This window comes from Salmo trutta, chromosome 38, assembly GCF_901001165.1.
Source record: "Salmo trutta chromosome 38, fSalTru1.1, whole genome shotgun sequence".
Taxonomy (NCBI): Eukaryota; Metazoa; Chordata; class Actinopteri; order Salmoniformes; family Salmonidae; genus Salmo; species Salmo trutta.
In genome coordinates this window covers 3815235-3887323 of record NC_042994.1, presented here as the reverse complement: position 1 = coordinate 3887323, position 72089 = coordinate 3815235, and the positions used below count along the sequence as shown (strand labels likewise).

The 72089-nt window shown below is 44.9% G+C and overlaps 2 protein-coding genes across 3 annotated transcripts; both read right to left on the bottom strand.

The window, feature by feature from the left end:
• Positions 1 to 13934: 13934 nt before the first annotated feature.
• On the bottom strand, positions 13935 to 43210 carry LOC115178149 (venom factor). Its single transcript, XM_029739189.1, has 44 exons — positions 43095 to 43210; positions 42825 to 42854; positions 42592 to 42633; positions 42459 to 42497; positions 42021 to 42213; positions 41606 to 41780; positions 41390 to 41460; positions 41175 to 41266; positions 40796 to 40878; positions 40530 to 40617; positions 39879 to 39981; positions 39624 to 39738; positions 39243 to 39358; positions 38805 to 38948; positions 38160 to 38375; positions 37052 to 37252; positions 34213 to 34371; positions 33041 to 33170; positions 30035 to 30103; positions 29778 to 29907; positions 29522 to 29694; positions 27009 to 27216; positions 26115 to 26200; positions 25586 to 25725; positions 24842 to 25051; positions 24650 to 24716; positions 24457 to 24543; positions 23964 to 24243; positions 23355 to 23514; positions 23082 to 23198; positions 22734 to 22887; positions 22447 to 22610; positions 22006 to 22161; positions 21765 to 21824; positions 21538 to 21628; positions 21385 to 21436; positions 21107 to 21194; positions 20348 to 20437; positions 19844 to 19949; positions 18993 to 19082; positions 18759 to 18842; positions 15145 to 15225; positions 14830 to 14977; positions 13935 to 14696 (listed from the first exon to the last, which is right to left on the bottom strand). Exons 1-44 carry the CDS (start codon positions 43181 to 43183, stop codon positions 14549 to 14551), a joined length of 5325 nt encoding a protein of 1774 aa, XP_029595049.1. The 5' UTR covers positions 43184 to 43210; the 3' UTR covers positions 13935 to 14548.
• A 416-nt stretch (positions 43211 to 43626) lies between these two features.
• LOC115178148 (coiled-coil domain-containing protein 130 homolog) lies at positions 43627 to 49808 on the bottom strand. Of its 2 annotated transcripts, none has more exons than XM_029739187.1 (11): positions 49724 to 49808; positions 49393 to 49437; positions 48767 to 48820; positions 48500 to 48582; positions 48363 to 48418; positions 48187 to 48247; positions 47928 to 48070; positions 47375 to 47547; positions 46300 to 46438; positions 45888 to 46080; positions 43627 to 44859 (listed from the first exon to the last, which is right to left on the bottom strand). In XM_029739187.1, exons 2-11 carry the CDS (start codon positions 49393 to 49395, stop codon positions 44466 to 44468), a joined length of 1299 nt encoding a protein of 432 aa, XP_029595047.1. In that variant the 5' UTR covers positions 49396 to 49437; positions 49724 to 49808; the 3' UTR covers positions 43627 to 44465. The 2 variants fall into 2 exon arrangements, with proteins under 2 accessions (XP_029595047.1, XP_029595048.1); XM_029739188.1 differs by lacking the exon at positions 49724 to 49808 and adding an exon at positions 49611 to 49707.
• Positions 49809 to 72089: the final 22281 nt, after the last annotated feature.

Genomic DNA, 72089 nt, shown 5'->3' with positions numbered 1-72089 from the left:
CCCCCTCTCTCTCTTCCCTCTCTTACACCCTTCCTTCAATTCCCTCCTTCTCCAGCCCCCTCGCACCTCCACCACCTCCAACCCTCCCTCCTTCCATCTGTTCACACCTCGAGTCCCCCCCTCCATTCCTTCCTCCACCCCTCTCCCTCCCTTCCAGGTCAGCCACAGATGGCTGAGTGTGTCTGTTTTTTATTGGTGTTTAATTAACTTCATTAATAAGTGGCCAGACCGTAGACACAACTGACCTCCATGATAAAGGAGTGAGAGAGCGACAGGGATGGAGGGATCAGAGGTAGGGGGGACACGGTGTGCTGGAGCTAAAAACAACACTTCATACAAAACAGACGTGTTCACACGGATCTACACACACATTGACTATGTGCCTTGTGACCAGACACGGTGTCAGAGCTGAGATAGTTAGGAACTTTGTGCCCACTGGACCCAGTCTCTCTCTCTCTCTCAACACTAGAGCAGCCACCATTCTAGCTACAAATGCAGACATTGACAGCCTATAGTAGTGGTGATGAGGAGGAGGGAGAGGTGAACATTGAGGAAAAGGAGGTGAAGGAGATGGGGAGAGGAGGAAGAAGAATGAAGGGGTAAAGGGGCCAAGGAGGAGGGACAAATTGAGGAGGGAAGGAGGAAGAGAAACAAGGTTTGTTGCCAATTAAGACCTATTTAGCCAGACAGAGACTCAGTGACTCTGTCTCTCCCTCCATCAACCCTGAAGGGCTTTGCTTTGGGCTGCTCTGGTCTGGTGTACTGAACTCCTGCAAGGCGCCAGACACACATGCAAGTGCACATGTGTACACACACACTGACTTACAGCACAGGGGTCCGAATTAGGGAAACAACTGGGTTAGAACCGATCCAGAACATTCCACTGTGACATCCTTGGACCCGGAGAGAGTGATGCCAAAAGGCAATGATCTGGACCCTTAACCTTTCTGTATCCCTCTCTCTCTCTCTCTCTCTTCTCTCTCACTTCCTCTGTGGGATAGAAGTGGGACATGCCTCCTGCTATGGTAGGGGCAGTAGCATGCATGTTGTCATGCCGACAGAGAGGCTAGAAGTTTCCCAAAAGTTTAGACCCAGACAACAGGATAGACACAGTAAAATAGAGAAACAGAGACAAATTGAGATATGGAGAGACACAGAGAGGGAATGTGCATGAGAGAGAAAAGAGAGGGATAAATAGGTCTGGATTCAATCCGTATCACAGAAGTATCGTGGAAAATCTGCGTTATAGCTCCATTTAAATTTACAGGCAATGTTCCAGTGTCCGCGGAGACTGCATTCACGGTAAACACTGCATATATCGGCTCAATTGTAAATTACTTTGAAAAATGTACGCAGATTTACAATGATACTTTCACGATACGGATTGAATCCAGTTGCTAGTTAAATTTTCTGTGGAGGGATGAGAGTTTTACAAGCAGGGTGTGGATAAAAGTACCTTAAAGTACCTAATACCTAATTCTATTCAAAACCCTATGCATAGTGCATAATGAAAAAACCCTCCATATGTCAGACCTGGGATTGATTTCTATTTGAAATCTTTTCATATACTTTTAACATTTGCTCTACAGATATAGGATTTTAATTTGAGCCAGTTTGCTAAAATAATTCTGCAGCACCAGGAAATGTGGATTATAATTAATGGACATTTTTTGTAGGGTTTGATACTTTTTTGTTGAGGCAAACCCAAGTCTGACACTAAAGTGGAAATGACAAACTATAGAAGCATTTTTAAACCTAGAATACACTAAAAGTTTGCATTTCCTGCTGTGCAGGAAAATTCTCAGCAACAAAAGAGTGATCAAATTAAGATCCTACATCTGTAGTTTGCCTGGAGTGCTGGATGGGCGACGATTGCATTTTTGTGACTATTCTATTAGTTTTGTAGTGACAGTCAAGCTCAATCAATCCCAGATAAAGTATTTTAAATGTATTTTAATCCAGGTCTGATTTTAGTTTCCCCTCTACACATTCACATAACACATACCAAAAAGTCAGTCAGAATGGATTTCACGATTTCAACCATTAAACCCGGGGTAATCCCATGGTTGGCCACCTCCCAAAAACGATTGTGTGACTGCATGAATGTTTGGGAAGCGGCCAACAGAAGACTTATCCTGGATAACATCTTGAATATGCTAGTGTTTGGTTTACCTGTATGGTTAGTTAATGCAATGGCCCCATCTGTTTAAGCATAGGCTTGAGAGAGGTTTGGTGGATTCTCTTTGAATTTGGGAAACAGAGTCCCTCTGCTGCTACCAAAAAGTCACACACATGCATGGAAATATGCTCGCGCACCATACGCTTTTACCCACATCTAAAGCAGCATCCTAAGCAATAGGTCGGAACAAGATTATTGTCTTTTTCCTGTGGAGATGAGATTTCATGCATTGCCTGTTTGAGTATCACATAAGCATCAAAACAGAAGAATGCACCAAAAGATGGAATGTCATATTCATTATCAGTCCTGCTAAGACAAAACATTTCACATGTAAGTTAAACAGTAGAGCCACAGCTGTTGCTATATAATCTCATCATCATATCTGAGGAGAGCCTACTTCTCTTGTGTACGCGTTTCCTCTTCTTCGATAATCTGCTCTTTGTTTTCAGATGGTTAAGACAAAGATCCAATGTGCATCCAAAATGGAACCCCATTCCCTACTATAGTGAACTACTTTTGTAGTGCACTGTATTGGGAGCAGGGTGCCATTTGGGACATGACTAGAACACTCTACTTTATTTCTCTATGTGTAAACCTCCTCTGGCCACATCTAAGGGTCTATATACCAGCATGTCCCTGAACCTGGTCCTGGGTGCTTCTGGATTCACAGATTATTCACAGATCTTCCTCAATCAACTGTTTCTCTCTGCCTTCATTTCACTCTGTCTCTCTTTCCCTGTCTCTATTGCCCTGTCTCTGTCTCTCTCTCTGTGCCTTCGTCTCACTCTCTCTTTCCCTGTCTCTATCGCTCTGTCTCTGTCTCTCTCTCTCTGCCTTCGTCTCACTCTCTCTTTCCCTGTCTCTATTGTTCTGTCTCTGTCTCTCTTTCCCTGTCTCTATCTCTCTGTCTCTGTCTCTCTCTCTCTCTCTGCCTTCGTCTCACTCTCTCTTTCCCTTTCTCTATCTCTCTGTCTCTGTCTCTCTCTCTCTCTCTGCCTTCGTCTCACTCTCTCTTTCCCTGTCTCTATCTCTCTGTCTCTGTCTCTCTCTCTCTGCCTTCGTCTCACTCTCTCTTTCCCTGTCTCTATCTCTCTGTCTCTGTCTCTCTCTCTCTGCCTTCGTCTCACTCTCTCTTTCCCTGTCTCTATTGTTCTGTCTCTGTCTCTCTCTCTGCCTTCGTCTCACTCTCTCTTTCCCTGTCTCTATCTCTCTGTCTCTGTCTCTCTCTCTCTCTGCCTTCGTCTCACTCTCTCTTTCCCTGTCTCTATTGTTCTGTCTCTGTCTCTCTCTTTGCCTTCGTCTCACTCTCTCTCTTTCCCTGTCTCTATCGCTCTGTCTCTGTCTCTCTCTCTCTGCCTTCGTCTCACTCTCTCTTTCCCTGTCTCTATTGTTCTGTCTCTGTCTCTCTCTTTGCCTTCGTCTCACTCTCTCTCTTTCCCTTTCTCTATCGCTCTGTCTCTCTCTCTCTGCCTTCGTCTCACTCTCTCTTTCCCTGTCTCTATTGTTCTGTCTCTGTCTCTCTCTTTGCCTTCGTCTCACTCTCTCTCTTTCCCTGTCTCTATCTCTCTGTCTCTGTCTCTCTCTCTCTGCCTTCGTCTCACTCTCTCTTTCCCTGTCTCTATCTCTCTGTCTCTGTCTCTCTCTCTGCCTTCGTCTCACTCTCTATCTCTCTGTCTCTGTCTCTCTCTCTCTGCCTTCGTCTCACTCTCTCTTTCCCTGTCTCTATCTCTCTGTCTCTCTCTCTCTGCCTTCGTCTCACTCTCTCTTTCCCTGTCTCTATTGTTCTGTCTCTGTCTCTCTCTTTGCCTTCGTCTCACTCTCTCTCTTTCCCTTTCTCTATCGCTCTGTCTCTCTCTCTCTGCCTTCGTCTCACTCTCTCTTTCCCTGTCTCTATTGTTCTGTCTCTGTCTCTCTCTTTGCCTTCGTCTCACTCTCTCTCTTTCCCTGTCTCTATCGCTCTGTCTCTGTCTCTGTCTCTCTCTCTGCCTTCGTCTCACTCTCTCTTTCCCTGTCTCTATTGTTCTGTCTCTGTCTCTCTGCCTTCGTCTCACTCTCTCTTTCCCTGTCTATCTCTCTGTCTCTGTCTCTCTCTCTCTGCCTTCGTCTCACTCTCTCTTTCCCTGTCTCTATTGTTCTGTCTCTGTCTCTCTCTGTGCCTTCGTCTCACTCTCTCTCTTTCCCTGTCTCTATTGTTCTGTCTCTGTCTCTCTCTCTCTGCCTTCATCTTACTCTGTCTCTCTTTCCCTGTCTATCTCTCTGTCTCTGTCTCTCTTTCCCTGTCTATCTCTCTGTCTCTGTCTCTCTCTCTGCCTTCGTCTTACTCTCTCTTTCCCTGTCTATCTCTCTGTCTCTGTCTCGCTGTCCTTTTCTCACACCCTCACAATGCCTCTCAAATCAACCAGCTGCAGCACCAAGGCTGACATCCCTCTGAGTCCCTCTTCCTCTTCCTGTCCCCCTATTTTGATACTAACAAGTCACTCCCTTTTCCATTACTGACTTGTAGTCAGGTTGACGACTGACATTACTGTACACAGCTGGGGATGAGGTTGAGTTTATGTAAAACACACACACACACACACACACTTGTTGTATGATGCAGTTGCTTACAGCTGGCAGCTGTTTTGGAATATGATTACAAAGTGTGAAAAACGTTGGAACATTTGGATTAAACAGTCATGTCGTCCTTTACATTGTTGGCTTCGATGAGAGTTGCTGTCTCTGTTTTTCCAGAGCCTTTCTTTCAGTCTAACTGAGAGGCTATGAGAGAGATCATTCTGTTTTGAATTGATTAATCGGTGTGTGTAAGTAAACCCCACCAACACACACACACACACACACAAATGCCTGCTTGCACTGACGCACACACACACACACACATCCACAAATCTATTGTCACCTAATTTGGCGATAATACGATGCTTCCTCCTTCAAGCCTCTGTATCTGGGCAGCAACTAGTGACAATGATGTCACCTCTCTACCAGTGTGTCCGGACCTTGACACAGGCTGCTTGCCAAATTGCACTCTATTCCCTATATAGTACACTACGTTTGATAGGGCCCTGACCAAAAGTACTGCACTATATAGGGAATAGGGTGCTATTTGAAACACAGACACAAAAGACCTTAGTCTGATACGCACGCACACGCACAGGCGCACGCACGCACACACACACACAGGGAACAATACCTTCCACTTCCCCCCATTAACCAGACCCCCAAAATAAACTCCCTCTATACACTAGACCATTGTTACTGGAGCCAACATTAGCACATCAGATCAGACACTTAAAGCCTTCACTTCACAACTCAAGACCAGAGGAAATCCCTTCTTTTGGAAGAGGAGAGAGGGAGATTTCTGTCGTTCTTTCCCAGAGTGATACAAGTGGTTGTGAGTGGTTTGCTAATTGTCCTCTCTTAATCTTGTTAATGCAGCAGAAAGAGAGAGCAAGAGAGAGAGAGAAAGTGTGTGTGTGTGTGTGTGTGTGTGTATATGTGTTCAAGACAACAGGGTTACAAACAGGAGCTGGCTTTCACAGATTGTCATGACAATACAATGACCTTTCAACCAACCTTGCCAACGGTTTACCATACTACTCCAACACACCTGTAGTGGAGTTACAAAGCTGGTACTGTCCAATGGAAAGGTGAGGGATACCTATGGAACATGTGATGATTGGTCCATAAAGGAGAGGGGGCTGTCTGTCATAACCACACACACACACACACACACACACACACACACACACACACACACACACACACACACACACACACACACACACACACACACTTACACCTTTAATGTAGGATCAAACAAGGCACTCGGGGTAGCAAACTTTGTCATGGCAGGTGTTTAAGGATGTGCGTGTGTACATGCTTGTGTGTCTGTGTTACTGAAACAGTTATTATTGCTGTACACAGGCCAACTGTCTAGCAGGTGATGGCGGAAAACAGAGAACCAGAAACAGTCATGTGTTGGGACTTGAAACCTGGCAGCATCGTATTTTTCCAATGCCGCATTTATGCATAGTATCTCTTCTGAGAACTCATTCAAAGTTATAAGAGACACACACACACACTGAATAACACACACACACTACTGAGCCTATACAGACTGTACAAGTCTAAGCGAGACAGAAAGTGAACTTGAATGAGAGTGGATGATAATGATGAAAGAAGAGAAAAGCACTAGATGCCAACAGAGTTCTCCTTCACTATGATGTTATGTTGAATCTGTTCATCTGCCTGGCACAGCTTGACCATCAAGTGTGTTTGTTTGGCATGATGTTACTTGGCTTTATCAAAGAAAAGGATAAATCAAGTGTGTTTAGAGGAAGTGCACACTTAGACGGTGCAGTATGAGGGAAGTCAATTCATTTAAAATAACTTTATTTGTACCTTTAGGGCAATTACAAAATGATGTTGGCATGTGTTTTTCTCTAACTTGGATGCACGGGAGTTAGTTAGTCCTTTATGTGCAATATTAAAACATATTAAATATTAAAACATCTAATGATTAAAGGTTTACCTTGAGATGTTGACTATAATTGATGAACTGCAGATAGGTAGTGTGTGTGGAATTAGTCATACAGAGGAGGCTGGTGGGATGAGCTTTAGGAGGACGGCTCATTGTAATGGTTGGAATGGAATTCATGGAACGGAGTCAAACATGTTGTGTTTGATGTGTTTGGTACCATTCCAATTGATTTTATTCCAGCCACTACAATGAGCCCGTCCTCCTATAGTTCCTCCCACCAGCCTCCTATGAGTCAAAACACTCATACACTAAGATAAAACTCAAGACAAGTGTGTTATGGCCTTGACATTGGCAAAGTCAAGCTTATCTCGAGTCGAACACAAACAGCCACCTACCCAAATTGCACACACTGTATATAGACTTTCTTTTTTTCTTCTATTGTGTTATTTACTGTACGCTTGTTTATTCCATGTGTAACTCTGTTGTTGTTTAAAAATCAGTAATATTTGCGTAATGTCTGAACAGTAGCAAGCTAAAAGGCTGTAGTAGTATAGTCTAAACGGTAGCAGGCTGAAAGTCTGCTGTAGGAGTGTAATATCTAAACAGTAGCAGGATGAAAGGCAGTAGTAGTATAGTATAGTCTAAACAGTAGCAAGATGAAAGGCAGTAGTAGTATAGTATAGTCTAAACAGTAGCAGAATGAAAGGCTGTAGTAGTATAGTCTAAACAGTAGCAGGATGAAAGGCTGTAGTAGTATAATATAGTCTAAACAGTAGCAGGATGAAAGGCAGTAGTAGTATAATATAGTCTAAACAGTAGCAGGATGAAAGGCTGTAGTAGTATAGTATAGTCTAAACAGTAGCAGGATGAAAGGCAGTAGTAGTATAGTATAGTCTAAACAGTAGCAGGATGAAAGGCAGTAGTAGTATAGTATAGTCTAAACAGTAGCAGGATGAAAGGCAGTAGTAGCATAGTAATATCTAAACAGTAGCAGGATGAAAGGCTTTAGTGGTATAGTCTAAATAGTAGCAGGATGAAAGGCTGCAGTAGCATAGTAATATCTAAACAGTAGCAGGATGAAAGGCAGTAATATTTGCGTAATGTCTAAACAGTAGCAGGCAGCAAGGCTGTGGTAGTATAGTCTAAACGGTAGCAGGCTGAAAGGCTGTAGTAGCATAGTAATGTCTAAACAGTAGCAAGCTAAAAGGCTGTAGTAGTATAGTCTAAACGGTAGCAGGCTGAAAGTCTGCTGTAGGAGTGTAATATCTAAACAGTAGCAGGATGAAAGGCAGTAGTAGTATAGTATAGTCTACACAGTAGCAGGATGAAAGGCTGTAGTAGTAGCGTAATGTCTAAACAGTAGCAGGATGAAAGGCAGTAGTAGTATAGTATAGTCTAAACAGTAGCAAGATGAAAGGCAGTAGTAGTATAATATAGTCTAAACAGTAGCAGGATGAAAGGCAGTAGTAGTATAGTATAGTCTAAACAGTTGCAGGATGAAAGGCTGTAGTAGTAGCGTAATGTCTAAACAGTAGCAGGATGAAAGGATGTAGTAGTATAGTATAGTCTGAACAGTAGCAAGATGAAAGGCAGTAGTAGTATAGTAGCAGGATGAAAGGATGTAGTAGTATAGTATAGTCTGAACAGTAGCAAGATGAAAGGCAGTAGTAGTATAGTCTAAACAGTAGCAAGATGAAAGGCAGTAGTAGTATAGTATAGTCTAAACAGTAGCAGGATGAAAGACAGTAGTAGTATAGTATAGTCTAAACAGTAGCAGGATGAAAGGCAGTAGTAGTATAGTATAGTCTAAACAGTAGCAGGATGAAAGGCAGTAGTAGTATAGTATAGTCTAAACAGTAGCAGGATGAAAGGCAGTAGTAGTATAGTATAGTCTAAACAGTAGCAGGATGAAAGGCTGTAGTAATAGCGTAATGTCTAAACAGTAGCAGGCTTAACACAATAAAACATATACCATTCCAGCTGATATAACACTAATCTTCTTAAAAACTCTGCTCCAGTTCTATGCTTCCCATCTCTCTCTCACACACACATACTGTGGCCTTGGTTCTCCCTGTATGAGCTTGCATTACTGTTTCCTCACTGTGTTATGACTGGGGGCGTCACGCTCCCAGGGTTCTTTTCCCACAGTCCCCCTCCCTCAGTGTCAGCCCCAGTCGGTCCCAGACAACCCTCTCTCATACACACACACTGCACCTGCCATGGGCATCAGCGTTCATTTCACATCTTCTCTTTCAACATTAATCAACAGTCAGAAATGAAAACAAGAGGATCAAGTGGACTCTACGGTTGCTCCCCAAATGGCACTCTGTTCCCTATAGTGAACTACTTTTGCCCAGGGTCCACAGGGCTCTGGTCAAAAGTAGTGCACTATTTATGAAATAGGTATGCCGTTTAATACGCTGCCTAGCTCTGACTGAGGCTCTTCCCTTGTCTTAATGTACAGTTGAAGTCGGAAGTTTACATACACTCAGGTTGGAGTCATTAAAACTCATTTTTCAACCACTCCACAAATTTCTTGTTAACAAACTATAGTTTTCGGTTAGGACATCTACTTTGTGCATGACACAAGGAATTTTTCCAACAATTGTTTACAGACAGATTATTTCACATATAAATCACAATTCCAGAGGGTCAGAAGTTAACATACACTAAGTTGACTGTGCCTTTAAACAACTTGGAAAATTCCAGAAAATTATGTCATGGCTTTAGAAGCTTCTGATAGGCTAATGGACATCATTTGAGTCAATTGGAGGTGTACAATTGGATGCATTTCAAGGCCTACCTTCAAACTCAGTACCTCTTTGCTTGACATCATGGGAAAATCCAAAGAAATCAGCCATGACCTCAGAAACAAATTATAGACCTGCACAAGTCTGGTTCATCCTTGGGATCAATTCCCAAATGCCTGAAGGTACCACGTTCATCTGTACAAACAATAGCACACAAGTATAAACACCATGGGACCACGCAGCGTCATACCGCTCAGGAAGGAGAGGTGTTCTGTCTCCTAGAGATGAACGTACTTTGGGGTGAAATATGCAAATCATTCCCAGAACAACAGCAAAGGACCTTGTGAAGATACTGGAGGAAACAGGTACAAAAGTATCTATATCCACAGTAAAACGAGTCCTATATCGACATGACCTGAAAGGCCGCTCAGCAAGGAAGAAGCCACTGCTCCAAAACCGCAGTAAAAAAGCCAGACTACGGGAAATGTCCTCTGGTCTGATGAAACAAAAATAGAACTGTTTGGCCATCATGACCATTGTTATGTTTGGAGGAAAAGGGAGAGGCTTGCAAGCCGAAGAACACCATCCCAATCGTGAAGCACGGGGGGCAGCATCATATTGTGGGGGTGCTTTGCTGCAGGAGGGACTGGTGCACTTCACAAAATAGATCGCATCATGAGAAAGGAAAATTGTGTATATATTGGAGCAACATCTCAAGACATCAGTCAGGAAGTTAAAGCTTGGTCGCAAATGGGTCTTCCAAATGGACATTGACTGCAAGCATACTTCCAAAGTTGTGGCAAAATGGCTTAAGGACAACAAAGTCAAGGTATTGGAGTGGCCATCACAAAGCCCTGACCTCAATCCTATAGAAAATTTGTGGGCAGAACTGAAAAAGCGCGTGCAAGCAAGGAGGCCTACAAACCTGACTCAGTTACACCAGCTCTGTCAGGAGGAATGGGCCATAATTCACCCAACTTATTGTGGGAAGCTTGTGGAAGGCTACCCGAAACGTTTGACCCAAGTTAAATAATTTAAAGGCTATGCTACCAAATACTAATTGAGTGCATGTAAACTTCTGACCCACTGGGAATGTGATGAAAGAAAGAAAAGCTGAAATAAATCACTCTCTACTATTATTCTGACATTTCACATTCTTAAAATAAAGTGGTGATCCTAACTGACCTAAGACAGGGAATTTTTATTAGGATTAAATGTCAGGAATTGTGAAAAACTAAGTTTAAATGTATTTGGCTAAGGTGTATGTAAACTTCTGACTTCAGCTGTAGTTTCCCACTGGAGACTGCGGACAGTGCTACCCAGATAACAGATCAAATCTTGTTCCTGGGCTCCATCATGCTTTCAACACACATACTGCGCCCCCTATAAGTGATGATATAGAAGCACGGACAGTATAGAGATTGGAAAAAAGGAGAGACTGTCTCAAGATTGTCATCTTGTGTATTTCATGTCACAACACAGGAAATTAAGTCAGGATGTTGTGTGTGACGTCTTGTGTGTGCGTCTTCAAGATTTACTAGAGAGTGTGAATGTTTGTGTGCGAATGCCCATGATGCCGATCCTCTTCATTTCAAGGGCTACATCTGTTCCCCTGGGTGATGTCTCAAGGAGAAAGGAGCACTGATTGGCTGGCTTATGTTCTAAGGTCTACATGGTCAGAATTCAGGCAGTGTTCCATGCTTTTTACTTTGGGCTTAAAGGAGCAGCACACACACACACAAACTCATACACACACACAGACACACAGAGGCCAAAGCAGAGGTGAACTAGTTTGGCTCCAAAACAACTTGTTCCTTAACAATCCCTATCAGGATTCTGCTTAGTAAGGCTTTTCATTTGGAGGGTTTTGTCCTTCTCCTTTGTCATACACTTGAAGATCTCACTAACAGAATTTTAAATGTTATAAACACTGACATTTCAAACTCTTATCGAACATAAATGTTTCACTCTGAAATCATGTTGATTTACAAATATGTCCGTTTCACCACATGTATAATACTAAGATGAGGGTAATAACTCAAGACAAAGGAGAGAGTGTGACTTCTACCTCTTGTGTGTGAGAGAGATACGAAACAACTGCTGTCAGTAAGTCTCAAATTCCTCATGTTCCACTTTCCTCACTTCAGTAGGAACAATCAAGGATTGGAGAAGAAGGAACCTAGGGTATTGTCTTCCAACACTCTCCACGCTTTCCTGTGCCGTTTTGAGAAGGAGACGAGGAGAGAGGACACAAGGAATCTGCCATTGCACCCAGAAGCTGAGTTCTGATTCTCTACCCTTCACCCAGAGGGGTGCTTTCGATCACTCCCCCTAATGCATTTAAAAGCATTGGAAAGGTGCAAGCATGACTAGTGTGAGTTTCCTTACACCAGTTCATTCTTTTTAAAATCATTACAGGGAGTATAAGTGCACACACTTCAGGAGAAGGGGAGAGGAAACCACTGTCCCACACAGTAACCGCTGTCCCACACAGTAACCGCTGTCCCACACAGTAACCGCTGTCCCACACAGTAACCGCTGTCCCACACAGTAACCGCTGTCCCACACAGTTACCGCTGTCCCACACAGTTTCCACTGTCCCACACAGTTTCCACTGTCCCACAGTAGCCACTGTCCCACACAGTAACCACTGTCCCACACAGTAACCACTGTCCCACACAGTTTCTACTGTCCCACACAGTTTCTACTGTCCCACACAGTTTCTACTGTCCCACACAGTTTCCACTGTCCCACAGTTTCCACTGTCCCACAAAGTAGCCACTGTCCCACACAGTAGCCACTGTCCCACACAGTAGCCACTGTCCCACACAGTAGCCACTGTCCCACACAAGCCACTGTCCCACACAGTAACCACTGTCCCACACAGTAACCACTGTCCCACACAGTAACCACTGTCCCACACAGTAACCACTGTCCCACACAGTAACCACTGTCCCACAGTAACCACTGTCCCACACAGTAACCACTGTCCCACACAGTAACCACTGTCCCACACAGTAACCACTGTCCCACACAGTAACCACTGTCCCACAGTAGCCACTGTCCCACAGTAACCACTGTCCCACACAGTAGCCACTGTCCCACACAGTAGCCACTGTCCCACAGTAGCCACTGTCCCACAGTAGCCACTGTCCCACAGTAACCACTGTCCCACACAGTAACCACTGTCCCACACAGTAGCCACTGTCCCACACAGTAGCCACTGTCCCACACAGTAGCCACTGTCCCACACAGTAACCACTGTCCCACACAGTAACCACTGTCCCACACAGTTTCCACTGTCCCACACAGTTTCCACTGTCCCACACAGTTTCCACTGTCCCACACAGTAGCCACTGTCCCACAGTAACCACTGCCCCACAGTAACCACTGTCCCACAGTAACCACTGTCCCACACAGTAGCCACTGTCCCACAGTAGCCACTGTCCCACAGTAACCACTGTCCCACAGTAACCACTGTCCCACACAGTAGCCACTGTCCCACAGTAGCCACTGTCCCACAGTAGCCACTGTCCCACAGTAGCCACTGTCCCACACAGTAGCCACTGTCCCACACAGTAGCCACTGTCCCACACAGTACCCACTGTCCCACAGTAGACACTGTCCCACAGTAGCCGCTGTCCCACAGCAGCTGCTGTTCTGTGATCTCCAGTATCAGAGCCGACAAGGAAGTTAGCGTGCTAATGTAGCCTACAGTAGCTAAGCAGTAACTAAACACTGTTTGGCCCGAGGATTGAGACATATTTGCTTATCTTTATCTCATTGTATTTATCTCTCTCCATCTCTCTCCCTCATTATTTTTATCTCTCTCATTATCTCTCTCATATTTTTCTCTCTCTCATTGTATTTCTCTCTCCATCTCTCTCATTATATTTATCTCTCATTGTATTTCTCTCTCATTATATTTATCTCTCCATCTCTCTCATTGTATTTATCTGTCATTATATTTCTCTCTCCCATTGTATTTCTCTCCATCTCTCTCTTTCTATTTATCTCTCTCTCTCATTGTATTTATCTCTCTCCATCTCTCTCTCCCTTTCTCAATGCAGGACTACATCCCATTATCTGATACAGAAGCAGTGAAATATCCCCCTGAGGAAATGCTACTGTGTGTAAGTCACTCTGTGTACCCACTACGCATGCAATGCCAGTGTGTGTGTGTGTGTGTGCGCGTGTACACTACCCACACTATACCAACATTTGTGACCAGCTGTGTGACTAGCTGCCCATTACCAGGCCTTGCTATTTAGATTATGGAGGGCGCACACACATTTTAGGGGCAGCAGAAAATCCCATGGAAAACATGAGTCATTGCTATGGCGATAGCATTTCAAAAGTAGACTGATATTCTGTTAATTGTAGTTAGTTTACATACTGTTGGCCTACCTATGTGTGATTGATATCAGTACCTGACCTGCGTGTGTTCCTGTGTGGGTGAGAGTGCAAGAACTATAGCAGCATTATTTACAACATAATACCTCAAGAATACTTCAATCAACCCAACCACAACCATAAATCCATTTATTTTCTTAGAGCAGAATATGGGTTGATCATTATGTATGCAAATCTGTGGCAACGAGAGGAATAAAGTACTGCAATCTACAACATGGATAAGTAATCAAACTGTATGAGAAAGAGAAGGCTGTGAATAATTCAAAACTCAATATAGGGTGTGTACTGAGAATCTCCCTGGTGTTCTTTATTCTGTTCTTCTCTCTATGTGGAACATTCAGGAACACTAATGCATTCTACACAATAGTGAGACAATATTCCACTGCACTGAGTGCCACCGGAGGGATTTCCCATCGTGTGAGAGTGTGTGTGTTGTGATTGTATGCCATCTCAAGTAGCCCTGGCTGTGACGAATCGCTGAGCTCCCAGTAACACATTCCTAGACCCACCCAGGCTTAACACCAGTCTGTTTTTATGCTTTTTAATTCTAATGTCTGTTTTCATCTAATGGTTACCATGGGGATTATACAACAGAGCAGGATATGTCAACTGCATGGCTCAAATGGTGACAGCTTCTGCTGAACCAGTGCATCCAGAGGTGTAAAGCTACATGGCAGCTGATAGACAAAGTGTGAGTGAGTGAGTGAATGAGTGAGTGAGTGAGTGAGGCTATTTAAACCGACATCCCTTCTCTGAGAGGTCCTTGCTGAAGTTGTCCAGCTCTGTGCACCTGGCCTTGAGTTTGGCATCACTAGCACACTCTGTGGAGGTGGGCCAACGCTCTACCCAGGTATCCTTGCCCAGCATGTATGTGGCACTGAGAGAGAGAGAGAGAGAGAGAGGAGAAAATAACCCCTTTAGGCAGGTATTAACATGAACTTCATTGCTCTGACTTGCTTTGTCTTGCCAGTACTGTAAGTCCATTATAACATGTCGCTGCCTCTCCTCACCTGTTGGTGGAGCTGTCCTTGTACCAGAGGTCAGTTTTCGGCCCCATGATGAGGTAGTCTGTACCCTCCTTCAGGTCCAGACCTCCTCTACAGCTAGCATGGGACAGGAAGACTCTAGTGTCACCCACACTGACCCCCTCCTCCACTCCTAGAGAGAGAGAGGAGGGGGGGAGAGAGGGAGAGAGAGAGAGAAACAGAGTTGACCATGTTTGAACTAACTCAGCATCACATTCTGAAACAACAAGCGTAACGAGAGATGGGTAGAGGACAGAGAAGGACTAGATGACATAAGATAACATGACATGGGAGGCTTACCTATTTTTATAACCTGTGTGATCTTCATCTCATATCTGTCGTACTGACTCTGGCTGACACTCAGGACCTTGGCCTTGTACACTGGAGGACAGAAGCGTGAGAAGGGTCAGAGAACAGCAAAATACACTCTGCTCAATCAATGATATGATACATGACATGATACACTTAATTGTCCCCAAGGAACAATTTGACTAAGACAATTAAAGAATGAAGAGCTAGATGATAATTTCACTGCTGACGAACAACATTCATTTATAGCTGTACCATATACTGTACATGGTATAGTATTGTCTCAGTGTGACACATCTATAACATGTCACAATATAACAATACCTAACAATTGTCAAAGACTCCAGCCAACCTAGTCATAATGTTCTCTCTGGTACCGCACGGCAAGCGGTACCGGAGCGCCAAGTCTAGGTCCAAGAGGATTCTAAACAGCTTCTACACCCAAGCCATAAGACTCCTGAACATCTAATCAAATGGCTATCCAGACTACTTGCAGTACCCCTCCCCCCTTTTACGCTGCTGCTACTCTCTGTTATTATCTATGCATAAGTCACTTTAATAACTCTACCCACATGTATATATTACCTCAATTACCTTGACTAACCGGTGCGCCCACACATTGACTTTGCACCGGTACCCCCTGCATATACAGTTGAAGTCGGAAGTTTACATACACTTAGGTTGGAGTCATTAAAACTCGTTTTTCAACCACTCCACAAATTTCTTGTTAACAAACTATAGTTTTGGAAAGTCAGTTAGGACATCTACTTTGTGCATGACACAAGTCATTTTTCCAACAATTGTTTACAGATTATTTCACTTACTCACAATTCCAGTGGGTCAGAAGTTTACATACACTAAGTTGACTGTGCCTTTAAACAGCTTGGAAAATTCCAGAAAATGATGTCATGGCTTTAGAAGCTTCTGATAGGCTAATTGACATCATTTGAGTCAATTGGAGGTGTACAATTGGATGCATTTCAAGGCCTACCTTCAAACTCAGTGCCTCTTTGCTTGAAATCATGGGAAAAATCAAAAGAAATCAGCCAAGACCTCAGAAAAACAATTGTAGACTTCCACAAATCTGGTTCATCCTTGGGAGCAATTTCCAAACGCCTGAAGGTACCACGTTCATCTGTACAAACAATAGTACACAAGTATAAACACCCTGGGGCCACGCAGTCGTCATACCTCTCAGGAAGGAGACGCGTTCTGTCTCCTAGAGATGAACGTACTTTGGTTCGAAAAGTGCAAATCAATCCCAGAACAACAGCAGAAAACCTTGTGAAGATGCTGAAGGAAATAGGTACAAAAGTATCTATATCCACAGTAAAACGAGTCCTATATCGACATAACCTGAAAGGCCGCTCAGCAAGGAAGAAGCCACTAAAAAAAGCCAGATTATGGTTTGCAACTGCACATGGGGACAAAGATCGTACTTTTTGGAGAAATGTCCTCTGGTCTGATGAAACAAAAACAGAACTGTTTGGCCGTAACGACCATTGTTATGTTTGGAAGAAAAAGGGGGAGGCTTGCAAGCCGAAGAACACCATCCCAACCGTGAAGCACGGGGGTGGCAGCATCATGTTGTGGGGGTGCTTTGCTGCAGGAGGGACTGGTGCACTTCACAAAATAGATGGCTGCATGATGAAGGAAAATTATATGGATATGTTGAAGCAACATCTCAAGACATCCGTCAGGAAGTTAAAGCTTGGTCGCAAATGGGTCTTCCAAATGGACAATGACCCCAAGCATACTTCCAAAGTTGTGGCAAAATGACTTAAGGACAACAAAGTCAAGGTATTGGAGTGGCCATCACAAAGCCCTGACCTCAATCCTATAGAACATTTGTGGGCGGAATTGAAAAAGGGTGTCCGAGCAAGGAGGCCTACAAACCTGACTCAGTTACACCAGCTCTGTCAGGAGGAATGGGCCATAATTCACCCAACTTATTGTGGGAAGCTTGTGGAAGGCTACCTGAAACGTTTGACCCAAGTTAAACAATTTAAAGGCAATGCTACCAAATACTAATTGAGTGTATTTAAACTTCTGACCCACTGGGAATGTGATGAAATAAATAAATCTGAAATAAATCATTCTCTCTACTATTATTCTGACATTTCACATTCTTAAAATAAAGTGGTGATCCTAACTGACCTAAGACAGGGAATTTTTACTAGGATTAAATGTCAGGAATTGTGAAAAACTGAGTTTAAATGTATTTGGCTAAGGTGTATGTATACTTCCAACTTCAACTGTAGCCTCGCTATTGTTATTTTACTGCTGCTCTTTAATTATTTGTTACTTTATTTATTTTTTTAGGAATTTTTCTTAAAACTGCATTGTTGGTTAAGTAGGCATTTCAATGTTGTATTCGGCGCGTGTGACAAATAACATTTTATTAGATGTTTTTATGTCTATAGTACCTATAACATGTCTATAACATGTCAATAACATGTTTATACTGTCTATAACATGTCTATAACATGTCTATAATGCCTATAACATGTCTATAATGCCTATAGCATGTCTATAATGCCTATAACATGTAATTTGTAAGTCGCTCTGGATAAGAGCGTCTGCTAAATGACGTAAATGTAAATGTATAATGCCTATAACATGTCTACAACATGCCTATAACGTGTCTATAATGTATATAACATGTATATAGTTTCTATAACGTGTCTATAATGTATATAACATGTATATAGCTTCTATAACATGTCTATGCCTATAACATGCCTATAACATGTCTATAATGTCTATAATGCCTATAACATGTCTATAACATGCCTATAGCATGTCTATAATGCCTATAACATGTAATTTGTAAGTCGCTCTGGATAAGAGCGTCTGCTAAATGACGTAAATGTAAATGTATAATTCCTATAACATGTCTACAACATGCCTATAACGCGTCTATAATGTATATAACATGTATATAGCTTCTATAACATGTCTATGTCTATAACATGCCTATAACATGCCTATAACATGTCTATAATGTATATAACATGTATATAGTTTCTATAACATGTCTATAACATGCCTATAACATGCCTATAACGTGTCTATAAAGTATATAACATGTATATAGCTTCTATAACATGTCTATGTCTATAACATGCCTATAACATGTCTATAATGTATATAACATGTATATAGCTTCTATAACATGTCTATGCCTATAACATGCCTATAACATGTCTATAATGTATATAACATGTATATAGTTTCTATAACATGTCTATAATGTATATAACATGTCTATGTATATAACATGTATATAGTTTATATAACATGTCTATAATGTATATAACGTGTCTATAATGTATATAATATCTATATAGTTTCTATAACATGTCTACAATTTTCAGAACATATCTATAATGCCTATAACATGTCTATAATGTCGATAAAATGTATATAATGCCTATAACATGTCTATAATGTCTAACATGTCTATAATGCCTATAACATGCCTATAACATGTCTATGTCTATAACATGTATATAACATGCCTATAATGCCTATGTCTATAACGTGTCTATAATATGTCTATAACATGTGTATTATATTCTATAGTGAAAACAGATATAGCATACCGTGGTATAATCCTTTGCAGGCATGGTCCTCTCGTGCTCCATAGGGGACTGGATCGGTTAGGGACTTAGACACAGAGCAGTCACCTAGGAGAGAGACACATCATCACACACACATGTATGGCGCACAGACACACACACACACACACACACACACACACACACACACACACACACACACACACACACACACACACACACACACACACACACACACACACACACACACACACACACCCTGTGTACAGCGACATATATTGTTCCTGCAGATCTGTGTGAGTTCCTCCTTGTCCTCTTTGGGGCTGTAGAAGCGACTGCAGCGGTGATCTGACAGAGAGAGACACGCTATGTTAACATTTCTCCACCAGACAGAGACACGCTATGTTAACATTTCTCCACTAGACAGAGACACGCTATGTTAACATTTCTCCACCAGACAGAGAGACGCTATGTTAACATTTCTCCACCAGACGGAGAGACACTATGTTAACATTTCTCCACCAGACAGAGAGACGCTATGTTAACATTTCTCCACCAGACAGAGACACGCTATGTTAACATTTCTCCACCAGACAGACACACTATGTTAACATTTCTCCCCCAGACAGAGAGACACGCTATGTTAACATTTCTCCACCAGACAGAGAGAAATGATCAACTCCAATGTTTTAGATAGCTTCTCTTGTTCGAGGGCATATGTAATCTAGTCAAAACAAACCTGAGTCCATAGTCCTACCTGGGTTGTAGTACTCATAGACAGTGACAGTATCTACCTGGTTGTAGTACTCAGACAGGAACAGTATCTACCTGGGTTGTAGTACTCAGACAGTGACAGTATCTACCTGGTTGTAGTACTCATAGACAGGAACAGTATCTACTTGGGTTGTAGTACTCATAGACAGTATCTACCTGGGATGTAGTACTCGTAGACAGGAACAGTATCTACCTGGGTTGTAGTACTCATAGACAGTATCTACCTGGGTTGTAGTACTCGTAGACAGTGACAGTATCTACCTGGGTTGTAGTACTCGTAGACAGTGACAGTATCTACCTGGGTTGTAGTACTCGTAGACAGTGACAGAATCTACCTGGGTTGTAGTACTCGTAGACAGTGACAGATGAAGGCTGGAGGAGCCCCACTTTAAACGTCTGCTGCAGTCGGAAGATGATGGTCTCAGTCTCCTTGTTGGACACCTGGTAGCACAGGTAGACCACAGGAGAGCACAATGAAGCTACCTCTGTACACTGATCTAAGGCCAGTTTTGAGTTAATAGTTTGCCTTTCACCTTTAAAATTTGGTGAGGGAAAGCTGATTCTAGATCTGTGCCTACAGGCCACAGACAACCTCTACCCAGACAGAGTGAAAAAATGATGACCAGTCAACTACGGTTGACATGGCAACGCTTGTCTCTCTACGTTCAGGTCATAGAAATAGAATGAGATTCTATTGAGATTCTATTTCTATGGTTCCAGTACCTTGAACAGGTGAATGATGAAAAGGAAGGAAGTTACCCCTTGACACTGATCTAAGATCCCACCTAAAAAGTTAGGATTTAGGGGAGGATAAGCTGATCCTAGATCTGTTCTGGTACCTTGAAGAGGTGGATGATGAGGGAGCCTCTGTCACTCAGGTTGTCCACTATCTGGAAGTTGTTGATGTAACGGTCCACTGAGTTGGTCAGCTGGAGGCAAACAAACAAACAAACATTTTCAATATGCAAATAGTCACAATAAGCTACACTTAACACACAGTTGAAATCAAGTTGGACATTGAGTCAAAGACCAGACATGCAGTTAGAGAGCCATCTAGCGGAGACACATGAGCATTACAAGTGGATTAAAGGGATAGTTCACCTAAATGACACAATTGGTTTCCTTACCCTGTAAGCAGTCTATGGACAAGGTATGACAGCAATCCATGCTTAGGTTTAGTTTCCCTGACACTGTTTCCAAATGCATATGTGGCACAAATCCCCTTTAACATTTAGCATTTGTGGCGCAAATCTCATTAAAGTAATGGGTCCGATATTAGCATTTTTGGGCATCATGTTCAAATCATCTGTAAGTGACCTTGTTGAGCTTCACAATAAATGTTAGATACTTTCCGATGATTTGGACACGATGTGCGAAAAAAATAAAACATATCGGTCCCATGACTTGAATTGGATTTGTGCGACATGCTAAAACGTTAACATTTGGAAACAGTGCCAGGGAAATAAAACCAAAGCATGGATTGCTGTCATACCATGTCCATAGACGGCTTACAGGGTAAGGAAACCAAGGTGTAACTTGGGGTGAACTATCCCTTTAACGTGGGTTCCAGTATGACAGTAGTTGTACTGTAACAATACCATCTCCAGGTCTTCATTCTCTGGGACGAACCCAGTAGGGAGACTGATGTCCAGAACAACCATCCTGACCTCCCTTGGTCCCAGTGCCCTGGAGGTTGGAAAGAGAGAGAGAATAGTAGAATGAAGAGGAAGATAGAATCAAAAAGTAGAGACTCTCAAGTGTTATCCAATAACAGTAAGTCCCCTAGTGTGTTTCGTAGAGAGGGGACCAAAGGAGAGTATGAAAAGACAGACTGCCAGGTAGCCTAGATATTCAACATTGTACAGTATAATCTCACCTGATGTTAATAGTGATCCTGTAGGACTTCTCTGCATCTGGTGGAGGCTTTTCTGTCAGCGGGGTTACAAAAAAAATGTCAGAAAAACACTGAGTTTAAGATTTGAGACTGGGATTAAGATAAAAATGGAGATTGAGAGCTGGATTAACCTACCACTAGATTCTGCGATGGTCACGTCCAAATCAAAGTTCTTGCAGCTGCTCTTCTCATGCACCTCAGGGAGCTCGTTGTAGTAGGTCACCACCTAGGTCAGAGGTCATTAGACCAGGAAGTGACAACACAAACAAATATGCATCATACATCAATATGACAAAATGATCATAGACAAGCTCTGCTATCATGCATTGACTAATGGCCATAGACATGTGTTGTGGTCATACCTCTAGTATACCTTGCCCCTTCCCTTTGGCCTCCACTCTGAATCCCTGGTCTATAGGAGCCTGGGTGAAAACCCCACAGAAGAGAAGAGATGGTGAAAGAGGAACATGATACATCATGGTTACTAAACCTAGGCCACATATTTTACATAAGATACAGGTAGGTTGGGAGAGAAGAAATGGTGAAAGAGAGAGAGAATGAGAGAGAGAGAGAGAAAGGGAGAGAGAACAGCTTCCCTCCTACCCTGGAGGAGCGTGCCACGTAGGCAGTCCTGGGGTCGAAGTGGAAGCGTTGGTCGCTGCGGCCCTGGATGCTCAGGTCCACCTGGAGACTCAGGTCATTGGGAGGAGGTTTCTTTATCAGGTACTCAGACAGACCCTGCAGAACAACCATGGTTGGCTGGGGGAGAGAGACAGAGAGCCAAAGAGGGGGGAGGGAGAGAGGAGAGGGGAAGGGCGAGAGTGGAGGAAGAGAGAGGGGAGAGAGACGGGGAGGAGAGGAGAGGGAAGAGAGAGAGGAAGCAGAGAGATTATTATAAAATATGTACTGGATTGTGTGGAGATCCAAATGGCGGAGAGCAACTGGCTAGTGGACTGGCTAGTGACAACCTGCAATAACACTGTTGACATAAACTCAGCTCACTGACATCATGCAATACTTGTTTCCGGTGATGTCGCTCAGTACCTGTGTGGAGCCGTAGCCCCCGCCCCTGCGGCGCTGTTCGTTGAGCCACTCGAAAGGTGCAGCGGCTTCAGTCATGTGACTACTCTTCACCAGGGCTAGCAGGGCGTAGCCCGTCGCCTCCAGAGTGAAGAGGCGGTTCTCACTGTCTGGCCAATGGGTCCCGTCTGGAGGAGGGGAGAGAGGGAGGAAGGAGGGAGGGGAGGGGAGAGGGGGAGAGAATAACAGTGAAGCACAGCAGAGAATAGAGGGGGCGAGAGAGAGAGAAACAGAGACAGACATTTCCCTACCTGGAGATGCAGCTTTGAGTAGCAGGGTTTTTAAGAACAGTGAAGGTGCCTCGTCAACCAGAGACAGAGCGTAGGCAGAGATGGCCAGAGAGTAGGGCCTCTTCAGACTACTATACGCGCTCCTCAGATAGTTGGCAGCATTCTGGATCCCATTCTAATACAATACAATAGAATACAACTTCACTGTCTATCCATTGGCTGCTTATTAATTCCATTCTTATATGAGCAGAGAGATAAAGAATGAACCTGAAATTTAATACAAAAGAGTCGGCACGACTCGAATTTGTTCTTAACTGACTTGCCTAGTTAAATAAAGGTTAAATAAAAACGGTTATGTGACCGGCTTACCTTGATGGTTTGGCCAGCTCCATTGCAGTTGAGTTCCTTATCCTTGGTGGCTTCAGTCATGGCTATCAGGACAAAGGCTGTCAGAGTGGACTGAGACTCTGCACCTTGCACCCCACCCTGGAGGAGAGAGAAGCTGTTATAAGAGTTCAGTCCCAGATCTCTCTCTGTCTGTTAGAGTGTGAATGTGTGCACACATCAGTCTATGTGTGTATTTGTGCGCGCGTGCTTCTGAATCCACTCGTGTGTGTGTGTGTGTGTGTGTCTCTTTCTTACTGTCATAGTAGTAGTGTAGACAGGGTTGTCCTCTCTGAAAGATCCAGTGATCTGCTGTTTGTTGTTGAGCAGGTAGAGGAGAGGACCACACACATCCTGTTCACTCACTCCTACCAGCGGACGAGCCATAGAGAACACCTTCACTACATACGCTGTGATCCTATGGGGGAGGGTGGGGGGATAGGGGAGAGAGGGGGAGAAAGAGAGGGTAGGGGAGAGGGGGAGAAAGAGATGGTGGGCAGGGAGAGGGAGAGAAAGAGGGTGGTGGGGAGGGGAGAGAGGTGGAGGGAGAGGGGGAGAAAGAGAGGGTGCAGGGGAAGGGAGAGAGGTGGAGGGAGAGGAGGAGACGGGAGAGAGGTGGAGGGGGAGGGAGGAGAGGGTGGAGGAAGGGGGAGAGGTTGAGGTCGAGGGGGGAAAGAGAAGGTGGAGGGGAAGGGAGAGAGGTGGAGGGGGAGGGAGAGGGAGACAGAAAAAGAGAGAGAAAAGGGAGGAAGTAGAGAGAGAGGGTGTGAGGGTTACAAATACAATCCATTGTATTATTTAGATTACTCTGTGATTGAATACATGATATGATACACATTCTTCTTCTTCTATGTATTTGAACAATACCATGTGCTTGTGCCTTCATTCCTGTAGGGGGGGTAAGAGTCATCTTTCTTCTTATACACCAGCTGCTTCTGGTAGCCTTTCTGTATGTAGTTGATGGCCTCCAGCCTGCGTTGCACCCCTACAGTCTCCCAGTCGTTGGAACGGTCCAGGTAGACAGTGGCTATAAGAGGCAGGGTGATGCTGGCTAGGTTCTGTTCCACACAGCCACCAGGCATACGGATCAAAGAGGCCAGAGAGTCACTGCTGATACTGTTGTCTATGGTGTCAGCCAACAGGTTACCTGGTGGGAGGAGCAGAGTAGAGTAGAGTAGAGTAGAGTAGAGTAGAGTAGAGAGCGGAGAGAGCAGAATGGAAGGAATGGAATAGAATAGGTTATATGTCCACACAGTTGCTTTGGCTTCACAATGCCCATAACCAACCCAAAGGTTTAGAGGCACCAGCCAGCCACCACTTCTGTGTAATAACTTAAACCTTGTTTCTCAGTTAGGCCTACCCCTGATGTTGATAAATGTCTCTGGTTGAGAGTTTGGAACCAGGGAGCCCAGCACCACTTTGTCCACCTCCACTACCTGCCTCCCATCTGGGGGAAAACATAGTAAGAAGACTTAGTAAAGATTGTTTCTAAAGGGAACATGGTAATGGTAAGCATTAGGGTTAAAGATGATGAATGTCTTAGTTCTACTCACCTTTCCCTCCCTTGGCAGAAGGATTCAATACAAAACTCTGCACTTTAGTCTTCTGCACTCCTTCCACCTGTTAGAGGGTTTTGAAAACAGGTTAGAGATACTGGTCCTCATATCTTAGGTAAGGACACTGATTCACAGTCGCTATATATAGAGAGAGATGTTTTTTAACTAACATCTGAAATAGTCACCCACCACCACGCGTAGCTTCTTCTTGACCCCGTCGCTACCCATAAACCCTTTGGCCATGGCAAGGACCTCCAGTAGCATCTCTCCGGCCTTCAACGGTATGATGGTGTAGGGAACCACCAGGGATGAGCTGCCCTTCAACGTCACCTCCTGGGTGTGTTTCTCATTGAACGCCACACTGCACATGTCCTCCGTCTTCAGTAGCACCACCTTAACCTGGGTTGAGTAGAGGAGGAAATGGAGATGGTCAAGACACAAAATGGCTGAGAGGAAGTGAGCAGAACTGGGTGTGTTTCTCATTGAACGCCACACTGCACATGTCCTCCGTCTTCAGTAGCACCACCTTAACCTGGGTTGAGTAGAGGAGGAAATGGAGATGGTCAAGACACAAAATGGCTGAGAGGAAGTGAGCAGAACTGGGTGGATTTCTCATTGAACGCCACACTGCACATGTCCTCCGTCTTCAGTAGCACCATTGTTTCTAGGTAAGCTGAAAAGAGGAGGAAACTGGAACGGTCAAGACACAAAATGGCTGACAGTAATGGGAGAGTTAGGAGAGTTGAGACAGAAAATGGCTGATAGGAAGGGATCAGAGGGGTGCTAGCGGGTGGGAGTAGTCGGAGTAGTAGGTAGATAGATAGATGTTGCCTCTTATCTACAGGCTCAGATATGAATTCATCAACCTGATGGTTAAGGTAAGGCTTGAGGATTAGATAGAAGTCATGGGTGAGAGGTCAGAGGTGAGCTTGCCTCCATGTCCTCATCGCCATAGTTATAGAGCACAGCTTTGATCTCCACGTGTTCGTTCCTCGCCACCGAGTACGGCAGCTTCAGGTCCACGAAGAAACGCTTCCACGCACGCACGTTCCACGGCTCAGCTACGCAGAAACCTGGAATAAAAACAAAATGATTGAACTAAACAAACAACAGCAGCTTTCGTTAGAATGCTAGAATTGTACAGCAATATTTTGTATTCCTTATATCGTACCAGTATCCCCACTAGCATACTACTTGGAATCCTCCTGGGAAATGACTGAATATGGGCACAGTGAGAGGAAGCCATTTTAGACCACTGAGAATTAGGTCCAATCCCAAATAGACCCCTTAAATCCTAAGCCCTATGCACATGTGGTGATCTGATTGGATTTGACAGGTGTCAGTGATATGGTAACAGTTCCACCTTGCCCTCTGATTGGTGTTTCACCTTGCCAACAAGTGCATAGAGCGTAGCACTTAGGGACTGGGACCATGGCTACCCCAGGGGAAGGGAAGGGTCTACCTGTGACAGGTGAGGAGCTGATGGCTAGTACCCCCCACTGGGTGATAGTGTCTGGGAAGATGGACTCCACATGCAGCGTTGCCAACCTGTAAGGAACAGACCCAAACTAATGAAGCCCATTGAGTTGACCTCTTGTAAGCTCAGCTTGAGACATGAGCACAGTAAAACATTAGCTTGAAGATAAATATTGAGAGAGACTGGTGGATTGTGATCGACTGATGCCGTTGCCTAATACAATGCTAACAGTGACACGCACGCATTCGCAAAGACACAAACACACACACACAAATATCCCTGGGACAGTACACGATGGTGCAACAGTGTTTATTTTTTGGGGGGGGGAATGAAAAAAGGCCAGGCTGTTTCTGATCTGTTAACTCAGCCAGTCTCAATGTGACCTCCAGTCCACTGTGGTGCAACTCTGGGGATTTACAGAGTAGGTAGTTTAATTTCAAAGGGATACTGCGAGGGATACATCCAGAGTCAGATGAACTTGTGGATACCATTTTTGTGTCTCTACGTGAGGTATGAAGGAAGTTCTAGGTAGTTTAGCAAGCTAATGCTAACTAGCGTTACCACAATAACTGTAAGTCTACAGGCACACTAGCTTAATTGCCAGTACCTTGCAGTATCCCCTTTTGACTGGGATCACAAAAATGATCAACCCCTCACAGAAAGAGTTTTCCGTGGACAGGTCATGTGGTTAGGAAAAACTCCTGGCCCTACTCATAGGAAGTAGCCTGTAGTACGTACAGTTCAGCACTTTGACACAGTTTCAAACCAAGTCTTAGCCTATGAGCAGGGAAACTGCTGGCCCTTTCTATAAGGGGGTGAGAGGACCAGACCAGACCCGACCCAGGCAGCCCGCCCACACACCCACACAGAGGTACTCACCCATCTCTGCTGTCCTCAGGCACACTGGGCAGCGTCAGGTCTCTCCACAGCCATGACTCATAGAACTTAGACCTTACTATCACCTCACTCTCCTCCATAAAGTCATCCTCCTCTTCCTCCTCCTCTTCCTCAGCAAAAGACCCTCTCTGTCCTTCCATATCTTGAGTGGATGCCACTCTCGGTATAGACTGCATCATAATTCTTTCACCTGATGCCAAAAAATAAATATGTTTCAACTTTTTCGATGGATAAATGGATGGGTGGATAAATTGATTGATTGATGGATTAATTGAGCTATCAATAATTTTGAGCTCAGTTCTCTGCTGTAACATACACTTGGTCGGAAATTATATCTGGTTAGAATTAAATTAGACTCAACAGTCTCAACTCAAATTAATTAACAAGACATCATACAGTGTTGTGTTCAAGACCACCTAAAGCAAGACCGATTCAAGACCAAGACCACCTAAAGCAAGACCAAGTCAAGACCAAGACCACCTAAAGCAAGACCGATTCAAGACCAAGACCACCTAAAGCAAGACCAAGTCCACCTAAAGCAAGACCGATTCAAGACCAAGACCACCTAAAGCAAGACCAATTCAAGACCAAGTCCACCTAAAGCAAGACCGATTCAAGACCAAGACTGGAGCAAATCCAGTCCGAGTCAAGACCAAGACCGGGAGGAGGACAAGGGGTCCAAGACCGAGTCAAGACCGAGACCAGAAAAATGCAAATCCACCATAATAATAGTTCAAAATGTTCAGTATTTCTATGTTCAGATTTCAGAAGAACATGTGGATTCTTAAGACATTCAGAATGGTGATAAATGCTGAGGTCAAAAGTTATCACTAACCCAAACAGGTCCATAAAAAGACAAGCTTCCCCCAGGCTCCCCTAACTAATAGTTAGCATACAATTTTCAAGCAATTTCCCACACTATTTCCTACCAGCGAATCAAGGAAATCCTGCTGAGCACTACAAAGTTAGAGGATATATTTCAATGAAAGTAATGGACAGTAATTTTACGAGTAAAGTAGGAACGCCAGGTTTCAATAGGGGATCAGATATTCATGTGTCATGAAAGGAGTGTGGATATTTGGCCTGGCGAAGCTGTTTTACGTGCTGACTAGTGATGTGCAGTTTTTGAATGACTCTTTTGACTGACTCGAGAGTCATGATTCGTTCATTTAAGTTGTTTGTTTGACCTGCTAATGCTGGCCGCAATGAACCCTACAGCAGGGTTAATACACACTCTTCAGGCTCGGCGACGCCAGAGAAGTGCTTTGACCACCAACTGTCTGTCAAATGCTTGCAGGAAAATAGATCATGAGCATAGAGAAGAAAAATACATGAATAGAACTGATAATGAATCACATGGTGCAAGAATAACTGCAATTCATTGATTATTGAATGTTATGATGGACACAGCTTTGTAGAATCAAAACACACACAGCCTCTGCGCAACAAACTCAAACTCGAGAACAAATCTTTTGGGTGCTGCAGTTTGCAAACGACTGCGCTTATCACCCTCATGGTAATCAAGCAATGCATTCCTCCAAGAGTCGTTCACAATCTAGTCCGGGACGACCACAACTAGACCTCGTCTCAAATGTATCAAGAAATAATCTAATTTGTATGCCTAGCAATCAACAAATATACATTGCTTAAAGCACACGTTTACAAGTCTGTCACAAATGTCAGCTCCAATAAGCCCCCTTTGGTGAACGAAATGGGGCAGCAAGTAGCCTCGCAGTTAAGAACATTGGGCCAGTAACCAAAAGGTCACCTGTTTGAATCCCCAAGCCGACTAGGTGAAACTAACGTGGCTATCATAAAGAACTACAAATGCCATGATGATCTGGACAAGACTGACGAATCGAGGCAAAGGTAAGAATCTCTGGATTAGCTAAATGTAGTAATTAATAAATTGATAATGTTAGCAAAGGTATCAGCTAGAGATGACCTGCAGGGATTTGTAGTTTTGCATGATATGTCTACTTTGATGCTAATTAGCTGTTTCGAATCAGAGTAAATAGAGACGAATATACGTCACATCAGGGTAAGCCTACATGAAACACAGCCCTTATTTGAAGTGTTTCTAAAATCCTTTAAGGGAAAAATGAATGGTGGAAAAACTATTGGAACCATTTCCCTGTTTGACAGCTAGGTTTTATGGGTATTATGACACCTCCACTGTGAGGCTCTAACAGTGACGCAAATGAACGAAAGTAGTAGAAAGACTGAATGAGTGGGAAAGATCAGAGTCAGTAAAAAGAGTCCAACTTCCCACCACTAACGCTAACTATTATTTGTTTTTTACTCCGCTGGTTTCAGCTGGTCTCGGGAAGAAACGATGAGTCCTCATTGTTTCTGAGTAAAAATGTACCTGACACTGAGACAAGACTGATACACTCACTATGTATCTCCAGACCGGATTCCAGTACTACAACACTGCTGCCACAAACACCTAACAATTCATTTACCAGCTAGTCCATCATCATCATCAATATTACCTCTTGAAATCCCATAATCAACAAAGTATTGTTTGCTATGTAACATGTGTCTGTCCAGGGTCAGCCTGAGTCGAGCTGTGGTGGTAGGGGGTATGGTGGTGGTAGGGGGTATGGTGGTGGTAGGGGGTAGTCTGGTGTCGAACTCCTCTCCCCTGTACTTGGAGCAGCAGTACCTGAAAGTGCCAAACAGTTCAGTGCACTTCACTTCACTTCAGCTCAACAACTCAATTCAACTCAATTGAACTCAACTCAGTACCTGAAGGCCTTGATGCATTCCCATCCCTCAGTGATGTAGAGGGAGCGTCGGGTGCAGGAGTAAGGCATGGGGATCTCTCTCAGGCCATCCTTACAACACTGACGCAGCAGCTTATCTCTGTAGTGGTTCTCTGTAGGGAGAGGGGAAGGGAGAGAGCTCAGAACCATCAATCTATCAATCAATCCATCCACCTATCCGTCAATAAATCATTCCATCCATCAACTAAAAGTGAACATAGCACTTTTTCTGTCACTGACCCAGTTGAGTTCTGCGTTGCAACATCTCAGCAGAGCGCCTCCTTCTGGACCTCCCTGGGCACTGCATGCCTGCAGGAGAGATGGAAGGGAGGGGAGGGAAACACAGGAATGGCAAACAACGAAATTAAACGGTTCTACAAACCAAGAAACACAGATGTCTGTACAAGCCCACTGGTCTGTCTTACTCAAACTTATGATTGGGCCACTCTGGAATGTTTTACTTTTACTAATCTTCCCTGCAACAGTAAACAAACAGAACATTGCAAACATGGCCTTTGGATTTCTGCAAAGGCCATGTAACCTTAATTTAACTGGGCAACTCAGTTAAGAACAAATTCTTATTTACAATGACAGCCTACCAAAAGGCAAAAGGCCTCCTGTGGGAGCGGGGATTAAAATGAAAATAAATTAAATAAAAATATAGGACAAAACACACATCACAACAAGAGAGACAACATAACACTACATAAAGAGAGACCTAAGACAACAACCATTAGAGGACTGATGTTACCCTCTTTCCTCATATTAACCATTAGAGGACTGATGTTACCCTCTTTCCTCATATTAACCATTGGAGGACTGATGTTACCCTCTTTCCTCATATTAACCATTAGAGGACTGATGTTACCCTCTTTCCTCACATTAACCATTAGAGGACTGATGTTACCCTCTTTCCTCACATTAACCATTAGAGGACTGATGTTACCCTCTTTCCTCACATTAACCATTAGAGGACTGATGTTACCCTCTTTCCTCACATTAACCATTAGAGGACTGATGTTACCCTCTTTCCTCACATTAACCATTAGAGGACTGATGTTACCCTCATTCCTCACATTAACCATTAGAGGACTGATGTTACCCTCTTTCCTCACATTAACCATTAGAGGACTGATGTTACCCTCTTTCCTCACATTAACCATTAGAGGACTGATGTTACCCTCTTTCTTCACATTAACCATTAGAGGACTGATGTTACCCTCTTTCCTCATATTAACCATTAGAGGACTGATGTTACCCTCTTTCCTCACATTAACCATTAGAGGACTGATGTTACCCTCTTTCCTCACATTAACCATTAGAGGACTGATGTTACCCTCTTTCCTCACATTAACCATTAGAGGACTGATGTTACCCTCTTTCCTCACATTAAACATTAGAGGACTGATGTTACCCTCTTCCTGTCTGGGTTGGCGCCCCCCCCTTGGGTTGTGCCGTGGCGGAGATCTTTGTGGGCTATACTCGGCCTTGTCTTCGGACGGTAAGTTGATGGTTGTAGATATCCCTCTAGTGGTGTGGGGGCTGTGCTTTGGCAAAGTGGGTGGGGTTATATCCTGCCTGTTTGGCCCTGTCCGGGGGTATCATCGGATGGGGCCACAGTGTCTTCTGATCCCTCCTGTCTCAGCCTCCAGTATTTATGCTGCAGTAGTTTATGTGTCGGGGGGCTAGGGTCAGTCTGTTACATCTGGAGTATTCTCTTGTCTTATCCGGTGTCCTGTGTGAATGTAAATATGCTCTCTCTAATTCTCTCTTTCTCTCTTTCTTTCTTTCTCTCGGAGGACCTGAGCCCTAGGACCATGCCTCAGGACTACCTGGCATGATGACTCCTTGCTGTCCCCAGTCCACCTGGCCATGCTGCTGCTCCAGTTTCAACTGTTCTGCCTGCGGCTACGGAACCCTGACCTGTTCACCGGACGTGCTTGTTGCACCCTCGACAATTACTATGATTATTATTATTTGACCATGCTGGTCATTTACGAACATTTTAACATCTTGACCATGTTCTGTTATAATATCCACCCGGCACAGCCAGAAGAGGACTGGCCACCCCTCATAGCCTGGTTCCTCTCTAGGTTTCTTCCTAGGTTTTTGGCCTTTCTCAGGAGTTTTTCCTAGGGAGTTTTTCCCAGCCACCGTGCTTCTTTCACATGCATTGCTTGCTGTTTGGGGTTTTAGGCTGGGTTTCTGTACAGCACTTTGAGATTTCAGCTGATGTACGAAGGGCTATATAAATACATTTGATTTGATTAACCATTAGAGGACTGATGTTACCCTCTTTCCTCACATTAACCATTAGAGGACTGATGTTACCCTCTTTCCTCACATTAACCATTAGAGGACTGATGTTACCCTCTTTCCTCACATTAACCATTAGAGGACTGATGTTACCCTCTTTCCTCACATTAACCATTAGAGGACTGATGTTACCCTCTTTCCTCACATTAACCATTAGAGGACTGATGTTACCCTCTTTCCTCACATTAACCATTAGAGGACTGATGTTACCCTCTTTCCTCACATTAACCATTAGAGGACTGATGTTACCCTCTTTCCTCACATTAACCATTAGAGGACTGATGTTACCCTCTTTCCTCACATTAACCATAAGAGGACTGATGTTACCCTCTTTCCTCACATTAACCATTAGAGGACTGATGTTACCCTCTTTCCTCACATTAACCATTAGAGGACTGATGTTACCCTCTTTCCTCACATTAACCATTAGAGGACTGATGTTACCCTCTTTCCTCACATTAACCATTAGAGGACTGATGTTACCCTCTTTCCTCACATTAACCATTAGAGGACTGATGTTACCCTCTTTCCTCACATTAACCATTAGAGGACTGATGTTACCCTCTTTCCTCACATTAACCATTAGAGGACTGATGTTACCCTCTTTCCTCACATTAACCATAAGAGGACTGATGTTACCCTCTTTCCTCACATTAACCATTAGAGGACTGATGTTACCCTCTTTCCTCACATTAACCATTAGAGGACTGATGTTACCCTCATTCCTCACATTAACCATTAGAGGACTGATGTTACCCTCTTTCCTCACATTAACCATTAGAGGACTGATGTTACCCTCTTTCCTCACATTAACCATTAGAGGACTGATGTTACCCTCTTTCCTCATATTAACCAGAAGAAGGTGGCTCTTCCTGTGTGTGTGTATGTCTGTCTGTCTGTCTGTGTATGTGCGCCTGCGTTGTGTGCTACCTTGTCTAGAAGAGGTGGCTCCACCAGTGTTGGAGTAAAACAGTAGTCCAGCGTCAGTGAAGACACCCATGCTGTTGCTGCCCCCACCGTGGGTACAGCCTATGTCCCCCCCCTCCACCACCTGCCAGATCTGACGGGGGCACAGAGGAGTCGGAGGAGAGGGGTCAGAGGAGAGGGGTCAGAGGAGTCAGAGGAGAGGGGTCAGAGAAGAGGGGTCAGAGGAGTCAGAGGAGAGGGGTCAGAGGAGAGGAGTCAGAGGAGAGGAGTCAGAGGAGAGGGGTCAGAGGAGAGGGGTCAGAGGAGTCAGATGAGAGGAGTCAGAGGAGAGGAGTCAGAGGAGAGGAGTCAGAGGAGAGGAGTCAGAGGAGAGGAGTCAGAGGAGAGGGGTCAGAGGAGAGGGGTCAGAGGAGTCAGAGGAGAGGGGTCAGAGGAGTCAGAGGAGAGGGGTCAGAGGAGAGGAGTCAGAGGAGAGGGGTCAGAGGAGAGGGGTCAGAGGAGAGGGGTCAGAGGAGGGGGGTCAGAGGAGTGGGGTCAGAGGAGAGGAGTCAGAGGAGAGGAGTCAGAGGAGTGGGGTCAGAGGAGAGGAGTCAGAGGAGAGGAGTCAGAGGAGTGGGGTCAGAGGAGAGGAGTCAGAGGAGAGGAGTCAGAGGAGTGGGGTCAGAGGAGAGGAGTCAGAGGAGAGGAGTCAGAGGAGTGGGGTCAGAGGAGAGGGGTCAGAGGAGAGGAGTCAGAGGAGAGGAATCAGATCAGAGGGGTGAGAGGAGAGGGGTGAGAGGAGAGGGGTGAGAGGAGAGGGGTGAGAGGAGAGGGGTCAGAGGAGAGGAGTCAGAGGAGGGGTCAGAGGAGAAGAGTCTTCCCTGTAGCTCAGTTGGTAGAGCATGGTGTTTGCAACGCCAGGGTTGTGGGTTCGATTCCCACGGGGGGCCAGTACGAATTTTTCTTTTTTTTTTTATGTATGAAATGAAAATGAAATGAAATGTATGCATTCACTACTGTAAGTTGCTCTGGATAAGAGCGTCTGCTAAATGACTAAAATGTAAATGTAAAAATGAGTCAGAGAAGAGGTGTCAGAGGTGTTATCCAGATGGTAACTTCAGATGATCGACTGACCCCATTACTCTCCTCTCTGTGTCTGTCTATTGATTTCCACAGACCCACACAGTCTCCCTCACCTTCCTCTGTGTGAGCCTCTGTCTGTTGAGCAGGAACACAGCATTGTCCACCACGACCAGACTGACCATGGCTCCTGGGTCTCCTCTCACCTGGAAGTTGAACCCTCTCCCTGGGTGGTAGTACTCTGAGGGCCTGGAGCCAGCTGGACCAACACTCAACTGCGGGGGGTGAGTGAGTGAGTGAGTGAGTGAGACTCAAATTCACTAGTGCAAAATTTCAATTGGCTATATTAAAACTGTTTAATTTGATCCTGAGTGTAGGTTACTTCCCTACCATCTGGAATCAAGGACTCATAACCCCAAAACATCGCACAACTGATCATATTTACACCCTACACACCCTGATAGATAAACATGTCCACCAAAATATACGCTTGCTTTATCGACTTCCAAAAAGCATTTGATTATATTTGGCATACAAGACTGTTCTACAAAGTTATTGAAAGTGGTGTAGGGGGTAAAACATATGACATAATTAAATAAATGTATACTGGCAATACGTGCAGCATTAAAATTGGTAAGAAAATAACAGAATTTTTCAACCAGGAGCGGGTCCTTCGCCAGGGTTGTAATCTGAGCCCTGCACTCTTCAATATTTACATTAACGAATTGGCCACTATTCTAGAAAAATCCTCAGCCACTGGTGTTAGTCTCCACAATTCAGAAGTTAAATGCCTACTCTTCGCAGATGACCTATGCCTGCTGTCACCCACAGCACATGGCCTACAGCAGAGCCTGGACCTGCTAGAGCAGTACTGCCAGACCTGGGCCCTGGCAGTAAACCCCAAAAAGACTAAAATAATGATTTTCCAGAGAAGATCCAGATCTCAGGGAATTAGACCAAAGTTCTCAATTGGTACAAAATATATAGAGTACTGTACACAATACAATTACTGAGGTTTAAAAATAAGCTCAACTGGACACCTTAATAATGCAGTGAATGAACTGAGAGAGAAAGCACACAGGGCATTCTACGCCATTAAAAAGCAAATTCAAATTGAAATACCTATTAAAATTTAGCTAAAACTAATTGAATATGTCATTGAACCAATTGCACTCTATGGCAGCGAGGTGTGGGGTCCATTTGCAAAACAAGATTTCATCAAATGGGACAAACACCCCATTGAAACCCTGCATGCAGAGTTCTGTAAGATTCTCCTACATGTCCAGAGAAAAACTACAAACAATGCATGCAGGGCAGAATTAGACCAATATCCACTAAAAATAAAAACTCAAAAAAGAGCAATTAAGTTTTGAAAACATCTAAAATACAGTGACCCCCTCTCATACCATTGCCAAGCCCTGCAATGCCAAGAGCTGAGCAAAGAAAAGAGTCCCCTCATCCAGCTGGTCCTGGGGCTGAGTTCAGTGTGTTAGTAGAACAGGTTTGTGAACTCAGCCCCAGGACCAGAACATCCAATCAATCAGAATAAACCAAATTACAACACAGTCAAAACAAAACTACATTGCTTATTGGGAAACACAAGCACAAACACAAAGCAAAATGCAGTGCTATCTGGCCCTAAATCGACAGTACACCATGGCTAACTATTTGACCATGGTTACTGATCAAAACCTTAGAAAAACCTTGACAGGGTACAGGCTCAGTGAGCACAGCCTTGCCATTGAGAAGGGTAGACACAGGAAAACCTGTCTCCCTGTAGAGGAAAGGCTGTGCAACCACTGCACAACAGCAGAACCTGAGACAGAGCGGCATTTCCTGACAAAATGTCAAAAATATAAAACAATTAGAGACAATTTTGATTCTCATTTGTATTTATATTGTAAATATCCAAAATAAGCTTTGGCAATATGTACATTGTTATGTCATGCCAATAAAGCGAATTGAAATTGAAATTGAAGAGAGAGAGAGAGTGAGAGCGAGAATGAAATTTGAAATTTCTTTTTTCCATTTGGATCTTCTGTGAGTGTAATGTTTACTGTTAATTTGTATTGTTAACAAACAAAAGTGAAATTATCTACTTCACTTGCTGTGGCAATGTTAACATATGTTTCCCATGCCAATAAAGCCCTTAAATGGAATTGAAATGAGAGGAAAGATAGTGGAACATGAGAAGCTGGTAGTTGAACCCTTTCCCTGGGTGGTAGTACTGTACTCTGGGGGCCTGGAGCCAGCTGGGGGGAGCGGGGGGTAGTACTGTACTCTGGGGGCCTGGAGCCAGCTGGGGGAGCGGGGGGTAGTACTGTACTCTGGGGGCCTGGAGCCAGCTGGGGGGAGAAGGGGGGTAGTACTGTACTCTGGGGGCCTGGAGCCAGCTAGGGGGAGAAGGGGGGTAGTACTGTACTCTGGGGGCCTGGAGCCAGCTGGGGGGAGCGGGGGGTAGTACTGTACTCTGGGGGCCTGGAGCCAGCTGGGGGGAGCGGGGGGTAGTACTGTACTCTGGGGGCCTGGAGCCAGCAGCTGGGGGGAGAAGGGGGGTAGTACTGTACTCTGGGGGCCTGGAGCCAGCTGGGGGGAGCGGGGGGGGGTAGTACTGTACTCTGGGGGCCTGGAGCCAGCTGGGGGGGAAGTACTGCACTCTGGGGGCCTGGAGCCAGCTGGGGGGAGCGGGGGGTTGTTTTGGATTAGTTCATCTAACACGCCATAGGTCTGTCATCACCATGACGTAACCAATCAGGTCCTTCAAAACCAACTGTACTGAAGGATATAGGAGAGAGGACAAAGAAAATATGACTTTGTCCAAACATGACAGTTTGCTTTCGTCTGTACAATCAACATTAATCAGTGATTATGTCAAAGCAGGAGGGAAGGTATCAAGGAAGGAATTAAGGTTGTATTTGAACGTTAAACATATCCTGGGTTGTCCAGTCCACTCACCGTCCCAACACAGGCATCCTCCACATCCACCCACACAGAATCAGCCACCACCTCCGAAGTCCCCGCCCACGGCAGCATGTAGAATGCCACAACGCGAAATGAGGGCATCATCTCCGTGGTAACGGTCAACAGAACGTTGGTCATGTCCTGACCTCCGACCTCTAGTCTCTTGGCAACGATGATTTTGCCCTTGTTCAACACCTGTAGGAGGAGTTTCAGACACACTTCATTTTTTTCACAAAATATTTGCTTTGGTGACAGACAAAGGTACATTTTGAAGACAGAGCTACAACTGTGTAAGCTATATACGGTACCACCACATCGTAGAAAATATAAATATACAGGGGTATCTTGAAAATACTTGATTTTGGATTGTAAAAAATCTGGACCATTTCAGTTTACACTCACCAGCTATTCAATTCAGTTGTATGCTACTCCAGTCTACTATATCCACTCACCAGCTATTCAATTGAGTTGTATGCTACTCCAGTCTACTATATCCACTCACCAGCTATTCAATTCAGTTGTATGCTACTCCATTCTACTATATCCACTCACCAGCTGTTCAATTCAGTTGTATGCTACTCCATTCTACTATATCCACTCACCAGCTGTTCAATTCAGTTGTATGCTACTCCATTCTACTATATCCACTCACCAGCTGTTCAATTCAGTTGTATGCTACTCCATTCTACTATATCCACTCACCAGCTGTTCAATTCAGTTGTATGCTACTCCAGTCTACTATATCCACTCACCAGCTGTTCAATTCAGTTGTATGCTACTCCATTCTACTATATCAACTCACCAGCTGTTCAATTCAACTGTATGCTACTCCATTCTACTATATCAACTCACCAGCTGTTCAATTCAACTGTATGCTACTCCATTCTACTATATCAACTCACCAGCTGTTCAATTCAACTGTATGCTACTCCATTCTACTATATCAACTCACCAGCTGTTCAATTCAGTTGTATGCTATTCCATTCTACTATATCAACTCACCAGCTGTTCAATTCAACTGTATGCTACTCCAGTCTACTATATCCACTCACCAGCTGTTCAATTCAGTTGTATGCTACTCCATTCTACTATATCCACTCACCAGGTATGTGAGGTGAGTGATGAGTTCCCTGTGGGCCTTGTCGGCAGTGTTGATGTGTAGACTGAGGCCAAGGCTCTGCCCCAGAGAGACTGTGGTGGTCCCAGTGGAGATATACAGGTAGTTCTGTCTCTGCCGGTCAAAGGGTGTGTAGGGGTGAAGGGTCATCTGCTGTCTGGCCTGCTGCTCTGGCTGTAGGCCCATCTGTTTGGTCTCAGCCTGTGTGTTTAGGATTTACAGACACACACATAAAAACAAAGACACACACACATGCTCGCACAGCCATACACAGATACACACATACATGGCCACACACACAGGTACACAGAAACAGACAGGCAAAGTTTTGCTTATGAACCCTAAGAACTGATAGTTGTTATAACTGCTTAGGGCATTACTGAGGGTGGATATAGCTGGTTATACTTGATTATAAGCACCATTAGCTCTACTGAGTGTGATTATAGAAGGTTATAGCGGGTTATAGCTGGTTATAAGCCCTGTTAGGGGTACTTACAGTGATGGTCTGCGGGTGTATCGCAGTAAGCATGTTATTATAACTGGTTATAAGCACCATTAGCTCTAGTGAGGGTGGTTATAGCAGGTTATAACAGGTTATAGCTGGTTATAAGCCCTGTTAGCGGTACTCACAGTGATGATCTGAGGGCCTAGCTCAGCAGGCATGTTGATGGCGGTCCTGATGGTGCCACGGTGGCTGGTGATTGGGTTGGCCAGGAGGCTCACCTGGACCGGGACGTTATGAGCCGGGGAACCATCCTGGAAACTCACCTGGATCTGAAGAACAGCGTTAGAACCCGTTAGAAGGTAACCTGATCCACCATCCTGACCACTGCGCTCTCGTTTCTTTTAACAGAATGTAAGCTTATGAGATGAGGATGGTAGAACGAGGCTAGTTAGAGGAACCTGTTAGAGATATAAACACTTTATCCCTGGATCTGAACCAGATTCTCTTATCTCAGAATTATATTATTATATTGCATCTCTATGGCTCTTATCTCCAACGACTTATAATTCATTCAAATAAGGTTGATCCTTTCTGTCTATCAGGCATTGATGTTGTGAGATTACCATGATGTCGAAGGGCAAACCAGGCTTGTAGTACTTTGGTGTGTCTATGAAGGAGAGGACGTAAGGGGACTCCACTATCTTAATACCAGACTTCTCTGCCTCCACCAGGTCACTGCCTATAGAGGAGTAGAAAGATACAAGACTGTGTTAGCCCGCTGAGTCAAAGTTTAGGCATTAGCTTGGGGAGCTACCACAAGTCTTTACGTCTCAAGCAAGGTTTTAAATCAATCCTACCATAGTTTGATCGACTGGGTTCTAACCTAGGCATTAGCTTGGGAAGCTAACGTGAGTCATCAGGTTTTGGATAGCCTGCATCTGACCTTTTTCATTTGAAGGTCCATTGTAATTTAATTCAACTCAATAAAACTTTATTGACCTTACCTGATTTGGTCAGCACTGAGGCCTTGACGTAAATAGAGCTTCCAACTAGGGAGCTGAGGTCAGGGTAGGCCTTCCTGATCTCCGCCATGGTCAATGTAGCGGTGCCTTGCTGCAGCTGAAATGAAGGAAGGAAAATGGCAGTTGTTGTTGTATGTTTACACTGAATTGATCTTCCTTTGATGTGTGAGGTGTGTATGACTTTAAGTTGTGGAAAGGGTCTAGCACTTCATAATGTAGTGTACTACCAGTACTCACATTGGTGACCTGCTTGACCGACGGTAACCTCCTCTTCTCCTTGTTCACCTCCACCCCAAACATCACGTAGGCCGTTCCCTGGACATCTTCACCATACAGGTATCTGTGACCAAAGAAATACAATTACTAGAACGGCCTCACCACACAGGTAGCTGTGACCATAGAAATACAATTACTAGAACGGCCTCACCATACAGGTAGCTGTGACCATAGAAATACAATTACTAGAACAGCCTCACCATACAGGTAGCTGTGACCATAGAGCTAGAATTACTCGAACTGACATTTCCATTCAAGTCAACAGTCGTTCTATGATGGGTGAGCTATTTTTACAATTATCCATTATCACAACTATTATTACAGTGTTAATGCCGCTTTCACATTCTGTCGAGAAATTGACATTTCCGACTTGCTTACTCGTTGTAGAACGATGATACCCGAGTTTCCCACTTGGGAAGTATCAGAATCAACCAATAGGAAGCTCTCCGCAAATAACTTAGGTTCATTTTAACTCCGAGGTGCCGAGTATCCGAAATGTCATGAACGCGGCATTAGTAACACTTTGTCTGAAGGGTACCTACATAAGGGTTTCATAAGCCATACATAATACATTAATAAGCAATACAGTAGGTTTACATTAGTGTTACTAACCTGGCTGTGATCTCCACCACAAGCTCAGTATCATCCAGACTGAGGAAGGGTTTCTTGGGAGTCAGTGTGACATTGAAAGCAGGCAGCACTGCAACAGAGCATCGTGTTAGCTCCCCAAGCTTCTGCCCAGGCTTTAGCTCAACGATTAATAATATGGATAAGAATATGGAGAGGGAACCACGTTGAATGACATACAGGCACGTGCACACACACACACACACACACACACACACACATATATATATTTACAAAGCTCTTCCACTTACCGTATTTCTTCACCTCAAACTCACTACTGAATTTGTTCTGTTGCCAGTTGTCAAATTTTGCAATGATCTTCCACGTTCCCTCACTATGACATACACACACAAACACAAACACACACACACACGTATTAGCATTAGTAAATGGCAGTAGGATAGTGGTAACACTTTGTATGAACATCCTCTTCATACACTATTCCAAGCACATTTATAACAGCTTATGAGTTATAACTACTCATAATGACTACATTCATAGAGCATTATGACCAGGCGGCATAATGATTTATAAAGTAAAGTGTTCCATATTTGAAAACCAGGCTAGAATCCTCATACCAGGCTAGAATCCTCATACCAGGCTAGAAACTTCATGATGCTCTTGACTTACTTGACTATGTCAGGTAGAACGTGAGTATCAGCAAAGATTCCATTATTGGCTCTGGTCCTGGAGATCTGTTTCACTACGACGCCGTCTGAATTCTGACACACACACACACACACCTTAAATCGTATGCAATACTTTATTTCTAAAACATAATGAAGTGTTACTTTATATAATTTAAGACATGTAGGCTAACGGGCATGTGATGAACTTTTAGCTACCTGGAATTCAATGGTGATGGAGCCGTTGAAGGCCTGGAAAGTAGGTGTAGACACAAAGGCCCTGCATAGTACTGCAGAGAGAGAGAGAGAGCAGGAGAGAGATCAGACAGACAAATAAAGAGAGTGACGCCTTTCATCATTCACATGAACCTAACATGTCATTGAGAACACTTTCTTTTTCTCTCTCCCTCCCTCTCCCTCCCTCATCCCCCTCACCAGTGTCTCCAGGTTTGTAGAGGGGCTTGTCTGTCTGGATGAAGATGTATCCAGAGTGGAAGGAGACCATGACCACCTGTTCAGCTACATGGTAGCCCCCAAACTCCGCTTTCACATACACATACTGGTTCCTGGAGGACTCCTCATTCCCCTTGTCCAGATGCTCTGAAGGGAGCTGGGAGGGGAAGGATTTTATAAGCAGATATTAGCCTTTATAATGTCTTGGAGGTTCAGTCAAAATGGCAGTTATTTATTCTGGATCATTAAGACAGTATAATAAGGCATTATAAGGGGGACATTCATACTCATGACAAGTCTTAATCCCCTGTATGGTCTACTCTTGAGGGTGTGGTGAATTGAACTGAATCTAAAGGAATCGCCTGTATGATCTTGAGGGTGTAGTGAATTGAATCACCTTTATGATCTTGAGGGTGTGGTAGCTGTTCGCCGGGCCGAGTGTGACAGTGTCCTGCAGGAGCCGGTACCTCCTCTCCGGGTAGTTATCGACTGTTATAGTGACGGTGACAGGGCTGTCGAGGCCATGGGACTCTAAATAGATAGACTCCTCACTGTCTGTTCTCAGAATGTTAGGGGCTAGGAGGATAAACCTGGGGCGAGGGATGGGAGGGGGACAAGAGAGGAGGCGAGGGAGGGGGGACAAGAGAGAGGAGAAGGGATGAGAGGGAGAACAGGGAGAGGATTAAGGAGGGAGAGGAAGAGAGTGAGAAGATAAAAAATAAAAAAGTTAAATCTTACCCATTTGGCAAACTTTGACATGCATACAGTAGAGTAGTATTTTAGTAACCGAAAGGGGTGCCTTTTGTGTTTATCTGGATACATTTGGGAACACTACCTTGGTTCCAGACTGGTGTGGTCCTTTGGATTTCTTTTACTGTAAATAAATGAAGCATTGTTTTTTCCTTTAATGCCAACATTTGGTAGTGCGACATGGAGGTTCAACAAGGTAGAGAAGATTCTGTACTTACTCATGAAGACCAAAATACATGTCTTGGTCCATATATTGAAATCTGAATGGGCACATTTGAGTGTTGTATACATTTCAGAGAATTGCAATTGTTCTTACTGATATTACTAATAATACATTATTGATCATTATGATAACATATTGCAGTTACGTGTGAATTAGGAATATAGTGAATATTTAGATTTGGGCTGAATTAGAATGAATAATTAGAATTTTACAGATCATAGACCCTACCGGCGGTGACTCCATGAACCCAGTCGCATCCTAAAAAGTTGAGAAATACATCTGTTAAAAATGTATAAGTCAGGGACTAGTTTAAAACAGCCCAGAAGCAAGTAAAAAATAACTATATTTTAGTATTTTGATTAGCCCACTGTGTAATATAGAACCCCAAGAAATCGTGTCTGTCAGCAGTCAAGTTTAAGAAATAGCACTTTTAGTAGATAGCAAAAACTTAGTACGCTCTACGGCAGCAAAATGAAAAGTTGAGAAAGGAAACCTTACCGTTCTCGGTGTGGGTTGTTGAATATTTGGGCGCAACAGCTACAGAAAACGCAAAGCAACAAAACGTGGAGCAGTGTTCCCGCCGCCATTCTGAGAGTGTATGGAACTAAACTCTCATGACACTGGGGACAGAACTCTTTCACACAGAGACAAACCCCCCCCCTCCCCCAGAGCCCAGCCCCCAAAGAGTGTACCATTTTGGCAGACTATATTCAAGCAATACCCATCCTTTTTTTTTAAATTGGTGAATACAATTGCTAACCAAATGCAGCTAAGCTTCACATATGCTAAGAGGTCAGTTGCTTTTGTAATCCTGTAACATAACCTAAAAAGTATGCCTCCTCTGTGTGTGTGTGTGTGTGTGTGTGTGTGTGTAGCAAAGACAGAGAACATTTGATATTTCCAATATGAATCATACATCACTGGGATCCATGGCTGCACATTATTGTCTAAGTTATCTTGATCATGGCTTATAGTTTCTATAAACTAAAAAAATAAGAAGTAAGTAAAATAAGAAAATACAAACGCGACATTGATTTACAGCGAGACCTGTAAAGGACCGGATATTTATCAGATTAAATTAAATGTACATGTATTTCCAAGAGCAGCGTGGACATACACTGCATATCAGAGGACAACGGTCTTCAATGACATTCGCATAATCACTCCAATCTGTATAATACACGACTTCTACACAAATCAATAAAACTGGAAAATAACTTCTCGTCCATGGTTATTTATGGTGAAAAAATTCCGTTGTCACACACTTTGTGTTGTTAATACATACTGTACCTTCAGTCCCAGTCACGCACACACACATTTTGGCCATAGAGCAAACTGACTTGTAGCCTGTTTACACCAGACTGAATGCAGGGCTCACCATTGTTTAAATACACATAGAAAGTGGGTACACATGGATGTGCATCACAATGGGAAAATATACATCAAACTGGAGACAACCTAGTCATTTTGAATACATTCTATTGAAACAGAAGCGCTACTGTACCTAGCAGAATAGTGTAGCAGCGATTGCTAACTAAACAATTTTAGCAGGCTAGCTTATCATTTTAGCTAACTATGGGGCAAAACAATTCACAAATGTACTGTTAATTAGCCACCGCAAAATCTCTTTTGCTAGCAAACACTGCAAGGGGTTCTATGACATCTCCACTTTCCAAGAATATTGAGCTCAGCATTCAGTCTGTTTCAACCAGGCTAAAGGTCTTGTTTCTCTAACACAAAGTCAACAGTCCATCCTCATACTCCTAGGTCTGGCTTCAGGGTGATGTTTACCGTAGGTACAGATCTAGGATCAGATTCCCCTCCGCCAACCTTAACCATTAGTGGAGGAAAGTCAAAACTGAGTCAAGATCAGCGTCTAGGGGAAACTTCAACCAACACCCCGGGGTCTGAGTCGGAGTCACTGTAGTCTGCAACCAGTGACGTCCTCAACACCCCAGAGCGACTACTGTCATGGTCCTCCAGCACTGTCCCACAATCCTCTCCTTTCGATTGTCCTCTGTCTTCTGTGGTGGTGTTAAGAATCTGCATCTCCAGAGATCTCATGTGAGTTTCAACCATTTCCTGTCCCTGCTCAGGCTGTGCAACTCCCAAATCTGTCCCCCCAGTCCTTTGTGTTTGTGCAACGTGTAACTCCTTCCCCTCCGACGAGAGACTGTTTCCTAGATCATTGGTTCCTGGGTCTGATTTCCTGCGTGTGACTGTAGCGCAGGCCTCTGGTTTGTTCCCAGAGCCCTCGGTCCTCCTGTGGATAACCACACACACACTATCAATCAACTGTGTAGCAAATATGGTGAACCCACTGCAACAGGTTAGCACAACAAAAAGATGGCTTAGGTTACATAAACATTACTGGGCCTGTTTTCACAAAGCATTTCAGAGTAGGAGTACTGATCTCGGGTCAGGTCCCTCCTGTCCATGTAATCTTCAGATGGGGCCACAGTGTCTTCTGATCCCTCCTGTCTCAGCCTCCAGTATTTATGCTGCAGTAGTTTATGTGTCGGGGGGCTAGGGTCAGTCTGTTACATCTGGAGTATTCTCTTGTCTTATCCGGTGTCCTGTGTGAATTTAAATATGCTCTCTCTAATTCTCTCTTTCTCTCTTTCTTTCTTTCTTTCTTTCTCTCTCTCAGAGGACCTGAGCCCTAGGACCATGCCTCGGGACTACCTGGCATGATGACTCCTTGCTGTCCCCAGTCCACCTGGCCATGCTGCTGCTCCAGTTTCAACTGTTCTGCCTGCGGCTACGGAACCCTGACCTGTTCACCAGACGTGCTTGTTGCACCCTCGACAACTTCTATGATTATTATTATTTGACCATGCTGGTCATTTATGAACATTTTAACATCTTGACCATGTTCTGTTATAATATCCACCCGGCACAGCCAGAAGAGGACTGGCCACCCCTCATAGCCTGGTTCCTCTCTAGGTTTCTTCCTAGGTTTTTGGCCTTTCTAGGGAGTTTTTCCTAGGGAGTTTTTCCTAGCCACCGTGCTTCTTTCACATGCATTGCTTGCTGTTTGGGGTTTTAGGCTGGGTTTCTGTACAGCACTTTGAGATTTCAGCTGATATACGAAGGGCTATATAAATACATTTGATTTGATCTTATTCATTATGATCTAGAAGGGAAAACTGATTCATACTTTATGATGTTGATAGATCCACTAAGATTCATGTAAACTGTGAAGTCTATTTAGTTGTGTGTTGGGCCCAAGGAAGATTATCTGTCGTCGTTGGCGTCAGCTAATGGGGAAATTCTAATTCATTGACCTACCTCCTTATGAGACTGTGTGGGTTAGGGGAGGAGGCTTGGGGACCCAGTGCTTTGGCCACAGCAGCACCTTTCCCCTGTAGGCCCAGCTTGTGGAGTAGGCTGCCTGCAGCGCTACCTGGTGGCAAAGTGGGGGAACTGAACCAGGAGCGGCTAGAGATCTCCTTTCGCTTGTAGTTCTGCCTGTCATCGTAGGCTAGAGGAAGGGGATGAAGACAGGAGGAGGCATGGTGTTCTTTAATGAAAAAGTAGTGTGTGTGTGTATGTAGTTTGTGTGTGCGCTTGCCTGTGTTATAGTGTGTATGAACAGTGTGTGATTGAGAGAGTCTGGTTTAGAGCGCATTATTATTCTCTCTGTGTGTGTGTGTGTGTGTGTGTGTGTGTGTGTGGGTGTGGGGTGTACATGCCCACTTACAGTCAGGAGCTGTGTAGGTGAGCAGTGCTGCTAGTTTCTTGTCCTCCTCTTTCTCAGGCAGCAGAGGGATGGACAGATTTGTTCTCTTTCTCACAGCGTTGTCTTTCTCCTCCTCCTCCTCCATCACTTTCTTCTCAGTCTGTGTATTAGATCAGTGGAGATGAACAGTTAGGCAGTAGCCCTAAAGACAGAGCTACACCTATCCACCCTATTCACCCAACGTACATGCTATCCATTTACACGAGTCCCATTGAGCTACATCTCTTTTACAAGGGGCTTCTCACATCCTCGCCGCCTTTTAATCCATACTGGAGGAAAAACCTCCAAGGTCCCGCCACACTGACCTACTTCTCCAATGCGTTTTAAGGAGGCAAGGACATAGGATACGAGGAATCAAGGTAAGACTATTTGACAAAGAGTCCGAGTAATTCCATGGGCGAATCCCAATCCTCTCCCTTTCCTCCTGAAGTGTGCACTCGTTCACTACTCCCCACAAATGTGGCTCAGTTGGTAGAGCATGGTGTTTGCAACGCCAGCATGGTGTGTGCAACACCAGGGTTGTGGGTTCGATTCCCACGGGGGGGCCAGTACAAAAAATAAATTAATAAATAAAAATATGCATGAAATGAAATGTATGCATTCACTACTGTAAGTCGCTCTGGATAAGAGCGTCTGCTAAATGACTAAAATGTAAATGTAAAAGCATTGGATTGGTGTAGGCATGGGGTAAACTAGAGGGAGGTGAACAAGTGTACACTTCAGGAGAAGGGTAGAGAATCTAAATGTGGCCTCTTGAGTGCATTGTAAATTGTAATTACTTCGCTACTATGGCCCATTTATTGCCTTACCTCCTCACGCCATTTGCACACACTGTATATAGACTTTCTTTTTTTCTATTGTGTTATTGACTGTACAGTTGTTTATTCCATGTGTAACTCTGTGTTGTTTATGTGGCACTGCTTTGCTTTATCTTGGCCATGTCGCAGTTGTAAATGAGAACTTGTTCTCAACTAGCCTACCTGGTTAAATAAAATAAATAAACAATTATGATCTGAATACAGTGCAGTGCATTTACCCTGAACTTCCTGCGGAGCTTGCTGTTGAGTATGAAGTCGTCCTTCCATCCAGCCTGGTGATCCTGTAGCTCAGACAGAGAGGGAAGAGCCTTCCTCAGTTTCTCCTTGTCCTTACCACCGTGGTCCAGCTTATACATGGGGTCTGTCTCTAACTTCTCCTTCTCACTACGCTCTGGGGAGACACACAGAGGGAGCAGGGATGGGAAAGGAGGAGGGGGGGTGGAGAGAGGGAAATAAGTGGGGTAGGTGAGAAAAGAAGAGAGCACATGAGAGAGATAAAGAAAGGGAAGACAATGAGGCCTAAGAAAGACAAGACACAGGAATGGAGGAATAAATGAACTGATATCAATAGTGCCATTGTTGGAAGAGAATTGGAGTCCATTCTGTTTTGGGGTTTGACGTATTAAAGAATAAGAGGTCACTAAAAGGTCGCTGAGAGGTCAAATGTCATTAGTTGCCAGGGATGAGGATGTTCGTTGACGGCCATATCCCATCCTTCCTCTCACACACACACCTAACAGAATGTAAGGTCAACGAGGAGAAATTAGTTACCTGTAGTGAGGATCTGTTCATTGTCAGCCATGTCCCATCTCTCCTCCTTCCGCTGCGCACCGCACACGATGACGTAATCACAGGTGGCCGGGTCTGTCTGCATCTCAATGTAGTTCACACACAGGTGACACTTCATCCGGAACCTGAAGAGGAGCACACAGGTAAACCAACACAGATGTATGTATTGGCCTTCAGTGTGTGTGTGTGTGTGTGTGTGTGTGTGTGTGTGTGTGTGTGATTGAGATGTGTCTGGTCTTACCTGTAGATTGGCGTGGTGTAGTAGTTCCCCACTTTCTTCTTCTCAGCGTTATAACGTACACCTGAGTGACACAAATGTATGATAAGAAATGGTTGTAATTAATTATGTTTCTGAAAAAGGAAAACGTATAGCAACTTGCTGGAAAACTGAGAATGGAAGAGAGAGAGCGAGTTTACCCATGCCGATGTGATTCTTGCAGCCATCACACCAGATATTATAGGGCATCTCAAACCTGTGTAAATACATAGACAAGAGTCAGTTTCCTGTAACCCATCAAACTACTGAATTTGATGTGTGTGTTTGTGTTACTGACCGGATGATGAGGATACCCTGGGACAGTTTCCTGGCCCTCTCTCGTAGAGCATGGGTTCCATGGTAACCATTGAGGGAGCCATGCTAGAGAGAGGGAGGGGGGAGAAATGGAAGTGGGGGGGGGAATGGAAGGGGGGGGAAAGAAAGTGAGAAAAGAGTCAGCGTGAGAACAGGTTAAAAGAGGCTCACGTGTAGAATGATTTCTTAACTCCATTAACCTATCGCGCATCTATTATTATATGTGATGATAGTCAGTAGTCATATTTACCTTCTGTGGGTCGAAGTCCGGAGGGTAGTAATGGTTTTGTCCTTTCCTCTCACCCTGAGAAAGGAGACATGGAAAAAGAGGAAAGTGTGAACATTGTTACGTTACAGTAACATATTCGGTTTTCTTACATGGATAAGGGAAAGGGGGAACACCTAGTCAGTATTCAACACACTAGTAGCTAACAGTGTCTTTGGAAAATGTGGTCTTTTGTCCACCACTGGTGGCACCAGCTTTTCTCTACATAGATAAGGGGAAGGGGGAATAACTAGTCATTGTACAACTCCCGCATTTAACCCAACCTTTCTGAATCAGATAGGTGCTGCCTTTTAATCGACATCCTCGTCACGGCGCCTGGTGAGCAGTTGTTGTTGGGGGTTAACTGCCTTGCTCAAGGGAAGAACGGCAGATTTTTCCACCTTGCCGGCTCGGGGGTTCGAAACAGCGACCTTTCAGTTGCTTGCCCAACGCTCTTAACAGCAAGGCTACCTGCCGCTCCAGTGGGGCTTCCTCACTGAGGAAACCTGGTGCCACCAGTGGTGGACAAATACTAACAGAGCTAATTTTACAAGGACACTAATGTTAGCTACTAGTGTGTTGAACACATTTTGATGTGCCTGGCGACTTACCATGTTGTTAGCTTGTACAGCGCACTAGAAGATAGCCTTTGTCACCTAGGGGAGAAAACACAGGGTCATATCTTCGTTTTTGGGTTTACAAATGTTTGCACACCTTGAAGTTAGCCATCTAACTTAGACGTTCGAAATAATATAGCTTATTTGCAAGCACAACTGCTTGCATAGCTAACTAGCTCACGCTACCATCTTGAATAATAAGCCAAACAAACGTTTTAGGAATGTAACAGGAGATGTGTGCCCATAATTAACACGAATTGTAACCGAAACATAACTGTTTTCGAAGAAAAACAATTGAGATATCACAAAGTAGCTTGTTCCTTACTGTTTTCCAAAGCGTTAGCTAGCAGGACAAAATCGACAACAGTGCATACACAAAAACGTCACTTCCGTTTTGTGAGAAACGTCACACATTGGGGTCTGCTTTTTTTATCGTCTCTGATTAATTGTGCTTGTACAAAGACCTCTACTTTTTGTGAAGAAATTTTCGTATACTTATTTTTGTACCCCAAGACCCATTGGAAAAGTCCACAACTATGACAATTCACCTTTTTACCTCCTTCCTCTGTTGTAAGTTGTTATGATCAAAACCAGAGCGTCTATCAAAGTGAAGGGACATGGGCAGTCAGGAGACAGGCCAAAACTCCTGGATAATATCAACATAACTCAGTTAGCATAGGCCTACTCACACATGGCACTGGACTCTGGAGAAACCTCAGACTGTATGTGTCTGCCAGGGGGTTATAACTAGAGTTTCGACCTGATGGATGTGCCAGAGACGTGAGGGATACCCACTACAGGTGTCTCCCTTAACAGAGAGAAGAAAATACATTCTCTCCATAATCATTCTATTCTGGATCTTGGTCTGACCTGGGTCAATACAGTATGTAAAATAGGCCTAGGCCCTACTTACATGACCATGATTAAACCAGACTGTCTCTCCAGCTTTGAAAGGATTTCTTTTGAGTTGCACATATCTCTGAATAATGAAATGTTTCCCCCACCAAAAAAGATTACAAAAGTAGCTTTTTAGGCTACTGACTTCTGTGTCAATTTGTACCTACCCCTCACTCTCACTGTTTTCCTTTTTAATAAAAGCAATGACTACATTGGAAGAAAAGAGGCATGGCCAGAGAAGAGGTCTGGGAAAATGATGGGCTACTGTCTATTAAGGATCAGGTGATTAGGACTGGAGGGAGGGATGCAGGGTAAGGAATGGAAGGGAGAGATCAGGGATACAGCAAGAAGGATGGAGGGAGGGAGGGATGGATAAAGTGAGAGGGGGATGGAGATGTTGTGGGTGGAAGGAGGGAGGGATCAGGGATAGAGCGAGACTCAAAAAGGATGGATGGAGAAAGAGATGCTCAGGGTGGATGGAGGGGGGAATGGAGACAGATGGATGGATAGAGAGAAAGAGATTCTCGGGGCAGGTGTCTATCTGATCCAGATTTACGTTGTAAACAGCATTCCGAAGTTTGATATTCTGTGGCATTGAGTTTGACATTCCATGGATAAATCCCCTTAGAATGCTTCCCATTACAGGAACGCTGCTCCCATCTAACATTCCTGCCCGGCACAGACAGACAGGCCCTATATGGGCTGACCCAGAGAGACCAGCCCTCTCCGCGGTCCAACCACCGCCAGGAATACACAAGCCAGCAATGCTCAGGAAGAGACATCGATCTGACCTGTCTGTCTATCAGTCTGTTAGTACCATGGATCCATCCCTTCTTCCCTCCATCAGTACATGTCTCTATCACTCTATCAGTCTGTCCAGTGGATCCCTCCATGATCTAGGCCTAGATTACTCTATCATTCTATCAGTCTGATAGAACGGATCCCTCCTCCTCTAGGCCTAGATTACTCTATCATTCTATCAGTCTGATAGAAAGGATCCCTCCTCCTCTAGGCCTAGATTACTCTATCATTCTATCAGTCTGATAGAAAGGATCCCTCCTCCTCTAGGCCTAGATTACTCTATCATTCTATCAGTCTGATAGAAAGGATCCCTCCTCCTCTAGGCCTAGATTACTCTATCATTCTATCAGTCTGATAGAACGGATCCCTCCTCCTCTAGGCCTAGATTACTCTATCATTCTATCAGTCTGATAGAAAGGATCCCTCCTCCTCTAGGCCTAGATTACTCTATCATTCTATCAGTCTGATAGAAAGGATCCCTCCTCCTCTAGGCCTAGATTACTCTATCATTCTATCAGTCTGATAGAAAGGATCCCTCCTCCTCTAGGCCTAGATTACTCTATCATTCTATCAGTCTGATAGAACGGATCCCTCCTCCTCTAGGCCTAGATTACTCTATCATTCTATCAGTCTGATAGAACGGATCCCTCCTCCTCTAGGCCTAGATTACTCTATCATTCTATCAGTCTGATAGAAAGGATCCCTCCTCCTCTAGGCCTAGATTACTCTATCATTCTATCAGTCTGATAGAAAGGATCCCTCCTCCTCTAGGCCTAGATTACTCTATCATTCTATCAGTCTGATAGAAAGGATCCCTCCTCCTCTAGGCCTAAATGGGTCTATCAGCCTGTCAATGGGACATCTCAGAGAGTGATATGTCTATTGCCAGGAATTTACAGACAGCAACCTCAGGAATAGCTCTCTCCTAAACCAGTAGAAGCCCTTACAGAGTAGGATAAGTTCCCTCTAGTCATGGTCAGTTTTGCATCTTTCTCCCTTAATGGTTTAACTTAGCAGGCCATGTTGGGGGGACTTTAGCTCAGTCGGTCCTAGAACTGTGCTTAGAGAGCCTGTTGCACCATCGAACAACACTGTAAGCCCATCAGACAAAGACAGGCAGACTCTGAACCCTTCCAAGAAAGTTTATCTTTATTTACTGCTCTACACCAAACGTTAGGAGAAGAGATTTGAAACAAATGTGTTTCCACTGATCCCTACAGGGCCTGATCCAGTGGTGTTTTGAACCTGGGCCAAGCAGTCTGGTAGAGTTGCAGGACGAAAGACTGCTCTAAGATCAGTTGATGTATGTTTCTCTGAGGTTAATGGTTAAGATTTGGCAGAGTGAGACTGATCCAGAGTGGCATTATCTGATGTTGAAAGGTCTGTAGATCCCCTATAAACAAGTCACCTTCACAGTAGATAAGCTGCGTAAGGTAGAGGCTGGACACAAGGTAGCCAATGAGCAATGCTCAACATTGTTATCAGACATTACTACAGTGCACAATTAGTAACACCATCAACCATTGGCTAGGTGTAAGGAAGAAAGATATGACACTGCAGTGACGGGCCATCCTAGATGTTTTTGTGATGAAGGCATCATGTCGAATCAGGATGACCGCCGTTTAACTCAGAGCTTTCTCTCCAGGTGAGACATCAGCACTAAGAGACGGAATACAGAAAGAAGCTCGGAATACACATTCATCTTCCGGTTAATCCTCTCGGAAAACATGGAGCGTGAGAGGGCAAAGGGCCTGACACATACCTTCCACCTCCCGCCCGGAGAAAAGGATGAAGATGGAGAGAGAACGAGGGAGGAGAAGGAGGAGGAGGGATACAGTGATAGAACAATCCCCTTGGTATTTCTCTTGAAGATAAGGTCTGGAATTTAAAGATGTCTCAGTTGGAGAGGAATGAGAAGAATCTGACAACAGTATCATGTATGGAAAAAATAACTCATATAGGCCTATACAGACAATGGTGTATCATGCATATAATATGAAACAAATGTATATTACACTTGGTCTTTCGCATAGGGTATTTGGAAATGATCACTTTTAGCCCAGCAAGGCCATAGCGTCAGCTCGGTTTAATTGACAAGTGTCTCAGCTGCTTGTTTGAATACCAGAAGGCAAAAAGACACCAGCCAGCGGACGACAATGTCTGTGAGTGTTGTCTGTGTCTGTGCTCCTTCTCAGTATACAAAATTGGACACATGGTTTGCTGTAACCATGCTTACTCACATCATTTTTCCCTCTTGAGTTGTAGGCTAAGTCACTGCCTATACCATGTACCATTCAGTAGCTGAGGGCATCTACACATTCCTGCACGGTCAACATGTTCAATCCCAAAGCCTCTCAAGTCTTCCTAATTCTGTCATCACTGATTCCAGACAGTAACATAAATACATCAGATTGTATCTGATCGTACTTCTGATTTTTCTGCCATCACACCTTAGTTGTTACTGAGGTATTCTCCCTCTCCTGGCCTAGTGCTACACTACATACAGTAGACCTACCATCACACCTTAGTTGTTACTGAGGTATTCTCCCTCTCCTGGCCTGGTGCTACACTACATACAGTATACCTACCATCACACCTTAGTTGTTACTGAGGTATTCTCCCTCTCCTGGCCTAGTGCTACACTACATACAGTAGACCTACCATCACACCTTAGCTGTTTCTGAGGTATTCTCCCTCTCCTACTCTGGTGCTTCACTACATACAGTAGACCTACCATCACACCTTAGTTGTTACCGAGGTATTCTCCCTCTCCTGGCCTGGTGCTTCACTACATAGAACTACCATCACACCTTAGCTTTTACTGAGGTATTCTCCCTCTCCTGGCCTAATGCTACACTACATACAGTAGACCTACCATCACACCTTAGCTGTTACTGAGGTATTCTCCCTCTCCTACTCTGGTGCTTCACTACATACAGTAGACCTACCATCACACCTTAGCTGTTACTGAGGTATTCTCCCTTTCCTACTCTGGTGCTTCACTACATACAGTAGACCTACAATCACACCTTAGTTGTTACTGAGGTATTCTCCCTCTCCTGGCCAAGTGCTTCACTACATACAGTAGACCTACCATCACACCTTAGCTGTTACTGAGGTATTCTCCCTCTCCTGGCCTAGTGCTTCACTACATACAGTAGACCTACAATCACACCTTAGATGTTACTGAGGTATTCTCTCTCTCCTGGCCTAGTGCTACACTACATACAGTAGACCTACCATCACACCTTAGTTGTTACCGAGGTATTCTCCCTCTCCTGGCCTGGTGCTTCACTACATAGAACTACCATCACACCTTAGCTGTTACTGAGGTATTCTCCCTCTCCTGGCCTAGTGCTACACTACATACAGTAGACCTACCATCACACCTTAGCTGTTACTGAGGTATTCTCCCTCTCCTGGCCTAGTGCTTCACTACATACAGTAGACTTACCATAACACCTTAGCTGTTACGGAGGTATTCTCCCTCTCATGGCCTAGTGCTACACTACATACAGTAGACCTACCATCACACCTTAGCTGTTACTGAGGTATTCTCCCTCTCCTGGCCTAGTGCTTCACTACATACAGTAGACCTACCATCACACCTTAGTTGTTACTGAGGTATTCTCCCTCTCCTGGCCTAGTGCTACACTACATAGACCTACCATCACACCTTAGCTGTTACTGAGGTATTCTCCCTCTCCTGGCCTAGTGCTTCACTACATACAGTAGACCTACCATCACACCTTAGTTGTTACTGAGGTATTCTCCCTCTCCTGGCCTAGTGCTACACTACATACAGTAGACCTACCATCACACCTGGTTATTTTTTAAAAATGCCTTCCTCTCCATCTTAAATAAGCATGCCCCTTTCAAGAAATTTAGAACCAGGAACAGATATAGCCCTTGGTTCTCCCCAGACCTGACTGCCCTTAACCAACACAAAAATATCCTGTGGCGTTCTGCATTAGCATCGAACTGCCCCCGCGATATGCAACTTTTTAGGGAAGTTAGAAACCAATACACACAGGCAGTTAGAAACGCCAAGGCTAGCTTTTTCAAACAGAAATTTGCTTCGTGCAACTCCAACTCTAAAAAGTTCTGGGACATTGTAAAGTCCATGGAGAATAAGAACACCTCCTCCCAACTGCCCACTGCACTGAGGATAGGAAACTCTGTCACCACCGATAAGCCCACTATAATTGAGAATTTCAATAAGCATTTTTCTACGGCTGGCCATGCTTTCCACCTAACTACCCCTACTGCATTCAACAGCACTGTACCCCCCACAGCTACTCGCCCAAGCCTCCCCATTTCTCCTTCTCCCAAATCCATTCAGCTGATGTTCTGAAAGAGCTGCAAAATCTGGACCTCTACAAATCAGCTGGGCTTGACAATCTGGACCCTTTCTTTCTAAAATTATCTGCCGAAATTATTGCAACCCCTATTACTAGCCTGTTCAACCTCTCTTTCGTGTCGTCTGAGATTCCCATAGATTGGAAAGCAGCTGCTGTCATCCCCCTCTTCAAAGGAGGTGACACTCTTGACCCAAATTGCTACAGACCTATATCCATCCTACCCTGCCTTTCTAAGGTCTTCGAAAGCAAAGTCAACAAACAGATTACCGACTATTTCGAATCCCACCGCACCCTCTCCGCTATGCAATCTGGTTTCAGAGCTGGTCATGGGTGCACCTCAGCCACGCTCAAGGTCCTAAACGACATCGTAACCGCCATCGATAAGAAACAATACTGTGCTGCCGTATTCATTGACCTGGCCAAAGCTTTTGACTCTGTTAATCACCACATCCTCATCGGCAGACTTAGTAGCCTTGGTTTCTCAAACGATTGCGTCGCCTGGTTCACCAACTACTTCTCTGACAGAGTTCAGTGTGTCAAATCGGAGGGCCTACTGTCTGGACCTCTGGCAGTCTCTATGGGGGTACCACAGGGTTCAATTCTTGGGCCAACTCTTTTCTCTGTATATATAAATGATGTCGCTCTTGCTGCTGGTGAATCTCTGATCCACCTCTACGCAGACGACACCATTCTGTATACTTCTAGCCCTTCTTTGGACACTGTGTTAACAACCCTCCAGACGAGCTTCAATGCCATTCAACACTCCTTCCGTGGTCTCCAACTGCTCCTAAACACAAGTAAAACTAAATGCATGCTCTTCAACCGATCGTTGCCTGCACCTGCCCGCCCATCCAGCATAACTTCTCTGGACGGTTCTAACTTAGAATTTGTGGACAACTACAAATACCTAGGTGTCTGGTTAGACTGTAAACTCTCCTTCCAGACTCACATCAATCATCTCCAATCCAAAGTGAAATCTAGAATTGGCTTCCTATTTCGCAACAAAGCATCCTTCACTCATGCTGCCAAACATACCCTCGTAAAACTGACCATCCTACCAATCCTCGACTTCGGCGATGCCATTTACAAAATAGCCTCCAATACCCTACTCAACAAGCTGGATGCAGTCTATCACAGTGCCATCCGTTTTGTCACCAAAGCCCCATATACAACCCACCACTGCGACCTGTATGCTCTCGTTGGCTGGCCTTCACTTCATAATCGTCGCCAAACACATTGGCTCCAGGTCATCTACAAGACCCTGCTAGGTAAAGTCCCCCCTTATCTCCGCTCACTGGTCACCATAGCAGCACCCACCTGTAGCACGCGCTCCAGCAGGTATATCTCTCTGGTCACCCCTAAAGCCAACTCCTCCTTTGGTCGTCTCTCCTTCCAGTTCTCTGCTGCCAATGACTGGAACGAACTACAAAAATCTCTGAAACTGGAAACACTTATCTCCCTCACTAGCTTTAAGCACCAGCTGTCAGAGCAGCTCACAGATCACTGCACCTGTACATAGCCCATCTATAATTTAGCCCAAACTACTACCTCTTCCCCTACTGTATTTATTTATTTTATTTATTTTGCTCCTTTGCACCATATTATTTACATTTTAACTTTGAATTTTCTTCAAACTACAAATCTGCCATTCCAGTGTTTTTCTTGCTATACTTTATTTACTTTGCCACCATGGCATTTTTTTGCCTTTACCTCCCTTATCTCACATCATTTGCTCACATTGTATATAGTCTTATTTTTTTCTACTGTATTATTGACTGTATGTTGTTTACTCCATGTGTAACTCTGTGTTGTTGTATGTTGTCAAACTGCTTTGCTTTATCTTGGCCAGGTCGCAATTGTAAATGAGAACTTGTTCTCAACTTGCCTACCTGGTTAAATAAAGGTGAAAATAAATAAATAAAAAACACCTTAGTTGTTTTCTGAGGTATTCTCCCTCTCCTGGCCTAGTGCTACACTACCTACAGTAGACCTACCATCACACCTTAGCTGTTACTGAGGTATTCTCCCTCTCCTACTCTGGTGCTTCACTACATACAGTAGACCTACAATCACACCTTAGATGTTACTGAGGTATTCTCCCTCTCCTGGCCTAGTGCTACACTACATACAGTAGACCTACCATCACACCTTAGTTGTTACCGAGGTATTCTCCCTCTCCTGGCCTAGTGCTACACTACATACAGTAGACCTACCATCACACCTTAGATGTTACTGAGGTATTCTCCCTCTCCTGGCCTAGTGCTACACTACATACACTAGACCTACCATCATACCTTAGCTGTTACTGAGGTATTCTCCCTCTCCTGGCCTAGTGCTTCACTACATAGACCTACCATCACACCTTAGCTGTTACTGAGGTATTCTCCCTCCCCTGGCCTATTGCTACACTACATACAGTAGACCTACCATCACACCTTAGTTGTTACTGAGGTATTCTCCCTCTCCCGGCCTAGTGCTACACTACATACAGTAGACCTACCATCACACCTTAGCTGTTACTGAGGTATTCTTCCTCCCCTGGCCTGGTGCTACACTACATACAGTAGACCTACCATCACACCTTAGTTGTTACTGAGGTATTCTCCCTCTCCTGGCCTAGTGCTTCACTACATACAGTAGACCTACCATCACACCTTAGCTGTTACTGAGGTATTCTCCCTCTCCTGGCCTAGTGCTACACTGCACACACTAGACCTACCATCACACCTTAGTTGTTACTGAGGTATTCTCCCTCCCCTGGCCTGGTACTTCACTACATACAGTATACCTACCATCACACCTTAGTTGTTACTGAGGTATTCTCCCTCTCCTGGCCTAGTGCTACACTACATACAGTATACCTACCATCACACCTTAGTTGTTACTGAGGTATTCTCCCTCTCCTGGCCTAGTGCTTCACTACATACAGTAGACCTACCATCACACCTTAGCTGTTTCTGAGGTATTCTCCCTCCTCTGGCCTAGTGCTACACTACATACAGTAGACCTACCATCACACCTTAGTTGTTACTGAGGTATTCTCCCTCTCCTGGCCTAGTGCTACACCACATAGACCTACCATCACACCTTAGCTGTTACTGAGGTATTCTCCCTCCCCTGGCCTATTGCTACACTACATACAGTAGACCTACCATCACACCTTAGTTGTTACTGAGGTATTCTCCCTCTCCCGGCCTAGTGCTACACTACATACAGTAGACCTACCATCACACCTTAGCTGTTACTGAGGTATTCTCCCTCTCCTGGCCTAGTGCAACACTACATACAGTAGACCTACCATCACACCTTAGCTGTTACAGAGGTATTCTCCCTCTCCTGGCCTAATGCTACACTACATACAGTAGACCTACCATCACACCTTAGTTGTTACTGAGGTATTCTCCCTCCCCTGGCCTAGTGCTTCACTACATACAGTATACCTACCATCACACCTTAGTTGTTACTGAGGTATTCTCCCTCTCCTGGCCTAGTGCTTCACTACATACAGTAGACCTACCATCACACCTTAGCTGTTTCTGAGGTATTCTCCCTCCTCTGGCCTAGTGCTACACTACATACAGTAGACCTACCATCACACCTTAGTTGTTACTGAGGTATTCTCCCTCTCCTGGCCTAGTGCTACACCACATAGACCTACCATCACACCTTAGCTGTTACTGAGGTATTCTCCCTCCCCTGGCCTATTGCTACACTACATACAGTAGACCTACCATCACACCTTAGTTGTTACTGAGGTATTCTCCCTCTCCCGGCCTAGTGCTACACTACATACAGTAGACCTACCATCACACCTTAGCTGTTACTGAGGTATTCTCCCTCTCCTGGCCTAGTGCAACACTACATACAGTAGACCTACCATCACACCTTAGCTGTTACAGAGGTATTCTCCCTCTCCTGGCCTAATGCTACACTACATACAGTAGACCTACCATCACACCTTAGTTGTTACTGAGGTATTCTCCCTCCCCTGGCCTAGTGCTTCACTACATACAGTAGACCTACCATCACACCTTAGCTGTTACTGAGGTATTCTCCCTCTCCTGGCCTAGTGCTTCACTACATACAGTAGACCTACCATCACACCTTAGCTGTTACAGAGGTATTCTCCCTCTCCTGGCCTAGTGCTACACTACATACAGTAGACCTACCATCACACCTTAGCTGTTACTGAGGTATTCTCCCTCTCCTGGCCTAGTGCTACACTACATACAGTAGACCTACCATCACACCTTAGCTGTTAGTGAGGTATTCTCCCTCTCCTGGCCTAGTGCTTCACTACATACAGTAGACCTACCATCACACCTTAGCTGTTACAGAGGTATTCTCCCTCTCCTGGCCTAGTGCTACACTACATACAGTAGACCTACCATCACACCTTAGCTGTTACTGAGGTTTTCTCTCTCCCCTGGCCTGGTGCTTCACTACATACAGTAGACCTACCATCACACCTTAGCTGTTACTGAGGTATTCTCCCTCCCCTGGCCTAGTGCTTCACTACATACACTAGACCTACCATCATACCTTAGCTGTTACTGAGGTATTCTCCCTCTCCTGGCCTAGTGCTTCACTACATAGACCTACCATCACACCTTAGCTGGTACTGAGGTATTCTCCCTCCCCTGTCCTAGTGCTACACTACATACAGTAGACCTACCATCACACCTTAGTTGTTACTGAGGTATTCTCCCTCTCCTGGCCTAGTGCTTCACTACATACAGTAGACCTACCATCACACCTTAGCTGTTACTGAGGTATTCTCCCTCTCCTGGCCTAGTGCTACACTACATACAGTAGACCTACCATCACACCTTAGCTGTTACTGAGGTATTCTCCCTCTCCTGGCCTAGTGCTTCACTACATACAGTAGACCTACCATCACACCTTAGTTGTTACTGAGGTATTCTCCCTCTCCTGGCCTAGTGCTTCACGACATACAGTATACCTACCATCACACCTTAGCTTTTACGGAGGTATTCTCCCTCTCCTGGCCTAGTGCTACACTACATACAGTATACCTACCATCACACCTTAGCTGTTACTGAGGTATTCTCCCTCTCCTAGCCTAATGCTACACTACATACAGTAGACCTACCATCACACCTTAGTTGTTACTGAGGTATTCTCCCTCTCCTGGCCTAGTGCTTCACTACATACAGTATACCTACCATCACACCTTAGCTGTTACTGAGGTATTCTCCCTCTCCTGGCCTAGTGCTTCACTACATACAGTATACCTACCATCACACCTTAGCTATTACAGAGGTATTCTCCCTCTCCTGGCCTAGTGCTACACTACATACAGTAGACCTACCATCACACCTTAGCTGGTACTGAGGTATTCTCCCTCCCCTGGCCTAGTGCTACACTACATACAGTAGACCTACCATCACACCTTAGTTGTTACTGAGGTATTCTCCCTCTCCTGGCCTAGTGCTTCACTACATACAGTAGACCTACCATCACACCTTAGCTGTTACTAAGGTATTCTCCCTCTCCTGGCCTAGTGCTAAACTACATACAGTAGACCTACCATCACACCTTAGCTGTTACTGAGGTATTCTACCTCCCCTGGCCTGGTGCTTCACTACATACAGTAGACCTACCATCACACCTTAGTTGTTACTGAGGTATTCTCCCTCTCCTGGCCTAGTGCTTCACTACATACAGTAGACCTACCATCACACCTTAGCTGTTACTGAGGTATTCTCCCTCTCCTGGCCTAGTGCAACACTACATACAGTAGACCTACCATCACACCTTAGCTGTTACTGAGGTATTCTCCCTCTCCTGGCCTAGTGCTTCACTACATACAGTAGACCTACCATCACACCTTAGTTGTTACTGAGGTATTCTCCCTCTCCTGGCCTAGTGCTTCACGACATACAGTATACCTACCATCACACCTTAGCTTTTACGGAGGTATTCTCCCTCTCCTGGCCTAGTGCTACACTACATACAGTATACCTACCATCACACCTTAGCTGTTACTGAGGTATTCTCCCTCTCCTGGCCTAATGCTACACTACATACAGTAGACCTACCATCACACCTTAGTTGTTACTGAGGTATTCTCCCTCCCCTGGCCTAGTGCTTCACTACATACAGTAGACCTACCATCACACCTTAGCTGTTACTGAGGTATTCTCCCTCTCCTGGCCTAGTGCTACACTACATACAGTAGACCTACCATCACACCTTAGCTGTTACTGAGGTATTCTCCCTCTCCTGGCCTAGTGCTACACTACATACAGTAGACCTACCATCACACCTTAGCTGTTACTGAGGTATTCAACCTCCCCTGGCCTAGTGCTTCACTACATACAGTATACCTACCATCACACCTTAGCTGTTACTGAGGTTTTCTCCCTCCCCTGGCCTGGTGCTTCACTACATAGACCTACCATCACACCTTAGCTGTTACTGAGGTATTCTCCCTCCCCTGGCCTAGTGCTTCACTACATACACTAGACCTACCATCATACCTTAGCTGTTACTGAGGTATTCTCCCTCTCCTGGCCAAGTGCTTCACTACATAGACCTACCATCACACCTTAGCTGTTACTGAGGTATTCTCCCTCCCCTGGCCTAGTTCTACACTACATACAGTAGACCTACCATCACACCTTAGCTGTTACTGAGGTATTCTTCCTCCCCTGGCCTGGTGCTACACTACATACAGTAGACCTACCATCACACCTTAGTTGTTACTGAGGTATTCTCCCTCTCCTGGCCTAGTGCTTCACTACATACAGTAGACCTACCATCACACCTTAGCTGTTACTGAGGTATTCTCCCTCTCCTGGCCTAGTGCTTCACTACAAACAGTAGACCTACCATCACACCTTAGCTGTTTCTGAGGTATTCTCCCTCCCCTGGCCTAGTGCTACACTAAATACAGTAGACCTACCATCACACCTTAGTTGTTACTGAGGTATTCTCCCTCTCCTGGCCTAGTGCTACACCACATAGACCTACCATCACACCTTAGTTGTTACGGAGGTATTCTCCCTCTCCTGGCCTAGTGCTACACTACATAGACCTACCATCACACCTTAGTTGTTATGGAGGTATTCTCCCTCTCCTGGCCTAGTGCTACACTACATAGACCTACCATCACACCTTAGTTGTTATGGAGGTATTCTCCCTCCCCTGGCCTAGTGCTTCACTACATACACTAGACCTACCATCATACCTTAGCTGTTACTGAGGTATTCTCCCTCTCCTGGCCTAGTGCTTCACTACATAGACCTACCATCACACCTTAGCTGTTACTGAGGTATTCTCCCTCCCCTGGCCTATTGCTACACTACATACAGTAGACCTACCATCACACCTTAGTTGTTACTGAGGTATTCTCCCTCTCCCGGCCTAGTGCTACACTACATACAGTAGACCTACCATCACACCTTAGCTGTTACTGAGGTATTCTTCCTCCCCTGGCCTGGTGCTACACAACATACAGTAGACCTACCATCACACCTTAGTTGTTACTGAGGTATTCTCCCTCTCCTGGCCTAGTGCTTCACTACATACAGTAGACCTACCATCACACCTTAGCTGTTACTGAGGTATTCTCCCTCTCCTGGCCTAGTGCTACACTGCACACACTAGACCTACCATCACACCTTAGTTGTTACTGAGGTATTCTCCCTCCCCTGGCCTGGTACTTCACTACATACAGTATACCTACCATCACACCTTAGTTGTTACTGAGGTATTCTCCCTCTCCTGGCCTAGTGCTACACTACATACAGTATACCTACCATCACACCTTAGTTGTTACTGAGGTATTCTCCCTCTCCTGGCCTAGTGCTTCACTACATACAGTAGACCTACCATCACACCTTAGCTGTTTCTGAGGTATTCTCCCTCCTCTGGCCTAGTGCTACACTACATACAGTAGACCTACCATCACACCTTAGTTGTTACTGAGGTATTCTCCCTCTCCTGGCCTAGTGCTACACCACATAGACCTACCATCACACCTTAGTTGTTACGGAGGTATTCTCCCTCTCCTGGCCTAGTGCTACACTACATAGACCTACCATCACACCTTAGTTGTTACTGAGGTATTCTCCCTCTCCTGGCCTAGTGCAACACTACATACAGTAGACCTACCATCACACCTTAGCTGTTACTGAGGTATTCTCCCTCTCCTGGCCTAGTGCTTCACTACATACAGTAGACCTACCATCACACCTTAGTTGTTACTGAGGTATTCTCCCTCTCCTGGCCTAGTGCTTCACGACATACAGTATACCTACCATCACACCTTAGCTTTTACGGAGGTATTCTCCCTCTCCTGGCCTAGTGCTACACTACATACAGTATACCTACCATCACACCTTAGTTGTTACTGAGGTATTCTCCCTCTCCTGGCCTAATGCTACACTACATACAGTAGACCTACCATCACACCTTAGTTGTTACTGAGGTATTCTCCCTCCCCTGGCCTAGTGCTTCACTACATACAGTAGACCTACCATCACACCTTAGCTGTTACTGAGGTATTCTCCCTCTCCTGGCCTAGTGCTACACTACATACAGTAGACCTACCATCACACCTTAGCTGTTACTGAAGTATTCTCCCTCTCCTGGCCTAGTGCTACACTACATACAGTAGACCTACCATCACACCTTAGCTGTTACTGAGGTATTCAACCTCCCCTGGCCTAGTGCTTCACTACATACAGTATACCTACCATCACACCTTACCTGTTACTGAGGTTTTCTCCCTCCCCTGGCCTGGTGCTTCACTACATAGACCTACCATCACACCTTAGCTGTTACTGAGGTATTCTCCCTCCCCTGGCCTAGTGCTTCACTACATACACTAGACCTACCATCATACCTTAGCTGTTACTGAGGTATTCTCCCTCTCCTGGCCTAGTGCTTCACTACATAGACCTACCATCACACCTTTGCTGTTACTGAGGTATTCTCCCTCCCCTGGCCTAGTTCTACACTACATACAGTAGACCTACCATCACACCTTAGCTGTTACTGAGGTATTCTTCCTCCCCTGGCCTGGTGCTACACTACATACAGTAGACCTACCATCACACCTTAGTTGTTACTGAGGTATTCTCCCTCTCCTGGCCTAGTGCTTCACTACATACAGTAGACCTACCATCACACCTTAGCTGTTACTGAGGTATTCTCCCTCTCCTGGCCTAGTGCTTCACTACAAACAGTAGACCTACCATCACACCTTAGTTGTTACTGAGGTATTCTCCCTCTCCTGGCCTAGTGCTACACCACATAGACCTACCATCACACCTTAGTTGTTACGGAGGTATTCTCCCTCTCCTGGCCTAGTGCTACACTACATAGACCTACCATCACACCTTAGTTGTTATGGAGGTATTCTCCCTCTCCTGGCCTAGTGCTTCACTACATAGACCTACCATCACACCTTAGTTGTTATGGAGGTATTCTCCCTCCCCTGGCCTAGTGCTTCACTACATACACTAGACCTACCATCATACCTTAGCTGTTACTGAGGTATTCTCCCTCTCCTGGCCTAGTGCTTCACTACATAGACCTACCATCACACCTTAGCTGTTACTGAGGTATTCTCCCTCCCCTGGCCTATTGCTACACTACATACAGTAGACCTACCATCACACCTTAGTTGTTACTGAGGTATTCTCCCTCTCCCGGCCTAGTGCTACACTACATACAGTAGACCTACCATCACACCTTAGCTGTTACTGAGGTATTCTTCCTCCCCTGGCCTGGTGCTACACTACATACAGTAGACCTACCATCACACCTTAGTTGTTACTGAGGTATTCTCCCTCTCCTGGCCTAGTGCTTCACTACATACAGTAGACCTACCATCACACCTTAGCTGTTACTGAGGTATTCTCCCTCTCCTGGCCTAGTGCTACACTGCACACACTAGACCTACCATCACACCTTAGTTGTTACTGAGGTATTCTCCCTCCCCTGGCCTGGTACTTCACTACATACAGTATACCTACCATCACACCTTAGTTGTTACTGAGGTATTCTCCCTCTCCTGGCCTAGTGCTACACTACATACAGTATACCTACCATCACACCTTAGTTGTTACTGAGGTATTCTCCCTCTCCTGGCCTAGTGCTTCACTACATACAGTAGACCTACCATCACACCTTAGCTGTTTCTGAGGTATTCTCCCTCCTCTGGCCTAGTGCTACACTACATACAGTAGACCTACCATCACACCTTAGTTGTTACTGAGGTATTCTCCCTCTCCTGGCCTAGTGCTACACCACATAGACCTACCATCACACCTTAGTTGTTACGGAGGTATTCTCCCTCTCCTGGCCTAGTGCTACACTACATAGACCTACCATCACACCTTAGTTGTTATGGAGGTATTCTCCCTCTCCTGGCCTAGTGCTACACTACATAGACCTACCATCACACCTTAGTTGTTATGGAGGTATTCTCCCTCCCCTGGCCTAGTGCTTCACTACATACACTAGACCTACCATCATACCTTAGCTGTTACTGAGGTATTCTCCCTCTCCTGGCCTAGTGCTTCACTACATAGACCTACCATCACACCTTAGCTGTTACTGAGGTATTCTCCCTCCCCTGGCCTATTGCTACACTACATACAGTAGACCTACCATCACACCTTAGTTGTTACTGAGGTATTCTCCCTCTCCCGGCCTAGTGCTACACTACATACAGTAGACCTACCATCACACCTTAGCTGTTACTGAGGTATTCTTCCTCCCCTGGCCTGGTGCTACACTACATACAGTAGACCTACCATCACACCTTAGTTGTTACTGAGGTATTCTCCCTCTCCTGGCCTAGTGCTTCACTACATACAGTAGACCTACCATCACACCTTAGCTGTTACTGAGGTATTCTCCCTCTCCTGGCCTAGTGCTACACTACACACACTAGACCTACCATCACACCTTAGTTGTTACTGAGGTATTCTCCCTCCCCTGGCCTGGTACTTCACTACATACAGTATACCTACCATCACACCTTAGTTGTTACTGAGGTATTCTCCCTCTCCTGGCCTAGTGCTACACTACATACAGTATACCTACCATCACACCTTAGTTGTTACTGAGGTATTCTCCCTCTCCTGGCCTAGTGCTTCACTACATACAGTAGACCTACCATCACACCTTAGCTGTTTCTGAGGTATTCTCACTCCCCTGGCCTAGTGCTACACTACATACAGTAGACCTACCATCACACCTTAGTTGTTACTGAGGTATTCTCCCTCTCCTGGCCTAGTGCTACACCACATAGACCTACCATCACACCTTAGTTGTTACGGAGGTATTCTCCCTCTCCTGGCCTAGTGCTACACTACATAGACCTACCATCACACCTTAGTTGTTATGGAGGTATTCTCCCTCTCCTGGCCTAGTGCTACACTACATAGACCTACCATCACACCTTAGTTGTTATGGAGGTATTCTCCCTCTCCTGGCCTAGTGCTACACTACATAGACCTACCATCACACCTTAGCTGTTACTGAGGTATTCTCCCTCTCCTGGCCTAGTGCTACACTACATACAGTAGACCTACTATCACACCTTAGATGTTACTGAGGTATTCTCCCTCCCCTGGCCAAGTGCTTCACTACATACAGTAGACCTACCATCACACCTTAGCTGTTACTGAGGTATTCTCCCTCTCCTGGCCTAGTGCTACACTACATACAGTAGACCTACCATCATACCTTAGTTGTTACTGAGGTATTCTCCCTCCCCTGGCCTAGTGCTACACTACATACAGTAGACCTACCATCACACCTTAGTTGTTACTGAGGTATTCTCCCTCTCCTGGCCTAGTGCTTCACTACATACAGTAGACCTACCATCACACCTTAGTTGTTACTGAGGTATTCTCCCTCCCCTGGCCTAGTGCTTCACTACATACAGTATACCTACCATCACACCTTAGTTGTTACTGAGGTATTCTCCCTCTCCTGGCCTAGTGCTACACTACATACAGTATACCTACCATCACACCTTAGTTGTTACTGAGGTATTCTCCCTCTCCTGGCCTAGTGCTACACTACATAGACCTACCATCACACCTTAGCTGTTACTGAGGTATTCTCCCTCCCCTGGCCTAGTGCTACACTACATACAGTAGACCTACCATCACACCTTAGTTGTTACTGAGGTATTCTCCCTCTCCTGGCCTAGTGCTACACTACATAGACCTACCATCACACCTTAGTTGTTACTGAGGTATTCTCCCTCCCCTGGCCAAGTGCTACACTACATACAGTAGACCTACCATCACACCTTAGCTGTTACTGAGGTATTCTCCCTCTCCTGGCCTAGTGCTACACTACATACAGTATACCTACCATCACACCTTAGTTGTTACTGAGGTATTCTCCCTCTCCTGGCCTAGTGCTACACTACATACAGTAGACCTACCATCACACCTTAGCTGTTTCTGAGGTATTCTCCCTCCCCTGGCCTAGTGCTTCACTACATACACTAGACCTACCATCATACCTTAGCTGTTACTGAGGTATTCTCCCTCTCCTGGCCTAGTGCTTCACTACATAGACCTACCATCACACCTTAGCTGTTACTGAGGTATTCTCCCTCCCCTGGCCTATTGCTACACTACATACAGTAGACCTACCATCACACCTTAGTTGTTACTGAGGTATTCTCCCTCTCCCGGCCTAGTGCTACACTACATACAGTAGACCTACCATCACACCTTAGCTGTTACTGAGGTATTCTTCCTCCCCTGGCCTGGTGCTACACTACATACAGTAGACCTACCATCACACCTTAGTTGTTACTGAGGTATTCTCCCTCTCCTGGCCTAGTGCTTCACTACATACAGTAGACCTACCATCACACCTTAGCTGTTACTGAGGTATTCTCCCTCTCCTGGCCTAGTGCTACACTACACACACTAGACCTACCATCACACCTTAGTTGTTACTGAGGTATTCTCCCTCCCCTGGCCTGGTACTTCACTACATACAGTATACCTACCATCACACCTTAGTTGTTACTGAGGTATTCTCCCTCTCCTGGCCTAGTGCTACACTACATACAGTATACCTACCATCACACCTTAGTTGTTACTGAGGTATTCTCCCTCTCCTGGCCTAGTGCTTCACTACATACAGTAGACCTACCATCACACCTTAGCTGTTTCTGAGGTATTCTCACTCCCCTGGCCTAGTGCTACACTACATACAGTAGACCTACCATCACACCTTAGTTGTTACTGAGGTATTCTCCCTCTCCTGGCCTAGTGCTACACCACATAGACCTACCATCACACCTTAGTTGTTACGGAGGTATTCTCCCTCTCCTGGCCTAGTGCTACACTACATAGACCTACCATCACACCTTAGTTGTTATGGAGGTATTCTCCCTCTCCTGGCCTAGTGCTACACTACATAGACCTACCATCACACCTTAGTTGTTATGGAGGTATTCTCCCTCTCCTGGCCTAGTGCTACACTACATAGACCTACCATCACACCTTAGCTGTTACTGAGGTATTCTCCCTCTCCTGGCCTAGTGCTACACTACATACAGTAGACCTACTATCACACCTTAGATGTTACTGAGGTATTCTCCCTCCCCTGGCCAAGTGCTTCACTACATACAGTAGACCTACCATCACACCTTAGCTGTTACTGAGGTATTCTCCCTCTCCTGGCCTAGTGCTACACTACATACAGTAGACCTACCATCATACCTTAGTTGTTACTGAGGTATTCTCCCTCCCCTGGCCTAGTGCTACACTACATACAGTAGACCTACCATCACACCTTAGTTGTTACTGAGGTATTCTCCCTCTCCTGGCCTAGTGCTTCACTACATACAGTAGACCTACCATCACACCTTAGTTGTTACTGAGGTATTCTCCCTCCCCTGGCCTAGTGCTTCACTACATACAGTATACCTACCATCACACCTTAGTTGTTACTGAGGTATTCTCCCTCTCCTGGCCTAGTGCTACACTACATACAGTATACCTACCATCACACCTTAGTTGTTACTGAGGTATTCTCCCTCTCCTGGCCTAGTGCTACACTACATAGACCTACCATCACACCTTAGCTGTTACTGAGGTATTCTCCCTCCCCTGGCCTAGTGCTACACTACATACAGTAGACCTACCATCACACCTTAGTTGTTACTGAGGTATTCTCCCTCTCCTGGCCTAGTGCTACACTACATAGACCTACCATCACACCTTAGTTGTTACTGAGGTATTCTCCCTCCCCTGGCCAAGTGCTACACTACATACAGTAGACCTACCATCACACCTTAGCTGTTACTGAGGTATTCTCCCTCTCCTGGCCTAGTGCTACACTACATACAGTATACCTACCATCACACCTTAGTTGTTACTGAGGTATTCTCCCTCTCCTGGCCTAGTGCTACACTACATACAGTAGACCTACCATCACACCTTAGCTGTTTCTGAGGTATTCTCCCTCCCCTGGCCTAGTGCTACACTACATACAGTAGACCTACCATCACACCTTAGTTGTTACTGAGGTATTCTCCCTCTCCTGGCCTAGTGCTACACCACATAGACCTACCATCACACCTTAGTTGTTACGGAGGTATTCTCCCTCTCCTGGCCTAGTGCTACACTACATACAGTAGACCTACCATCACACCTTAGCTGTTACTGAGGTATTCTCCCTCTCCTGGCCTAGTGCTACACTACATAGAACTACCATCACACCTTAGTTGTTACTGAGGTATTCTCCCTCTCCTGGCCTAGTGCTACACTACATACAGTAGACCTACCATCACACCTTAGCTGTTACTGAGGTATTCTCCCTCTCCTGGCCTAGTGCTACACTACATAGACCTACCATCACACCTTAGCTGTTACTGAGGTATTCTCCCTCCCCTGGCCTAGTGCTACACTACATACAGTAGACCTACCATCACACCTTAGTTGTTACTGAGGTATTCTCCCTCTCCTGGCCTAGTGCTACACTACATAGACCTACCATCACACCTTAGTTGTTACTGAGGTATTCTCCCTCCCCTGGCCAAGTGCTACACTACATACAGTAGACCTACCATCACACCTTAGCTGTTACTGAGGTATTCTCCCTCTCCTGGCCTAGTGCTACACTACATACAGTAGACCTACCATCACACCTTAGCTGTTACTGAGGTATTCTCCCTCCCCTGGCCTAGTGCTACACTACATACAGTAGACCTACCATCACACCGTAGCTGTTACTGAGGTATTCTCCCTCTCCTGGCCTAGTGCTACACTATATACAGTAGACCTACCATCACACCTCAGTTGTTACTGAGGTATTCTCCCTCCCCTGGCCTAGTGCTACACTACATACAGTAGACCTACCATCACACCTTAGTTGTTACTGAGGTATTCTCCCTCCCCTGGCCAAGTGCTACACTACATACAGTAGACCTACCATCACACCTTAGTTGTTACTGAGGTATTCTCCCTCCCCTGGCCAAGTGCTACACTACATACCGTAGACCTACCATCACACCTTAGCTGTTACTGAGGTATTCTCCCTCTCCTGGCCTAGTGCTACACTACATACAGTAGACCTACCATCACACCTTAGAATCCCAATTCATTCAATTTCTTACATGGTGTTTTCCTAAAGTCAGTTTTCGTTAATGTGACCATTAGGGTTCTTAGTAATTGCCTAGCGTGTATTTACCTCGCCTTAAATCACAGAAAGAACTTCTCCGGGTAGAGGAGGATGGAGAGACTTGAAGCGGAGATGACTGATGTAAAAAAACAGAAAGTGTATAATTTGTAGGTTTTACAGGAGCTATGTTTAAACCAGTCCGTCTCTCTCTTCAGAGGCAGGAGAGGGCTTAGAGCTGCATCAGGCCTGACCTGGAGCTACAGAAAACCACATGTATTGCTTCAGTATGTACAGTATGTCAGCATGAAGACCGTACATGAATGGTGCTGAGAGATGCAGGGACAGGTAAGTTAAGTAAAGTGATGGCTGATGATGGAAGGAGAGAAAAAGTGAAGAGCAAAAGTAGTGGAGAGTGGAATCTACTCAGTCGTTTTGTCATGTTGATGATCAGGGTGTTTACCTAGTGAGAAATGATCAGTCATACTGTCCGTGATAGATTAAAGACGTCATTGAGAGTTTAGACAAGAGACTTGAACTCATATCCTCAAACATCATTAGCTTCACTTTCCCACCCGGAGGTCACCAGTTAGATGTGGTTTGTGTCACAGTCATCACATGATGGTCAGCAGCATGAAAACATTTTGAAAGCTCTTATCAGTCTGGAAGCTTATTGTCTGAATTGGTCGCTGAATAAACCCTCTGAATCAATGTGGTCTGACACGCACGCACGCACGCACGCACGCATGCACGCACGCACGCACACACACACACACACACACACACACACACACATACACACACACACACGTGCAAACACACACACAAAAGAGAAGGAATGAAGGAATGATAGCTGATGTCATCTTGATACAGTGTCATATTAGGCCTAGACCTCTTGCTTTCTTCCGCCCATGGGCTTATTTGGTTGTGATTGTGAAAAGACGGTTTGGGCGCCCAGTGTTTTTCCATGTTACAGGTACTGACTGACACACACAA

Coding starts and splice junctions, on each gene's coding strand:
- LOC115178148 (XM_029739187.1), bottom strand. Junction 48,248..48,362: donor CAAGAATCACATCGGCATGG/GTAAACTCGCTC, acceptor TGTGTCACTCAG/GTGTACGTTATAACGCTGAG. Junction 48,071..48,186: donor TACACCACGCCAATCTACAG/GTAAGACCAGAC, acceptor GCTCCTCTTCAG/GTTCCGGATGAAGTGTCACC.
- LOC115178149 (XM_029739189.1), bottom strand. CDS start 43,183: ATGGCGGCGGGAACACTGCTCCACGTTTTGTTGCTTTGCGTTTTCTGT. Junction 42,214..42,458: donor CACACCAGTCTGGAACCAAG/GTAGTGTTCCCA, acceptor CCCTCGCCCCAG/GTTTATCCTCCTAGCCCCTA. Junction 33,171..34,212: donor AGAGGCTCACACAGAGGAAG/GTGAGGGAGACT, acceptor TGCCCCCGTCAG/ATCTGGCAGGTGGTGGAGGG.